Source organism: Juglans regia, chromosome 7, assembly GCF_001411555.2.
Source record: "Juglans regia cultivar Chandler chromosome 7, Walnut 2.0, whole genome shotgun sequence".
NCBI lineage: Eukaryota > Viridiplantae > Streptophyta > Magnoliopsida > Fagales > Juglandaceae > Juglans > Juglans regia.
The window spans coordinates 38,972,758-39,044,846 of record NC_049907.1 but is presented as its reverse complement, the minus strand read 5'-3'; the positions used below and the strand labels follow the sequence as shown (position 1 = coordinate 39,044,846).

General features: G+C 33.5%; 2 protein-coding genes across 4 annotated transcripts; one reads left to right on the top strand and one right to left on the bottom strand.

The window, feature by feature from the left end:
• Positions 1-22,772: 22,772 nt before the first annotated feature.
• LOC108991188 (KIN14B-interacting protein At4g14310-like) lies at positions 22,773-26,473 on the top strand. The gene is made up of 3 exons (XM_018965352.2): positions 22,773-24,471; positions 24,858-25,468; positions 25,830-26,473. Exons 1-3 carry the CDS (start codon positions 22,825-22,827, stop codon positions 26,365-26,367), a joined length of 2,796 nt encoding a protein of 931 aa, XP_018820897.2. The 5' UTR covers positions 22,773-22,824; the 3' UTR covers positions 26,368-26,473.
• A 2,611-nt stretch (positions 26,474-29,084) lies between these two features.
• Positions 29,085-40,634, bottom strand: LOC108991186 (phosphate transporter PHO1). 3 transcript variants are annotated; one of them, XM_035691961.1, is made up of 16 exons: positions 40,344-40,390; positions 39,471-39,499; positions 39,278-39,376; positions 38,875-39,118; positions 37,904-38,273; positions 36,552-36,600; positions 34,510-34,581; positions 33,119-33,248; positions 32,630-32,750; positions 31,783-32,032; positions 30,927-31,031; positions 30,796-30,840; positions 30,506-30,658; positions 30,048-30,335; positions 29,794-29,930; positions 29,085-29,417 (listed from the first exon to the last, which is right to left on the bottom strand). In XM_035691961.1, exons 3-16 carry the CDS (start codon positions 39,356-39,358, stop codon positions 29,327-29,329), a joined length of 2,136 nt encoding a protein of 711 aa, XP_035547854.1. In that variant the 5' UTR covers positions 39,359-39,376; positions 39,471-39,499; positions 40,344-40,390; the 3' UTR covers positions 29,085-29,326. The 3 variants fall into 3 exon arrangements, with proteins under 3 accessions (XP_035547854.1, XP_035547852.1, XP_035547853.1); XM_035691959.1 differs by lacking the exon at positions 39,471-39,499 and having other exon boundaries at positions 40,344-40,634; XM_035691960.1 differs by lacking the exon at positions 39,471-39,499 and having other exon boundaries at positions 39,290-39,376; positions 40,344-40,634.
• Between the last annotated feature and the right edge of the window lie 31,455 nt (positions 40,635-72,089).

The following is a 72,089-nucleotide window of genomic DNA, read 5'->3' as shown; positions in this document are numbered from 1 at the left end:
CCCACAAAGAAAGGAACCAAAAAAAAAAAAAAACATAAAAACGTTCTTGGATCTCAAACGTCTTTCTTGATTCTCATGCCTTGACGATCGAATGTCTATGCTTTTCTTGGATCTCCTCCCGTGGAGACTCATGACCTTTGGGTCTCCATCATGGAAACCTAGGTCTTGAGTCCATGTTTAGGCCATTTTTGTTCTCCAAATGCCTGGTTTTTTTTTTCTTGATCACAAAAAGTTGATCTGTTCGTTATTGAAGGACTTGACGATGAGGAGAAGCGATGGTGGAGTTGAAGACATACAATGCTTGCTTTCTCACCAAATTGCAAGATGTTGAATCTTTTGCAGTCTCCCTCTCTCAAAGTAACACTTCTTTCTTAGCTGTATCTTTGAGTTTATTTGGTTATTTTGATGCATGTTTTATTTGAATTCGGGGAGCTTTTTACGTCTTGGTATTTCGATCTTGATTTTCAAGGTGTTGATATGCAAGTATTTAGAAGTAAGTTATATTCAGGTTTGTCTTTTTTAATAGATGTAGATGCATTTGTGTTTTCTTTTCTATACGTTTAGTATTCTCTTAAATACACATACCTAATATTTGCCTTTTTGGTGCTTACGCTTCTATACAGGAGTTGGTGGCCGGCTGATCTTGAGCTTTTCTCATCCGATCATCTCAATTCTATAAACTCAAAAGCAAAAACTCAAAAGCCAATAATGGGTTATGACGATTTCACTCAGAAGCGAGTCCGATGATGGAGAAGGTCAGTATCTATTAATTTTAGTTTTTTTTTTTCTACAATGTAAAAGTGGATTTTGTGTATGGAAAAGAGTTTCAATTTAAACTTTTGCAATCATATAGGAGAGCGTATGTATTGTATGCACTTCTCTACTCTTTTTACTTTGTTAAAGTATTGTTCCATTGGCTGATACTGATATTGGTTGTGTTCTGATGCATTCGAATAAAAAAAAGCCCAGATGACTAATACAAGAGGGTGGTGAATTGGGTTGTATTTAAAAATTAATAATTAAAAAATAAATACACAATATAAAATATGAACAAAATATAAAGCAGCAGGAGATATAAAGAGTAAGGGTAAAAGAGAAGTAAACCTAGTATTTTAAGGAGGTTTAGTCTCATTGCCGACGTCCTCGCCTCAAGTTGCCCCTTGAGGATTCTCAAATTCATTATTCAACCTCTTTCTGGTGGAGATAGAAACCTATTACTTATTTGAGCAGTACTGTTACAAAGAATCCGTATAGAACACCCTTTACACTTGCAATAACCTCACACTTGGTGATTCAACTATTCCATGTGTAGAACACTTTCTATACGCACAAGGATTATGCACACCATTTTACTGATACAAGAGCTGATAGTGGGTAGGTTATCAAAAAATACTCATCAATGAGTGAAATAAGAACAATATAGCGCAAACTATATCTCTTTCAAAATGAACAAGGGTTAAGGCTCAATGTTTAGATAAAAGAGATTGAAAATTTTGAATGAATTTTGTAAAACTTGCGAATTAATGTTTGTATGCTATTCTTGTTGTAAATTTGAAGATCTCAATTAAGCTATTTATAGGCATATAAGATTTTTTTTTCAAATTTAAAAAGATTAACATGTCAAAAGGAGCACCACTTCAATTTTCAAAATTTTCAAATAAAAGTTTCTCATTTTTGCAATTTTTAAAGACAACATCATTCACTTTTCAAAATTTTCAAATCAAATCTTCTACTTTTCACATATGACAAAGAGAGCATTATTTACTTTTCAAAATTTTCAAACAAAATCATCTTCCTTTTGTATATGTCAAAAAGTGCATCAATCACTTTTCAAAATTTTCAAACAAAACAGACACATGTGAAAGATGACAATCAATCATCTTTCAAATTTTCAAAATTCAAATTTTTAATCATGTCATGCACATGTGAAAGATGAAAATTAATCATCTTTCAAAATTCAAATTTCAAACTTTTAATTTTCAAATATGTCATGCACATGCGGAAAATGAAATTTGATACTTTATGAGAAAAGATTAATTTTGATTCTTAATCCAGTTTCAAATTTTATCAAGAGATTTATAAAATTATTCTAAGAGTTTTATTTGCAAGCTTGTTTCTTTTCTTACTAATGCTTGATTCGTTGATGTGTTTGGCTCTATTGTGTAGACAACTTGAGCTTGAAACTCATTTATGCTTCAATTCATTTGTTATCATCAAAATTCATATGTAGATACATAATTATATGAAGCTTGAAACATTGGATTCAACAATCTCTCCATTTTTTATGATGACAAATACTTAGTAGAACTCTGAGGCCTGTAGTTATACTTAAAACTCTTCCTGAAAATGTCCATTAGTGTTTCAAGTAATAGATAAACATAATTCCAAGTATATATAACATGCTTAATAATTCAAGGGATGTTAATTTAAAATAAAGCATTGACAAGAACATGTTAATGTTCTTATTCTAAAACTTCTCCCCCTTTTGGCATCATTAAAAAAGGAACAGTAGTAACCAATTGACTGATAAAGATTGTGCGTTAGTAGAGACTATGGAGAGCTGAATAATTGGAGCTGCTCGAGTCCCAACAAGTACTGCAAAGTCTTGAGACCTAGCTCTATCAATTTAGTGTGGAAGGAGATTTAAATCCGCTTGATGTTGTTGACAAACAGGATTTTGCAAAGATTTGAAAGTTCTGGGTTTCTTTTTAAAAGAACCATTTTCACCCATCGGATAGTTGAAAAAAATTCTCACATTGCTCTTTGACCTACTTTCTGTTTATCTAGAACGATAGTATGGTCGAGAAACTTTCTTCCATTAATGTTCCAGATTTGAATCATGAACCCATTACGCCTCAGTCACCATTTTTTAATTACCCAATGTGATTGCACCATTTTCGGGACCTCTAATGTTGGAAAGGACTATATGTATAGCATCACCTTCAGGTATTGAAAGGTCGCTCTTGATGCAAGATTCCTCCGCCGATCGAGAAGTCAACAATACTCTCTTTGATCCCCCCCCCCCTTCTGAGAAAGGTTAATCAACTCGATCAAGTACAGCGGACGATCTGCTCGGTGCAACTACTTTATGATGAATAAGTTCACCACATCCTCAAACGTTCGAATTGCATGAATAGGGAGAGACAAGAACCATCGTGTAGCACCTCCTTCCAAGGACTTCTGAAAAAGGTAGATCAACATCCCCTCCTTATTTTCGTGCCCTCGACAATCGTTCCAGAAAGTGGCTAGGTGATGCATGGGATCACCAAGTCTATTATACATTCAAAAGGTGAAGAAAATTTCATTAGGGGCCTTTAGTCGTTGTTGAGTTGCTACTGCTAATGTTATTAGTCTTCGGTTAAAGTAGTAGGCATGAGCTTTCAAATTCCTGGGTTTCATTCCAAGTTTCCTCAATCAATTGTATACATTCTACATTCAGAAAGAAGCCATTGTTGATCTATCCTCAAAGGTATAGGGCTTATCCTTAGTCGTCATTAATATAGGTCTATGATCAGCCCTTCCAAGTAGTGGGAGGAATGGATTCAAGTAAGGTAGATTCGTTCTCCATGAATCCTTCTTGGTCCTTTCCAGATTATACTCCCTATTGTTGATTAGACCAAGTAAAAGCTAAATTTTGTAATTCCAGTTAGATTATACTGAACAGTTCTATGAATGTAGAAATAAGACAATCAATAGATCTTCGACTATCCTTTTAGCCCTATCTAGTTAAGGGTGAGTCTGATCTGGTTATAATCGCCCATGTATAAATATTCCATATCCAAAAACATTTCAAGTTTTTGCCTTTTCTATATGGAATAATGTTAGTCAATATAGATTGGAGATATCAATCAATGAGCTAGTGTTTATTGGTATGCCCAATTTTATCCAGTAAGGAGTCATTAGTCTCGTTGTTAGAAAGTGTTGCTCTCATTCTCTTCTTACGAATCAAGCCGATTTTTAGTTTATACTAAAGGTGTTAGAATGTGGATAAACACTACGAAAAGTGACTCTAGTAGGTATCCTTGGCTTAGTTGGCTAGGCTGCCCAATCGAATTTCCTACAATAATAGTCAATTTGATGTTGTTCTACTATCCTTCCCATTTTCTTCAGTTCCTTACACCTCTAATGTTCCAGTATTCATAAGATAACCAGTTCATCTTGGCCCCGGTGTTTTTTTTCTCATAGGTACTTTTCAAATAGGGGAGGCAATTTTGATATATTAGTCACAATCACTAGCCACTTCAATCAATCCTCTTCCTCCACATTTCTGGTTGGGAATGAGTTTTCATTGATTCACTTTCTGATTGCGAGTTTCTTAGTTCTGAGTCGATTCGGTTTCCTTTGCTAATCATTTTTTCTTCCTTATTGTATAACCTGTTGAAGTGGCAGATCTTCTTGTAACATTTCACTTTGGTCATTCTGAATTGTATCATTGATAGAGTTGGCTCCAACCTCCCGTATCGTATGTTGCTGGTTTGTTTTAGTCTCTCTCTTGAGGCCGTCAACATCATGATAGGAGTAGAGATGTGTTATTCTGGTAGGATTAATTTTGAGATTGTTGCAGAATCAAGAATGCTCAGTACTCAATATGCTACCTCTTTTACGACCATGTTTCAAATGCTAGTGGTGAGGGTAAGTGAGGTTGATCAGGTTAACAATCAAATCTCTAAATTGTGTCAAAAACTTACTAATAAAGATTGAAAAAAATAAAAGGTTAAAACAATAAAACAAGGAGTTGAAGAAATTTGCAGACTGGTATGCTCATGACCTGCTACCACAAATAGAGGAGTTAGAATGAGAAAGAGTTCAAATACAAAATCAACATCGACAGATAACAGCAGAGGTTTAGCGTTTACGAGAAAAATAGGGACAATCTATAGTTAATCTTGTTGGTTTAGCTAAATAACTTTTAACAATATGCATCCAGCATATCTTGTAATCTTGACTAAGTAAGATTTTAAGAGATAATAGTTTGTCTTGTTCTTATTTCTATCTCTATAAAAACAGTCTTCAACTTCATCTAATTCACATCAGGTCTTCACATCTCTATAATTCATCTGCAGTCTTATTCTATAAATTTTCAATGGCCCATCAATCTTCTTTCAGTAATTTTCGTGATCAAAATATATGAGGTATTCTTCACCTCAGTCACAAGTTATTTCTGCATCTGCCATAGGTGCCAATGCCATGATGCAACATGAGAGTGATTTAACTAATAAGTCAGATGATGACATCATTTATGAACTTGTGAGTCTCAGTACTCGATACTCATCGTCTGTTGTCGCATTTTCCTGGCGGTTGCAGTCCAGAACCCTTGAGGTTGAAAAGCTTAACGAGAAGATTTATATACTTCAACGACTTGTTTACGACTCTAATAAAAAAATAGGAGACTTAAAGCAGGAGAATAAGAATTTTAAATCCTTGATTGCCTCTTCATTTCGACTGCCTAATCCTTTAGATAAGGATAACATATTGATATATGAAGAGCAAGAGCACTTGAAAAATTAGGCTAAAAGTCTCAAGTTTTTGTAAGTCATTTGAGATAATAAGATAAAAATATTTAACAGATAGTGTGTGAAAATGTATGCCAACTGATAGTGTGTGCTTGTGAACTCTAGTACAATATTGCCCTTTTGCACATGATCTAGAAGAAAATGATATATAATCTCAATATGCTTAGTTCTAGAATATTGTATTGGGTTCTTTGAAAGATTTATAGCACTTATATTATAGCATTTTATTGGAATGTGATTGTACATGAGCTTAAAATCCTTAATTTGTTACTTCATGTAAAGAACTTGAGCACAACAATTACCCGCAACAACATATTCTGTCTTAGCAGTAGATAATGCAACCAAATTTTGTTTTTGACTAAACCATGAAATAAGTGCATGACCTAAGAAATGACATGTGCCACTAGTGCTTTTTCGATCAACTTTGCAACAAGCATAATCTGCATCTGAGTAGCTGATTAGATCGAAAGAAGTATGGTTAGGATGCCATAAATCTAAGTCAATTGTACCAACAAGATATCTAAGAGTGCGTTTAACTGCAGTCAAATGAGATTCTTTTGGAGATGATTGAAAACGTGCACATACGCATACACTGAACATAATATTTGGTCTACTGGCTGTCAAATATAATAGACTACCAATCATACATCGATATACTTTTGAGTCAACTGGCTTACTGCTTTCGTCTTTATCAAGTTTGGTGGATGGGCTCATTAGTGTTTAAATTTCCTTCGCACCTTCTATCTCAAATTTTTTGAGTAATTCTTTGATATATTTTGATTGATTGATGAATATTCCACTTTTTGCTTGCTTGATTTGCAATCCAAGAAAGAAGTTAAGTTCTCACATCATGCTCATTTCAAATTCTTTCTGCATACACTTAGCAAAATCTTGAGACATATTTTTATTAGTAGTGCCAAATATTATATCATTCACATAAATATGAATTAGAAGAATATTATCATTTTCATGTTTGATGAAAAGAGTTGTATCGATTTTTCCTCATGAAAAACCTTTTTCAATTAAGAAACCACTAAGTCTCATATGGGCTTGTTTAAGTCTATATAGTGCTTTTGTTAGCTTGAAAACATGATTTGGAGAAATATGATTTTCAAAACCTAGAGGTTGCTCAACATATACCTCTTCATTTATAAAACCATTTAAAAAAGCACTTTTAACATCCATTTGAATAAGTTTGAAATTTTTATAACAAGCATAAGAAACTAGCATTCAAATAGCTTCTAATCTTGCGACCGGTGCATATGTCTCATCAAAATCGATTCATTCTCCTTGATTGAAACCTTGGGTTACAAGTCGAGCCTTGTTTCTATTGATGACTTCGGACTCTTTTTTCTTGTTTCTAAAAACCCATTTTGTTCCAATAATAATATGGTTTTTGGGTCTAGCACTAAGTGTCCAAACATCATTTCTTTCAAATTGATTTAGCTCTTATTGCATAGCTAGAATCTAAGATTCATCAATATTTTTGGGTTCAATCTGAGATAGAAAATCAGTATGATTGCAAATATTTCTAAGAGATGATCGAGTACTACACCTCGTGAAGATTCTCCTAGAATTTGTTTCGATGTCTTTCTCAAGTTTTCACTGTTTGATTGTATCTTGCATTAGTTTTGATGATCTTTCTTGATGTCTCAATGTTGGACTTCCTCTATTGTGTTTTTCTGTTGAGATTGAGACCCTCTGGTTTATTTATACCTTCTGTTTCTTTATCAAAAGATTTCTTGGAGAGTAGAGAATTAAATTCATCAAATACTACATGCATAGATTCTTGTACAGTCAAAGCCTTTTTATTGAATACTTTATAAGTTTTACTATTAATAGAATACACGAAAAAGATATTTTCATCAGATTTTGCATCAAATTTGTGAGATCTCTAAATTTTTGCATGTGTTTTTAACTCCTTAATATTTTATTTAATTATGTTATTTGTTATTATGATATTTTATTTTATTTGGTGTATTTTTTCTGTGTGGGCTTGTAAATTTTAGTGTTTTTATTTTTTAATTGGGCTATGTGTGTGTGTCTGTTGTGTGTTTTAAATTGGACCCAACCTGTACGTATGACCCAACCCGTGTGCGCCTTTGAAGCCCAGCCCGTGCGGGTTAATTGAACCCAGCCCCTCAGCTTGTCAAACGGCGCCATTTTGGAGGATGACCTCTAGGGCTCCATCTATTTTCCTTCTTGGGCTGCGCAACTCTTTCTCCTTCCTTCTTCTTTTCTTCTTCTTTCTTCTACCATTTTTTTTTCCAGCTCCTAATTGTTCTACCAGTTGCCCCTGTCATCACCTCCTCTCCTCCACCTCATGACAGCTCCATGTCTTTCAATAGTGACTTCGAAGGCTTGCTGGCAAGCCGTCGCTCCACGCGGCCACCACTTTCCACCTCGAGCTTCCTTGCTTGCCTCCGTGTCCTTCAGCTACGCCATACCTCATCTGCTGTCAAGCCACCACTTCACCTCGCGACCTCACTGCCATGCATCTCCTCCACGGCTTGTATTGCAGTTTTTCCTTCTCTCCACCCATGCAACACGCAGTCTCACTAACCGCCATGCATGGCCTATTTATAGGCCACGGCTTGCACAATTAAAATCCTCAGAGAACCTCATCTTCCCTCTCTCGCTTAAGCTTTTCGCATTCTTGGTGTTTGAGATTTGTTCTGTGTTTTTGTTTGTGAACCCGTGAGCTTGTGTTGTTCTGCCGAACTCTGTTTGTTTCTAAAATCGTGACTTCCACTCTGGTTCTTGGTAAAATTGTTGGTTTGCAGTTAGTTGAGTTTCCATCCGCTTGTATATTGACATAACTTGTGAGTTGATAACCATTTTTGGCACTGCTCTGCCGTGAGCTCCACCATGTGCCGCCACTTTTGGCAACACCTCCATTCGCCCGATCTTCCATAATTTTTCCTGTTTTTGTGTGTATGTAATTTCTTAGGTTTAAAATAATATTGTTGTAATTGTCTTTTGTAAACTGTTGATTCTGTTGATCTGTTGGTTTGATTGGAAATTAGGCCTTGGGCCGAAATGGAGGACTGGATTATGCGTGTAGTTGCTTGTAAACTATATTTTGTAATTATTGTGAATTTGTACATGAGATATTTAAATGTGTATTCCAATAAATTGTTGAAATTTATTTATCATTTTTTTAATAAATTGTGCGGTGATGTCACGTTATCTGTTTGGAATTGTAATTGAATATGTGGGTGCGTTTGTATCATGACCCCAAGCTGAGATGTGGTATTATCTTGGTGGAGCTCCTCTAATCACTCAGGAGCGTAACAGACTGACGTGACATCCCTGAGTTATTGCAGGGTGACGACGGGAATGGATGAAACGGTAACACTCTCGTACTGATTCCGTAACCTTTTGGCTGGCGAGGTTAGAGGATGTTTGACCATGTTCGCACTAGGCGCGGAACTGGGCTTCGTTCGTTATGAAGTCTCATGCATGGACGTTACCCGTGGTGTGACGATGAGAGCCAGGGCGTGCGGACGATCCATAGGGGAGACCGTGATGCATGTATTTTAATAATGGTTATGATTGGGTCAAAATGAGATTTTTGGAGTGAGTAGTTAAAAAATGTATTTTTGAGAAAAAGAGAATGTGGTGTTGTTTTATGCAATATATGTTCGTATGGGGACGCGTGATTATTTATGTATCTCTTGGATGTTATTTTGGTTAATTACTTGCTGATATGTCATAATCTCATTGTGGTGTTTTTCCCTACAGTTCCGTTTTATGGTGCCGTAAAATCTGACGCAGAGCCCGAGTATGAACTTGAGGGATCAGCTCCGCCGGAGGTTTGAGTTGCTGAGATACTATTCAGTGTTATAGGATTTGTTTCCCTTATGTTATTTCCTGTCTTTAATTTATCTGTCGGATGACTGTTTAATCCTTGTAAAATTACTTTGCTATTTTTGAACAATTCTGGTACTTAATAAAGAAATACCTTATTATTTCTCCGCTACGAATATTATTTTGTACACTTATTGCATGTTGTACACACTCTGAGCACTGGTAGATGGGGTGCGTGATTCGTGTGATCATCATCCCGGTGTCATGAACTCCACAAAAAAATAACACGTGGGGGTCGAGGGCGCCACAAAATTTGCCAAAATTATCTCTGTCATTCAAAATGAAACATTTGCATCCAAATACATGAAAGCAATCAATGTTGGGTTTTTTCTCATTCCAAAGCTCATAGTGGAGTTTTATCTAACTTAGACCTTAACATAACTCTATTTATAACATAACAAGCAGTACTTACCGCTTCAACCCAAAAATAACTAGGCAAGTTGTTCTCATTGAGCATTGTTCTTGCCATCTCTTGAATAGATTTGTTCTTCCTCTCTACTATCCCATTTTGTTGATGAGTTCAAGGAGTGTATAAATTATGCATAAAATCATTTTCATCACAAAAAGTTTTAATATCTTTATTAACAAACTCTTTCCCCCTATCACTTCAGATACTTGAAATAGTATAGCCATTTTCATTTTGAATTCTCTTACATAACTTGGTAAAAGCATTATGTACCTCATCTTTATGAGCAAGAAAGATGACTCAAGTATGTTTAGAAAAATCATCAACAATAACAAATACATAATATTTTCCTCCTATACTTGCAACTCTATTTTGTATAAAAAGATCCATGTGTATCAGTTGCAATGGTCTAGTTGTGGAGATATGTTTCTTGGTTTTTAAAGAAGTTTTTGTTTGTTTACCAAACTGGCATGCATCATAGATTTTGTCTTTAAGAAAATTTGCCTTTGATAAACCTCTCACAATATCATTTTTTGAAAGTTTTAAAATAAGTTCCGTGTTTGCATGACCTAGTCTTCTATGCCATAGCCAACTAATTTCATTTTGAGCTGAAAAACAAATAGCATCTTGTGAGGCAATTTCTTCAAATTGAATAGTATAAATATTGTTGCTTCTAAAAGTAATAAAACAACAATTGCAACCATGATCATTCAAAATAATGCATTTATCCATTTTGAAAGTAACTATAAATCCTTTATCATATAGTTGACTTATGTTCAAAAAATTATGCTTTAGACCTTCAACAAGTAGAACATCTTCAATTATGAGATAATACTCGTTACCAATTTTACATATTCCCATGATCTTTCATTTTGAGTTGTTTCCAAATGTCACGTGTCCTTCTTTAGATGTAAGATCAATGAACTTAGTCTTATCTCCTGCCCTGTGTCTTGAACATCCACTATCTAAAAACTATTTGCTTTTACTTATGGAGGATTTCATGCATACCTAGAAAAATAATTAGTTGTAAGATCAATGAACTTAGTCTTATCTCCTGCCATGTGTCTTAAACATTCATTATCTAAATACCATTTGCTTTTACTTATGGAGGACTTCATGCATACCTAGAAAAACAATTAAAATGATTTTTCTTGATACCCAAGTTCTTTGGATCTTTCATTAATTAGTATTAGAATAAACAAGATTTTTAGATACACATATGAGTCTATGACCCTAATAGTCATTGTATGTTTTATTCTAATAGGACAAGCATGATAGTTGTGATCATTTCTATTACAAAAATTGCAAATAGCATGTGACATATAAGAAGAACTTGAGTGATTGTAATAGTATCTTTATTTAAAAACTTATTTTCATGAAAATAATTTTGAATACTGGACCTTGATTTAGAAGTATTATCAAAGAAGTTTTTATAAGGTTTGTATTTTTATTTTAGCATATCCCAAGTCTGTCTTGTCAAAAACATATATTTGATTACCAAGAAGTTTTTCAAAATTTATTTTTCCGTTTGTAACGTTTTTAACAATCTTTTCTAAATCAGTCACTTTCTTCTTCAACTCATGATTTTCATCTTTCGAAATGATATTTTCTTTTCTTAAAACATCAATTTCATTTGTTAAAGAAGAAATTTTCTTTTTCAAAATAGTACTATATTTGATACCCAATTTCTCAAGTTCCCTATATACCTCTTCCAAGACATTTTGCAATTCCTCATATGAAAGATTTTTAACATTATCAAGATTTGTTACCTCTAAGTCATCTTTAGTCATAAGACAAATATTTGCAGATTCTCCATTGCTTGCTTCACTGTCTACACTGCTTGAATTATCATCCCATGTACCTTTCATTGCTTTCTTGTCCTTGTTTTGATCTGTTTTTAGCAGAGGAAAATCCACCTTGATATGTACAGGCTTATTGCATTTGTGACAAGTTAATTAGTCATTTTTACCTGTATATTTTTTGGAAAACTTTTTGAAGAATTTCCTTGAATGAGCTTTATTTCTCTTTAAGAATCTTTTAATTCTCCTTGTTATCATCGCAACTTCTTCATCTGTGTCATCATTTTCTCATCTTCATCACTTTTGCTTTCACGAGGAATAGCTTTAAGTACCAAGCTCTTTTTTGGCTTTCCTTCTTCTTCTCCTCTTTTTAATATGTACTCATGGGTCATAAGTGACTCGATGAATTCATTTACTTCGAGTTTCTTGAGGTCTCTAACTTTAAGAATTGCCGTCACTTTTGATTCCCAGCGTTTTGGCAGAGAGTTGAGAATTTTTCTTACTATCTCCACGTTGGAATAGATTTTGTCGAGAGCTGTCAAGCTATTTATGATGTTAGTAAAACGAGTATACATACTAGAAATAGATTCATCATTCATTTTAAACATTTTATATTCATGACTAAGAATATAAATTTTTGATTCCTTGACTTACTAAGTTCCTTCATAAGTAACTTCCAAATTATCCCAAATTTCATTTGCTGTCTTGCAAGTAATTATTCTATTGAACTCATTCTCGTTGAAAGCATTTATATAGGAGATTTATAATTGTTGAATTCAACGTTAGAATTCTCTCATATTCACGATCCAACTCTTCTTCTTTTTTTACATTTATTCCATTAACAACTTTTGTTAGCTTTTGTTGGGATATAAGGTCCGTTTACAATGCATTTCCAAATTTCTCAACCTTGAGTCTGAAGGAAAATTCTTATTCTAGCTTTCTAGAATGTGTAATTATCTTCGCAAAATACTAAAGGCAGACTGCTAGATTGGTCTTCACCAAATGTAGCTATAATGTTAGCCATAAGATTTGAACTCAAAAGATAGTTTATCTTATAAAAGAGCTCTTGCTCTAATACCAATTGTTGCCTAAATGACTAACACAAGAGGGAGTGAATTGGATTGTATTTAAAAACTAACAATTATAAACCAAATACACAATATAAAATATTAACAAAATACGAAGCAGTAGTAAATATAAAGAGTAAGGGTAAAAGAGAAGCAAACTCAGTATTTTAACAAGATTTAGCCCCGCTGCTTACGTCCTCGCCTCAAGCTATTCCTAGAGGATTCCCAAATTTATTATTCAACCTTCTTCAGGTGAAGATAGAAACCTATTACACATTTGAGCAGTATCGCTACAAAGAATCCATGTAGAACACCCTCTACACTTGCAATTACCTTGTACGTGGTGATTCAACTATTCTCTGTATAGAACACTTTCTACACACATAAAGGTTATACACACCATTTTACTGATACAAGAACTGATAGTGAGTAAGTTATCAGAAAACACTTCTCAATGAGTAAAATAAGAACAATACATCGTAAACTATATATCTCTAAGGGTTAAGCCTCAATGCTTAGAGAACAGAGATTGAAAATTTTGAATGAATGTTGTAAAACTTGCAAATTAATGTATGTATGCTCTTGTTGTTGTAATTTGAAAATCTCAATTAAGCTATTTATAGGCATATAAGACGTCATTTTCAAATTTAAAAAGATTAACATGTAAAAAAGGAGCACCACTTCACTTTTCAAAATTTACAAATAAAAGTTTCTCATTTTTGCAATTGTCAAAGACAATATCATTCACTTTTCAAATTTTTAAATCAAATCTTCTATTTTTCGCATATGACAAAGAAAGCATTATTTACTTTTCAAAAATTTCAAATAAAATCATCTTCCTTTTGCATATGTCAAAAAGAGTATCAATCACTTTTCAAATTTTCAAACAAAGCATGCACATATGAAAGATGATTGATGACAAATTTTTAAAATTTAAACTTTTAATCATGTCGTGCACATGTGAATGATGACAATTAATCATCTTTCAAATATTCAAATTTCAAACTTTTAATTTTCAAATATGTCATGCTAGAAAATGAAATTTGATACTTTATGAGAAAATATTTATTTTGAGTCTTACTCCAATTTTGAATTTTATCAAAAGATTTACAAAATTATTCTAAGAGTTTTATTTGTAAGATTGTTCATTTTCTTGCTCATACTTGATTCGTTGATGTGCTTGGCTCCATTATATAGACAATTTGAGCTTGAGACTCCTTTATGCTTGAATTTATTTGTTATTATCAAAATCCATATGTAAATATATAATTATATGAAACTTGAAACATTGCGTTCAACAAAACTGTTTTTTTTTTTTTTTTTTTGAGCAAGCAAAACTCATTTATAAAAATCAGATTGTATGCAATTTGAATCTATACATTTGAAAAGTGGATAGAATTATTGAAATATGGGCAAAGTAGGGATTATTTGTCTTACAGTGTTTGAATTTTGAAACATATATATTCTGTTATAATTTGTAGGGTTTGATTAAACCTTAAATCTTTTGTAAAATGGACTAAGTCGCCTTTTGTTTTGTTCAAGTGATAGGCTTGTCTCGCCCTTATTCCTATTATATTTATTTGTCTCTACCTTTGTCTAAATTATTTCGTTGTAAAAAAAAATTATTTTAATAAAGTATTTTATACTTACTGTGGTTGAGAGGACTTTTAGTTTCGCACTGTAGGATAAACTTTATGTTTGAGACAATGAAGGTTTTTTTCTTCCTTCTGTTTTTTTGTGTATAAAGATTTCTAATTTACCTAGAAGAAACTAGGTGGAGTAAGCTTGTATTGAAATGCAAGTAGATAGGCATGCTCCGTAACTGCCGCTTGTTGAATGGCCACAAAGATTGAATTGGATCCACTACAAGAAAAATAGATTTTTTTTTTTTTTTTAGAGAAGAAGTTGCAAGAAAAAAAAATCCTAAAACTGAAGTAGAAACACATTTCTGATGATCAAAGAGTCGACAACAAGTAGCAACATTTCTCTTGTCGTAAAAAGCATGTGCATTTTTTGAAGTAGAGGCAAATTATACCTTTTTCGACGATTATTTTTGCCGCAAAAGCCTCAAATTTCATTGCAAAAACTCTATCCACATAGGTAAACAATCACCCCAAAAATTAGGAGTTTTTTGCTGCTATTATTTATTACTAGAAAAAATCAATTGCGGCAAAAACTAGTCGTCAGAAAATTGATGGAAATGATGTACGGATAGACTATTTTAGATCACCCTTTTTATCGCCGCACCTTCACCATTGTTATGGCGATGCCCTTTTTATGCAATTTGATGTGTTTGGGCTGATTAGTACTAGTATGCCTTCATCAATCACGATTGTATTTTTATGGAGCATTGATTTTGGACTAAGGATGCAGGAGACAACTTAGGAAATTTGTGTGAGAGTTCATGGTTTTGGGAGATCGATCTATTTTCCTATCAAAGTGTGGTAAGAGTTTTCCCATCCTAGTAGGTGTTGAGCTACATTTGACTCGATGGTGATACATTTCAGAGATCTCAACTTTAGGCTGGTTGTGGAAGCTATACAAGTGCATAGCAAAAGCGTGATACTTAGTGATATGATGGTTGGGAGTAAAAAATTTCGTGATCATTATGAGAAATTAGTTGTGACTTGAGATCACATAGAAATTTAAAATTTGAGACTATGATGTTCATTGTGGGTTGATTGTGTTGCAGTGCAAAATTTATGGTCATTAATGATTAACTTAAGAGGAGATTGATAGGTCACCAAAGTGTAGAATATAATGAAGATTGGAATTTGAATCTTATGTGTAAATAGTGGATAGAGTGGTCTATTGTATAAAGGAGACAATCATTAGAATTCAAGGATGTTGTCGGAGATGCCTTTGTGGAAGTGGAGATTTTGGACTACATGGCCTACCTCGAGACTTCAAACATTATGTATTTTGAAGAACTAGTTATGGTTATAATAGACGAGCAACAAGAGCCCATGGGACTTGAGATAAGGATTATTGACTCCATAAAGTCCTTGGAGGTTAGTTGTAGCCACCCCTAGTAGATTTTGAAGATGAATTTTTTTTAAAAGAGCCCTTCTACTCATTATCCCTACACTACAGTTAATTTTTTATTTTTTTTCTTTTATTCTTACTAAATGAAAGGAATTTTTCTACTCATCATCCATATACCACACATATAGACTCGAGGGACACCTTATACCACTTTGCTAAATTTAATTGAACTCCTCCCCCACATTGCATAAGAGAAACTTCATTGTAACTTATTGATCTTTACCAACAAGAAGTGAGAACAGGGGTAGAAAAGTAGGCGGTTTCAACATAATGCTCTTAAATCAAGATAGTCCTACTAGCCCGTGACAAATGCAATCATTTCTACTTGTCCAAACGAAGTTTCATTTTCTCTATGATGTCATTCCAAATTAAGTATGCCTTAAAAATTGCTATCAGAAAGAGACCTAAGTGGGTAATTGTCAATGAAGTCACCATGCATGCAAAAATGGTCTTCAAAGTGTCAATGTTCTCCGTTTGACCTGCATAAGGTAGATATTCCAGATCTTAGGTATGGTTAGGGCTGCCTAGTAGAAAATAAGTGTCATATGCTAACAACAATTGAGAGATCAAAATCTCCATTTGTATTTCTTGAGCCCACATACAAGGAGAAGGGATCACCATCACTAAAATCCAAGAGTTGTTAAAAATCTGTTTAGAAATCTCATTCCCAAGATAGAAAAATCATTGTGGATATTTAATGGACTATTTGATTACACTGATTCTCCCTAAAATCACATTGCTTCAACCTATACAGCAAAAAATGCTATTTCACATTATCACATGTGTTTTTGATATCCAACTTACAAAACACTGTGGTTTCTCTTGACCGAATTGAGTAGCGATGTGACCAAATCAGATATTTGTCTTCTCCCAATAAAAACATTTTGAGACTTCGATGTGATGTCTACATCTCAAAATGCCTTCATTGGAGTTTGATGTGTCTTTGACTATGTATTGGTTGCTAAAGAATGTCCCAATAGTAGACAAAGACTAGTAGAACCAAAGATTGAACCAGATTTAAAGCAGGCATATTATGATCAAGCTAGTTGGGTTGTTTTGCTATTTGCTGGAGAGATGCAAATTTGGAGCAAAATGTGGAATTGGATAGCACCATTGTATTTCAGCAGTTATTGTGGCTTGAGATGAAGGGATTCATTACCTCATTTGCTCACTGACACTGTTATATTCATGGGTTAATGGAATAAGGAAGTGGTTTTCTCTCACATTTTGCTTATAGGTGATACATTGATTTTCTAAGAGAAAAATCTTGACCAATTCCTTCCCTTATGGTGTCTATTCTTATGCTTTGAAGTAGTGCTAGGTCTGAAAGTGAATTTGACTAAATAAAAAATGATCTCAGCTGGGGTTGTTGGTAATATTGACTAAATAGGGTTGTCTTTGTTGTCCAAATTGCTTGCTCTTTTATTAGGCTCTTTTCAAGGCTGATGCTTATTTTTAATTGCATTTAGAAAGCATGGAGCATTGGTATGCTATTAGAAGCTGATGTAGTTGTCCGATGAGTGTTGGATTCATGTTGATTAGGAATGCATTACCCAATTTATGGACTTATTTTATGTTTGTTTCTTCACTTCCTGTAGGCGTTGCTGATGGTATAGATAATCTATGAATAGATTTCCTGTGGGGTGGTGCAAGGGAGGAACTTTAGTCTCTCTTGGTGCATTGGCCAAAGGTTTGTTCGATGTCTGTAGGTGGTTTGGGGGTCCTAAAGCTACTGTTGTCTAACCGAGCCTTGTTGAAAAAATTGTTATGGCGTTATGCAAGTGAACCTATGTGTTTAGGAAGGGTGGTTGTGGATACTAAATATGTTCATTGGATGGACAAAATTCTAATTAGGTGACTGGTTTGAGTTGATCTTTTGAAGAGTATTTGGACATTACAGATGGAATTTTGCAACTCATTTTCTTTTAAAAGGAGAAGCATTCTATATTTATTTTTGGCAATATGTGCAGTGTGGAGACATTTTCTTAACCTTTCAATAGTCTTTTAAAGGTTAATTTTAAAGGTTTGTTTATACACTGATTTGTAGAATTCACATAAATCAATTAAACTTCTTCGAAGAATCTTTTACCTTTGTAGTATTACTTTTGAATATTTGTAAACATTCATAAACATATAGTGTAAATCCTCCTAGGTCATCTAGATGCCTTTCAACATGATATTGAAACTCATCCATCAAAAATGGAGATCATACTTGCTAGGACAACCCTTTGTGGTGAAAACCGACCACCAACGTTTTAAGTATTTGCTAAAACAAAAAGTATGGACTCGTATGCAGTAGAAATGAGTGTCTAAACCACTGGGTTGCGATTTGTTGGAATATATGAGGGGGCAGGACAACACAATGGTTGATGCACTATCTAGAAAATTTGAAGGTTAGCCTCTTAAAGAGGTTATCACTCTTGTTGCAATCTCTCTGCTGACTCTAGATTGATTAGAGGAGGTCAAGCAGAGGTACAATGAGAATCCAAAGATGCATGAATTGTTGCTGAAATTTCAGAAATGGGATTTACTTACAACTTACACAGTCAAGAATGGGTTGATGTTTTACAAGCAAAGGCTAATGGTTGCTAATGATCAGACCTTTAAGCAAAAAATTATACACTTGTTGTACACAAGTCCCATCGGGGGTCACTAAGGTTATGACAAAACTATACATTGGGTTGGGAGAGATTTTTACAAGAAGGATTGAAGACAGATATTAAGCACTTTATCAGACATTGTGACATTTGTTAAAATGTTAAGGCCGACCAATCTAGGCCTAGTGGCTTGCTACAACCACTACCAACTCCCTCCTAACAATGGTCCCAAATCACCATGGATTTCATTGAGAGTTTGCCTTATCACATGAGTTTAAAGGGAGGTTTGGGGGGTGAGATGAGAATTTTGTGTTTTGTTTTGAAGTTTAAAATATTATTTTTTAATATCATTATTATTTTGGAATTTGAAAAAGGTGCATTGAGATTTGAAAAAGTTGAATTGTTTATTATATTTTATATGAAAATTTGAAAAATGTGTAATGATAAGATGAGTTGAGATGAGAATTTTGTGTTTTTTCTTGTGTCCCAAACCTGCCCTAATTGTGTGTGGATTGTGGTGGACAGACTCACAAAGTATGCACACTTCACTCCCTTAACCCACCCTTCACGACAAGGATAGTAGCTCAACTATTCACTAAGCACATTTTGGAGTTGCATGGAATGCCAGCCTCAATTGTTCCAGATAGGAATAGTACATTTACTAACAATTTTTTGTCAGAATTGTTCAAGATTCAGGGAGTCCAGTTAGCCTTTAGCACTGCCTATCATCTTTAGTTGGATGGGTAATCAGAGATTATTTATAAGACATTGGAAAATTACTTAAAGTGTTTTGCTGGGGACCGACCGAAAGATTGGGCCCATTTGGTCCTTTTGGCCAAGTGGTGGTACAATATAGGCCAACACTTTTCAACCCGTATGACTCCCTTTTAGCCCTATACGGCTATCGCCCATCCCGATTGCTAACTTACACCTCTGGACATTCTAAAGTTGAAGTTGTTGAGGAAAACCTAAGGGCTAGAGATCAAATATTGCAACTTTTGAAGCACAATCAATAGAGATCACAAGGCCGTATGAAAAATATGCAGATTTGAAGCATAAAGAACAAAACTTTCAAATGGGGGAATGGGTTTACCTATGTCTCCAACCGTACTGATAGTCAACAATGGCTTATTGCCGTAGTCTCAAACTGGCGCTACGATTCTACGGGCCCTTCCAAGTAACCACATGGTAGGGGAGGTGGCCTACCAACTTTAGCTACCACCCATCGCCCTCACGATCCACCCCATTTTTCATATCTCCGAGCTGAAGAGGAAGCTCAGAAGGAAGATCTCGGCCATCCCCACTCTCCCTCCAGCAGATCTAGGTGGGATCTTCCAACCCGAGCTTGAAAATGTGTTGGCCAAATGAATTCACAAGGTTTGAAACCTACCACAAGCCAAGCTTTTGTCTGAGGACCTTAATATCTTTTTGTGTTGTTACATCCAACGAGCATGTGAGTCTATTTACAATTTTGTATCTTTCAATCAAAGCATTAGCATTGGCTTTCATCTTCAAAATTCATCTAAAAATACATGTTTTCCATAAATTCAATGTTCGTGACATAACTTCATATTGAATTAGTCAAAATAATAATATAATATTATTTTTTTAATAATAATTTATTTATTTTTTAATATTTTGTAACTACACAACCATATGCTAATTAATAATTTAATTTTTATTTAAATTATTGTTTTTCAACTATTATTTTTCCTCAACCTATTTCTCAACTATTAGTTGGGTCTGATTTTTAGAATAAAATATTAAGGTAGTTGGGTTTTATTTTTTGGAATAAAATATTAATTTTGAAGATGAATAGTACATCTTTAAATATGAAGAAATACTCCCAAATATTGTAACTCATATTTTAAGTCCCTATTGTTTTACTACTCCATTGCAGATCATTCAAGTCATATTTCTTCAAATTTTGAAGATGCACTAGCATTTGGCTAAGCCAATGCATTTTAGTGCATAGTGACCATGAGGTTGCTTTTGAATTTGCCTTAGTCAACACCTATTTCATTGTAGAATTGGGTGTGGATTGTTATGTATGATTTTATGCAATTTAGAATTGAGAAAATCTTATAACCAGTCAGTCCATTATATCCCAAATAATTGCCCCCAATATATGAGTGACACATAAACATTCCAGATTAATCCTCATGTAGCCTCACATCAGATTTGAAATTCTCAAATCCCCTCTCACATGGAAAGAAAATCTCCTCCGGAGCATCCTCTTCTCCAGACCAACGCACAACCTTCTCCACCGCAAGCCTCCTCTCTAGAGCATCATCTTTCTCCAGTGAGCTTGCCCCCCAAATCGCCTTCTCCTATATGTATGTTTCTGACTTATTCTTCTATGCGCAAGACCGACATCCTTCTCTGCTTGTGTTTTATCGCAAGTGTATTTTATGCCCAAAATTGCAATAAGTGTATGTTATGCCCAGGATCGTCTACTGCTTGTTTGAGTGCAAGTCTATATATTATACAAATTTCATCTTGCAAGTTTCTATATATCATATTTTGAATTATACAAAATTTTTTAATACCAGCGAATTGTAAATGTAATATGTACATGAAAGCTTAGAGATAACTATTTGAAGCAAATTGTATGTGTATTTTAATTTCTCTTTCCCTTCTCTGGTGGTTTGATGCTCTTTTAGATGACTATTTGAAGATGGAGGGTTACTACATGGAATGTGCTTGAGTCTTTGACCAACTCAATTTTTGGTGGTTTAATGCTCTTTGAATAGCTTCCTTTCTCCTGCTGTTGAGAGAAAGAACAATCCCGAGACGACGTGCGATGGAACTAGTGACGAAAAATTGATGATGGTATCGTGCGGCAGTAGACACGGGAAATACGGTGTGCGAAAGTTTTCTAAATGGGGCTCAAATCGATTTCTAAATGAGCGAGGAGAAGATGTGTTTTATCGTTTAGTGTAATGAGTCTATTGTAATTTTTGTAAAATTTCTAATGTGACAGTGTTATTGGATGGCTGCTAATGCCTCAATGTCGGATGGAGCACTGTAAAGCATCTTTGTTTAGAATTTTCACCCACTCTCGAAGAGAGCCATAGCATCTATTTCTCTGTGTTTTCCCGTAGAATTCCTTTATTTACAGGTTCAGTGTGTTACATCTGCTATCCTACGACCAAGTTCCTAAGAGAATCTCTTACCTTGTAGAATTACTTTTGTTGAAATTAATATCCTCCATTGACTGTTAGTCTGTTAGTGCAAATTTTAAATATTTACTTTCCTTTTTTTCAATTTTTTATACCTGGAAATGCTGTTTGTTATTTCTATTTTTTTCATTTAACTTTTCTTTTAAATCTAACATTTAGTTTTATTTTTTAATTTTATCTTCTACGTTCTTAATAGTAATGTGTGTCTTAAATGTGATTTACAAAAGAGCTATGCTACACAACTTTTCAATCTTCACTAGGGGTGAAAACCGACTGTATCGGCGCGGTTTTGGGGTAAAACCGACGCCGACCGATAGTTTAATTTTGGGGGAGGAAACCGGCCGAAACCGATCGATGGGGAGAAAAACACCGGCCGTCTCGACACCGGCAATTCTCTGGCGGTTCACGGTCGGTTCATCGGCGAGTTTCGTCTGAGAGAGTAGAGAGAGAGAGAGAGTGTCGCAGAGGAGAGAGAGTGGGGATGAAAACGGCGATGCGTCACTGGGAAGAAGACACCCGAGGAAGAAGACGACCTAATTTCAAAACGACGCCGTTTGGTCTAAACCAAACGGCGTCGTTCTACTTAATTTTTTTTTAATACCTTAAGAATAAAACGACGCCGTTTAGTTTAATACCAAACGGCGTCGTTTCAGTTATGTTAAAACACAACTGCAGACTTAAAACGACGCCGTTCCACTTAAACTTAAGTGGAACGGCGTTGTTTTGAATACAGAATATATAAAAAAAAAATAAAATTTCTTTAATCGGCCGGTTCAGCGGTTAGAACCAGGTTCGAACCGACGCCGAACCGGCCGATATCGGTTTATACTATTTTCTGCCGCACGCCGACCGGTTCTTCACCGGTTTCGGCCGGTTCCGAACTCCGGCGGCCGGTCTGAGTCGGTCTAGGTCGGTTTATCGGTTTTTTGTACAGCCCTAATCTTCACACACTATATTTTTTAAATTTTTTAATATTTTTTTTAAAATTTTTTTGAGTTTATTTTTTTTTAAATAATTTAATTTTTTTATTTATTATTCATATATTAAATATTTAATAAAAAAATAATAAAAATTAAAAAATATGTTGTAAGCAGAAGTTAGGAAGGTTGGATAGAATTTTTCTTTACAAAATAGCTGATGCGACCCTACGAAAATGAATTCAAAACTCGAAACTGAGTTTTATTTCCCGCCGAAAGCTACCCGATCTTTCGACACGTATCAGTAGAACAGTACCTCGAACGGCTTCATTTTAAATTTTTAATCGTATCCTCTCTCTCTCTCTCTCTCGGAAAACCCATAAAACTTTCATCGGATTATCTTTGTCCATTTATTTTATAATCATACAATGTCTGCCTCATCGACTCGCCGCCTCAAGCCGTCCAAACCCCTGACCCCAGTCTCCATCTCCAGCAAAAACGCCACCCGTGCCGTACACAATTCTTCGTCCATCGGCAAAGAAAACCCCGGGCCCGCTTCCCGGCCCCGGTCCGCTGCTCAGAAGCCCGCTATCCGGTCCATGCCACGCGTGGACAAGGCCGCCGCCTCGTTGACGGGTCCTGGGAAAGACGGAAACACACGTCTCCGGTGGTCCACGTCGTCGGCCCCTAGAGGCAGGAGCCCCAGTCCTTCCGAGTTCATTCGGGTTTTCTCGGATCGGAGGGTTTCGGTGGGTGTGAGTGGTGGTAAGGGCTTGGAGAGTGGGAAGCAGAAGGACTTTAGGTATGCGAGTGTGAAAGGGTGTGAAGGGAATTCTAGTGCGATTAGGGTTTTCAGGGATCGTAAAGAAAAAATTGGGGTCAATTTGGAGAAAAAGAGTGGGGTTTGTGAGGAATCGGAAGTGGAAGTGGGAAAAAGGGGTATGAGTTTGAATAAAGTTGGTGTTTTGGAGAATTGTAATGGTGAAGTTAATCTAAGCCTGAAGTTAATAAAATCGAGTGAGACGGGTTTAAGTTTCGATGATAAATTTCAAGATGGTATGCGGGTTGATGAGGTTTTGAAGTCGAATGAGGAAGTTTTCAAGGTTGGAAATGGTGTAGATCTGTATGCGGAAGAGAGTGGTGGGAAGTCGTTGGATAAGGGGACGGTCTCAGAGAGTCTAAAACAGAAGAAGTTAAGAAAAGGTGTAGGTGGACGCTCTGATATAGAGTATCCCAGCAAGCTTCATGAGAAGCTTGCTCTTTTGGAAGGGAAGGTGAAGAGGATTGCGTCGGATATTAAGAGGACAAAGGAGATGTTGGATAGGAATAATCCAGATGCATCGAAGCTCATACTTTCGGATATTCAGGACCAGATTTCGGGAGTTCAGAAGGTGATGGGTAATGTCGGAGGTGAATCGGATTGTAAAATGGCATTACCGAAAAAAAATGATGGGGAGAGTGGGATAGTTGAGAAAGGAAAGAGCAAGATAGCGGATAATGCTAACAATTTCGTCGTAGGATTAAATAGCGAGGAACTGGAACCTAGATTACTTCCTCATCATAAGTTGCTAAAAAATGGGACGTATCTGAAAGCAACATCAGAAACCTCTCAAGGTCATGAACCCCATGTAGCAGTACCAAATCATGAGTCAAAAGAGGATGGGAAGTCGTTTAGCCCTATTGACGAGAACCATTTATCCTTCGAGTTGTTAGCTTCTCTGATTAAGGGGCAAAATAAAGTCGCTGGAAGGGATGGGCAGGCTGATATGGAATGCTGTGAAGTTCAAGAAATGGATGGTGCGACGTCTGCAGGAGTAGAAGATTCTTTAAACACATTCAATGGAAAGTGCAATATAGAGTTAATTCTCACATCTGATGAGACGCTTGATGAGTTTGATGATCAGGAAAATGTGCAGGGTGTGAAACTTGGTGACAGGACAGACGATACTTGCATTTATGAGCTGAATGAAATTGGCCGTAAGACCTCAACTGGAGGATGGTTTGTCTCTGAGGGGGAGGCAGTCCTTGCCCACGATGATGGTTCTTGCTCATTTTATGATATTACTAATTCTGAGGTTGGCAACCTAGTTACCTAAATTAGAGTGCATTTCCTTGAAGTGTCTCTGTAATTATTTTATAGTGATATTTGATTTGCCAATTTTGTTTCCCTTAGAGATCATGTTATCCATTTCCCGAAAATAGGAATACAAGTAGTTCAGATCACTTCTAAATGCAGTACATCAGTAATGAGTTTTGGCTTGATTCTTTTGTTTCAAATTCTTCATGCGATGATTTATCTTCACTACAATTATGTCTCTTTCCTAATGTAGCAGTGGAGCATGTTTATGTGAACGGACCATGTTACATGTTTAAGTGGTGCGGAAAGATTAGTGCATGCATGGATATAAACAAAGAACTGGCACTTAAGATGGGTTTTGTCTCTGATGCGTCTTTGTTTCAGGAGAAGGCCGAGTACAGGCCTCCAACAGGACTCTCACCTGATATATGGAGGGATTGTTGGGTAATTCGCGCCCCTGGTGCAGATGGTTGCTCGGCAAGATATCTTGTGGCTGCATCCGCTGGGAATGCTATGGATTCAGGTTTTTGCTCTTGGGATTTCTACACCAAAGATGTGCGAGCTTTCCAAATTGAGGGTGGAGCAACCACTTCAAGAACAGTACTGGGTTCCTTACCCTACAATATCGTGCACAGAAGAACTGATATTTCTAATATTGTCCCAGAAAATCAACAATGGTGGTATAAACCCTGTGGACCCCTTATCATTTCGACTGCCACCAGCCAGAAAGGTGTGAGAATTTTTGATATCCGTGATGGAGAGCAAGTTATGAAATGGGAGGTGCAGAAGCCTGTCTCAACAATGGATTATTCAAGTCCAGTACAGTGGAGAAACAGAGGAAAAGTGGTTCTAACTGAAGCAGAAACAATTTCTGTGTGGGATGTGAACTCTCCGGGTCCTCAAGCACTATTATCTGTCTCTTCAGCTGGTCGAAAAGTTTCTGCTCTTCATGTCAACAATTCTGATGCTGAATTAGGTGGTGGGGTTCGTCAAAGGTAATTGCAAACCTTTTTTTTTTTTTTTTTTTGCTTTCTTCACTGTATGCACTTTCTTATAATTTCTCTTTCTAAATTTTCTAGTTGACATTTCTTGCTTGGCAGCGGCAGCTTGGCCGGTTTTTTCTCTTGAGATAGACTGTAGTTTTTTATTTTTTATTTTCTCCTATCAACTTCTAATGAAGATGTATTTCTCCAAGTCCAAATACGGTTCTAAATCTGAGAATTTTATGCTTCTGATTATAGCTGGGTTTCTATAGGCAAAATTATTAGCAGCACTTGAATACATGAATGCTATTTAAAGTCTCTCATTTTAGTAATTGTAAATTTGTATGACATAATTGATGCATGACAAATGCAGAGTAAGTTCATCGGAAGCAGAAGGAAATGATGGTGTTTTCTGTACCACTGATTCTGTTAATATTTTGGACTTCCGCCACCCATCTGGTGTAGGTCTTAAGATACCAAAACTTGGTGTGAGTGCGCAGTCAGTTTTCTCTCGAGGCGATTCCATCTTTCTAGGCTGCACTAATGTAAGGTCAGGTGGGAGAAAGCAACCTTCTTCACAGCTGCAACAGTACTCGCTGCGCCAACAAAGGCTATATGGCACTTACACCTTGCCAGAATCCGAAGCACACTTCCATTACACATCAATAACACAAGTATGGGGAAGTTCAAACCTTGTAATGGGTGTTTGCGGACTGGGGCTATTTGTATTTGATACCATGAGGGACGATTCATTGCAGTCTTTCACAATTGATTCTGGAAACACTCAAAAAGTTAGAGATATCATTGGTCCAGATGACATGTATTCCCCTTCCTTTGATTACTTATCATCTCGTGCCCTCCTTATATCAAGAGATCGCCCAGCAGTGTGGAGGCACTTATCAGAGGTATGAACTATGATGCATGCATGCTGAGACCTGCTAGAATGATTTATCAAGCAGAAAGAACCATCAGCAGAAGAATGTGCTGTTGTTTTTGCTCCGTTTTCTGTCATGCTATGTAAGATATATATATATATATATATATATATATATATATATATTTTATAGGTAAATTACTAAATGCTATGTAAGATATTTGAAATAGTATGTGTTATATTGATCCAAGTTGAAGTTATTATAGAAATCGGAAAAGGTGTCATCGTGAATTTCCTGCTTTATTAGGAGAGGTTCACCTTCGTTAATTCCGAGAGCCAAAATAAATTCTCATTCTATCTTTTTACTTTTATATAATTCAATACAAAACATTTTTCAAAATTCATTTTAAAAACCCTCATAAATTAGAAAAAAAGTAACATGTTCTAGACTCTGAAAGACCCTCGTCTCCCTCGAAATTCTGAATCCCTCTCATACGAGAGGCTTTGTACACTTTCTCTTAGTATGTATAACTTTAATGGAGCTTATTATTGACAAGATTAGTTTAAAACGGCCAAAAATTGTAAGGCCGTGTTTATTTTACAAACCATCAAAGAAATAGAAAATTTCATAAAATGCCGACTTTTTGTATTTGAGTTCCGTAACTCAAAAAACGTTATAATTTAGTTGGTGGGTTCATTAAAGGAGGGGTTGGAAACTACTTGGAATTTAAAAGAAAAAAAGGGGCCACAATTTTAACAAAGTCGAACCAAATAGAATAGCTGAAGCCATGAGGGCTTATAAGAAATGCGTTCTAAGTGGAATACAGAAGATGGCATTCCGTTCACCTGTTCTCTTTGTTACTAATGACCTCCCATTATTAGATAATTCTGCAGAGAGAGATCCATACTTTGTTCATGAGAAAAGAGCAATTTGACACAGAAACGGCAATGGGTTAACAGCGGCTAGGATGCAATTCACTGGCTAGCATTTGTGAGGCTATATTACTTCCCCTGCTATCGAGTTCTTTGGATGGAAAGGAAGAGACCAGCCTAGCTAGCATGGCTGTGCAGTGCTTCTGGGTCTCAAGCTCCATTCCCTGACCAGGTACACTCTCTATCTTACTGCGGCAACGGTTGATGCAACTAAACATCTTTGTATCATCATACGGGAAAAGTTCAGTACAATTTTCTGTACATGCTAGTGACGCTAGCGAATGGGGGGAAGTTGGGAAGCAGGAGGCATAATCGTTTGTGATGCCTAGTGTTCTGCCCAGTGCTGTTGGTGTCAATCCCTTTATCACAATCCAGTCAACTGCCTACTACTTCCAAATATAAAATCTGAGTCCTTTAGAATAGGTGCCGTTCTCAGCCTCATTTGTTTTCATAGATGAGATGAAATGAAATGAATTAAAATTAAAATTAAAAAATAAATAAAATATTGTTAGAATATATTTTTTTAATATTACTTTTATTTTGAGATTTGAAAAAAATAAATTGTTTATTTTATTTTGTGTGGAAATTTAGAAAAATTATAATAATTAGATAAGATAAGATGAGTTGAGAGGAGTTGTGAAAACAAACGAGGCTGAACAGTTGCACAGAGCACAAACGAGTTATTTCTATTTTTCTTCTTTTATCATGCACACATGCTTTTGAACACTTGCACAGAGCACAAACGAGTTATTTCTATTTTTCTTCTTTTATCATGCACACATGCTTTTGAACACTTGCACAGATCACATATATCCATATTGTATAGCTATTATTGGGATTGCATCCAGCTATCAAATAAGGATCTATTTTATATTTAGGTTCAAATTGCAAATATTTGATCCATAGATTGTGTGGTCTTCTCAAATTTGAGTTCTTTAGACTACAAGTTTCAGTTTCTCTTGGAGATTTCAGCATTTTGAAACCGAAACACTCCTCCCCCTACCCTAGCTACCCCTTGTGCCCTGTACTAGCAGTAAAAGTAAGTAGCACATAAGAATTTACAATTTAAATTTCTGATACATACTTGAAATGAGGATTTTCATCAGATGATCATCTGAGAACAAGACGAATCTCAATATACTTGCAACCGAAACTTACTGAACGAGCCACTCTGACGTATTATGAACGGACTTCACACCTTAAACTCGATTGATTACTTAGAAAACAATACCCTAACATATATGGTCGATCAATTGTACTTGGAGAAAGCAGGTGATCTGTGAGGGTGAAGGTTTTAATGGGAAGTGAAAATCACAGGTCTGCGTCTGCATGAAAGTTGGAGTTTATACTTTTGTCTGATTCATTTAATGGTCAAGGCTAAATGATCTGGCAAGTTTCACATTCTCACAAGTTGCTTTTATCTCTCAAACACAAGCACCACTGTATTAATGGAGTTATTGCCTTCTTTTCTCAAAATAATCATATTTCAAAACATTAACATCTTTGTTGGTTTTCGTATATATGTAAACATTATTGATGGCGAATAAAGATTCAATGAATTAAGGGGTAAAAGTGGGGGAGCCTTGTGAAAGGGACCATGCAGTGGGCTCTCAAGAAGAAGTGCTGCTTTAATTTTATCACCTTACTATATATATCCTATTATAACTGTTATTATCATTATTATTTTGAGGGCATATATTGATTCCTCTTGATTAATTAGTTGTGACTACTAAATCGTCAGACAAAATTTTCAAATAGCCAAATTATTGATTGATGAAGAAAAAGGAAGGAAGAGAGTTGCAGAAATGTAAGACGCACTACTTACTTATAACCTCATGTCCAGTCCAACTCGGAATGCCAAAATGTACCGGAAACATATTGTTAGTTTTACACGCGCCTTTTTTCATTACAAATGGCGCCTGAGGATTCACATTTTGAATTGGAAATGTAATGAATAAGGGAGATCAGATCTCACATTTTGTTATTTATAATGTGGAGGATCGGTTCTAGTACTATCAGCTTGGCATGGACATGATCTGTACATTAGTCTAAGAATAGCATATTCAGCCATCAGAATCCATCTCGTGGAATGGTAATGGAACTTCCTTCACTGCCCTGTAGTTTCCGACGTTGTTTAGATGCTCATTCTCCAACCTGTTTAGGGACAGTTTACCATTATGATCAGAAGATTTGTCCCCTTTTCCATTATATATAGGTCACAATGTACCCTTTTGACTGTTTTTCAAAGGTTCCCGTTAATACTGCCTTTTCTTTTATGCCCTTTGGATACTAGGTGAAAAATGAAGTTGATTGGAGTTGTCTCCAAGCTTTTAGAGGCAGGATCATAAACACAATATCTGCTAATGTAGTTGTTGCTTTTTGGACCCAAACTCTTGAAAAGTTGATCATATGGTTCAATATTTATCTAAGAAAAATGCTAAATGTACTTAAGAAAAATGCTAAAGTTGATCATATGGTTAATTCTCTTCCAAGACACGAAAATAACTTAATCATGTGAGATCGGAAGTACCTATAAAAGTTCCAATGCCCGCGACGAATTACTTCTAATGAAGCCAAGACAAAATCTAGCAGCCGTTGTTGAACATCATTAACGTTCAACTTCAACACAGATTCCACCCATGCGACTCTTAGAACAACATTCAAGGCCTGCAGTTCAGTTTCTCATCTCTTCAGATCTTTGAGATTGTTGTTTAAAAGAAGGCCCCCAAAATTCTATCAAAGATTCAAAAGGAGAAGAGAGTGATCAGAGAGATAAGTACTCACGATGGATACATAGTAGATGTTTTTGTTTTTCAGAATCAAATCATCTCTTAGCCATAAGTTTTTGGAGTTTTGTTTGAGAAGCCCCCAGTCCTTCACAAAATCCCAGTAACACTGATATACGGTGGCCACCACGGAAGTTACTATGACTACGGGAAACCATATGCTGTGGTGGTCGTGATTCTTGTGATCATATGTTAGCCTCGCGCCGGCTGCCACCATGGCCGAAACATACTTCCCCATGTTAGCCAAATGGTCCACGTCATTGCTATCAAACCATCGTCTTGCACACTTGTAATTACATTGAAAATTAAGCAAGGTGTTAGTTGGATCAGATACATATAAGATATAGGCTTTTACAAACAGTACTAACGATTTAAACAACCGATTAAACTACTATTTCAGAAGCATGCGCGCGCGCACACACACACACATTTATATAAGGAGTTCTGGAGTGCTACCTGCATTGCACGCCAATAGTATGGCATAAATGAAATGACATAAGATAGATCCTTGAATAGCCTTCCGTTTCTGCAGGTTTCATAGTGGTGTGTTCTAAAATTTCCCTCCAGAAAGTAGCAGGCTGCGGATTCCATCTGCCTCAACAACGGAATCTAAGAAAGGAATTACCAAAGAAATTAATTGGATATAAATGCAGCATGATCATCAGTGTGTTGCGAAAAGAGAGTGAATCTAAAACAAATTGAAATGGACGAAGTTCAGCGTGTAGGCTTTGAGATTGAGCGGTTACCTGGCTAGTAAGCTGGTCGGCCATGAAAAAGTCGACCAACACAACCTGCGTAGAATAGAACTCAAGTCATTATATTGCAGAGAATGAATGGCATTTTTTAACCAAAGGAGAAAAGAAATGCATAGATGTACCTTATAAAATGGAGAGAAGAATATGTTACGAATAACACGGATAAAGCAGTAGCGCGTCGTGCGATAGAAGATGTCCAATGGGCATATGAGCAGAGCGAGGGAAAACTGAAAAAGGGATTCACGATCAGAACAAAGTTGTGTTTGGAAACACAACTATTCTCAACTACTTTATTATTATTATTATTTACAAACAGTTTATTACTATTCACTACTATTCATAAATTATTTTACTACTATTCTCAACTATCTTACTACTATTCACTGCTAGCAATACTGTGTGTGTGTGTCCGAATGCAGGAAACAGAATATTGTTGGTTGCAAGGACACCAGGCTTTTCTTGGAGACAACCAGAGGATGTTGGGTTTGTGAAGAGGGCCTGGTTTGGATAGTGAGATAAGATGATATTAGTTGAGATGATTTGTAAATAGTAATGAGATTATTAGTTAAAATTAGATAAGATGAGATGAGATCCTAACCTCTGTATCCAAACGGGGCCTATCTAATCAGTTATGGCTTGTGTCACAATTCCCTGGTAAGTGGGAAGTCCATAAAGTTCTACACCCCTTAAAACTCTTGACTCTTTAACAAAGTTATTTTTTAGTTACAGTGTTCTAAAACACTCACGATCATGTTCTACGTGACGATGTAGGAAGTGTCTATGAAATTCTTTTCTTTACGACTACAATCGGTATTGGCAAGAAAATTAACAAATTTTCACTTAACATTATAATTAACATGCTACATTATGTAGGGGCGAGCAATAGCACATAACATCCTAAATTTCTTTAAAAAGGGAAGAATCTCCATGCTATATTGGTAATTTAAAGAATGGACAGAGAAAATTGCTGGCACCAACCAAAAGAAGAATGGCAGGAATGGCATCAACTTGGCCAGGTGAGACGCCACTGGCCCGCAAAAGAAGGTGGACGACCATCGCCCCGACCACAATGGTCATGAGGGTGGTGCAGATGAGGAAGGCATCTCTGTACTTGAGGGATGTATTGGGTGAGAATCCAAAGATGAAGTTGTAATTGATCCTCTTACTCTTCCACATGAACAAATTGCACCCATACATGAACAGGTGCAAGCTTAGTAACGCAAACACACTGCAAAATGTCATACCTTCACTGTTAGTTTGTCAATATCAGATGCATGCGTACGTTTTTCATCTTAAATTTTGCATAAACTGCATGATACAAAATTGATGATAACGTTAAAAGCGTACTGTGAACGGCACCCCAGTACTTTTAGAAGAGATGAACGGCTTCGAAGATAAATGGAGTAGAAAAATCAAGTAATTAATAGAAAACTGTACTCATTTGGGTTTGGTTCTTCACTTGCATTCTTACCAACTATCCCGGCCAATGATCAAAGTAGTACTGAGCTATTTCAATAGGCTTTTAAGTTATTTTTTACCATTAAATCCAGACAATTGAGTTCAGTTCAGTTCAGACGATTTTTTTTTTTTTTTTCCTTTTTTTACTTGTCAACTAATTACAGTGATCGGTACTGATGATTTCAATATCCTGAATTTATGATGATTTTTTTTTTTACTTAAAAATTATGCTTCTATATATTGAGTATGAAACTGAATTATATGCATGCCACTTTTATATGATTAGCAATATATGTATAGTTGGTCTATGAATGTGGGTAAAAAATGAAAATGATATAGGACAACGTGAGAATTTAAAGACCACCACCTGAAAACCGGATATACTCCATCCATATAAGCTATCTCTGTAGGAGGGGAGAACATACGCGACAAGTGTGCTAAGATTGCATATATAGTAAACAGTGATACAAAACAACCAGTAAACAATCCTGCAAAACAGACCAAAAAAAAAAAACAATAATAATTAGAAGAAAACAAGGCTTTATAAGGAACATTATTCATCAGGAAAAAAAAAAAAAAATTATTCATCAGAAGTGGCAAATTAATTCCTTTTGAAAAACCAGCCACGTACACCAGTATTGTTTTGGTGGGGATCGCGGGCTGGCCTACTGAAATTAATATTTAGGAATGATTAGTGACGAATAATCCCACTAGGCATATATGCAAGTATATATATATATATAGTGGCCAGCATGCATGCAGTAGTAGGCCGGGGTTCAACACGAGTTAATTATGGAGATCAATTAATAGTAATAGTATATATAATGTGGCTTAATTAGTGAAAGCTAATAATTACCAACAAAGAAGGTGATCATGTGAGAAGCTTTTTTCTGTTGTGGCCGCAGGAATTTCATTGCCTTTTTCCTGTCATTGCTGGCGAAGTGCTTTATGAATATGGATTCCACTTCGTCCATCAGTTTAACCACCTTTTCATCAGACAAAAAATAATTATAATATATATTAATGGCTATATATTAATATAAAATCATAACGCCTGTAATTCTCAATAAGAAAATGATATATATATATATACCATCATTTTCACAATTTTATAGATAATTAAATCACAAACATTTTTATAAAATAATAATATCATTTTATAAAAAATATTCTTAATTTAAAACATGGCGAATTATAAATCAATTTTTCGGATATATCATTAAAAACCATAAAGAAGGTTTCAATCCACAAATCAAATGATGATAACAAAAGTTGCTAATTTTCCGATGACGACGGGACTGACCACTCGGTTACGTACCCCTGGCCTGTCACATGATTTTGAAGTGTTTTAGAGCTTTGATCAACACCAAGTCGTTAATTATAATGATAAATAATAATAATACCAATATTATATAGTATAATAATCCTTTGAAGTTTGAGCAACTGATCATGATGATGAGGCCGTGGCAATTCATCATTTTATCAAAATAAGGACGCTGGATGCATGGATGCCTAAAAGATTAATTAATTAATTAGTAGTACTGTTCACGATTCAATCAAATGTCACATATCTAAAGAAACTATATATATAATGTGCGGTAATTGTGCATATATATATATATATATAATACAATTAATTATATAGTGGGAAGATCGTTTGAATTTTGGGAAGAGCTACGTATATATATATTATACGTACGTACAAGATCATGTGAGATCATAAATGTGACACACACACACACACACGTAAATATATATATATATATATATCTAATCGTCACACTTCTCTTAATTAATTCATTGGTCATGATTTCAGTACTGTCAGTATCATGACTTTTATTTTTTTTTTCATTCATGACTAGTCATAAATAGATCACTATTTGGATGTGAAATGCAAAAAGGTTTGAGCCTAAAATAATTCAAATTAGGGTGCGACATTAGGCTATATATATATATTATAATATTATATATGCATGGTGAGTGAATGAGTGAGAAAATCCAGAATAATTAAAGAAGCATCATTAATACTCATTAATTCTTGACCTAGCTAGCTGATCTACGTACGTGCAAGTCAAATGCAATTTAAACCACGTACGTCGTGCACTAGCTAATTAAAATATTTTTTATTTTTATCTTTTATTTTTGAATGAGCGAGCAGAGATCATCATCAGGGAATAATAAGGGAGAGATAGATATTTTAAACTAGTGCTAATCGATTCATTAAACAATATGTATGACTTTAATTACCTTATCGGAACTAATAAAAGGAGAGGCCTTCACTGCTTGTAGATAATTCGCAGAAGCATGCTGGTTGGATACCTGCATGCATATGCCGGCCACACGATATTGATCAAATACCTCTTTATATATAAATATAAATATATATATATATATATATATTAACAGAATAATACATAGCTCATGTGTGGACTTAAATTAATTGAGAGGGAAAATTGCACCACTTCTACTATACATAATTGTACTTGCAATGAAAAAATTCAGTGCATGCAGTTATTATATAATTAATGGAGGTAGTGTATTGCTGACCCAAAAAATGAAAACAGAAAACGATCAAGGATGGACCTGTCAAGATCAGTCTGGTTTTCGACATTAATTTCGGGTAAAAATTAATCAGAATTTGATTTTAGCAGGGGAAAAGATCAATTAAAAGAAGAAGGAATTAAAGGTACTACTGCTCCAAATATGACTCATATATAGATGGTTAGGAACGTCATTAAGTATGACTCATAGATAGCTGTTTGGAGGCTAAGGGCTCTCGTTTAGGGAATGAAATAAAATAAGATGAAATGAAAATTTTATGAATAGTAATGAGATAATTTGTGAATAATAATGAAATAGTTTGAGTTGAATATTTTTTAAATTACGAAAATAAAATTGAAAAATACAACGTCTGGGATTTAAAATTTGTTTAAAGATATTATGCAGATTTTACACATTTTAAAATTATATAAATAATTCTATTAAAATTTAGAGATACAATTATAAGACTGTAATATTTATCACTATAATAAATAATTTCTCTTGTTAAAATTTATATATAAATAATTTCTCTTATTAAAACACTGATTTAAACTAATTTAAAATTAAAATAATTAAAATATAAATAATATATCATACATAAACTATCAAATTTAATTTATAAAATACTAAATTAGACAAACGTGCATGGGGAAGGAGAGAGAGGGTGAAAGGAAAAGTGGGAGAAAATGTTAGTTTTTGGATTTTAAATCCCAACCATTCATCTTGAATATTCATATTTAATCTAAAGATAGAAGTTTAAATATTGATTTAAACTAACATAAAATAGATAATTAAAATATAAATATTATATCATACACTTAAAATTAATTTTAATTTAGAAAATACTAATTTTTCATCATTAAATAAAAGATAAACTTTTATAGAATTAGGCAAACGTCCCTTGGACGTCACTCTACTGCTAGTATATATATATATACACACATGCTACTCATCATTCTACACCACTCACGTACTTTATATATTTTAATATTATTTTTATTATTTTTTATTTTATTTTATTCTCCTTAAACTAATTAAGTTATTCTACTTATCATCATACATCACAATATATTTGTTATAGTAAAAATGAAAAAAAATTAAAATAAATAGTGTATGGTGTGTGAAGATGATAAATAAAATTATTATATATATATAGGCAAGTACTGTTTAATTCATTAATATTGAATGATTGTATTCTTTTAGTTTTATTGGAAAATGATCGTATTCAATGTCATTTAATAATGTGAAACTGAAAGCTAGCTGTAAGTGCGCAACCAAATTAAAGCACAACCAGCTTAATTTAGTAGTACTAGCTAGTACTTATATATGCATGATGACATTTGTCCAGAATAACATGACTAAAATGTCTGTCTAATTCGTTTTGTCTGTATGTTCTCCTTGATCTATAAATAAATATATATATATATATATATATATATATTATATACATATAATTATATGTGTGTGTATGTGCTGTGTAGAGTTCATTGGTTGTTGGTTTATTTCATTGGTATTCTTTGTTAATTTTTCCATGGAAAGTTTTGTAACCACGTACGGTGTTCCTTCATCATATATGAGGATTTATATATCAGTAAAGCCTAGAGGTCCTGTCCTAGCTCCTCCTACCAAACAAAAAGAAAAAATGTGTGCGTGTGTTGTGTCAAGTATGTATGGTCTATGCAATATTGATCATCATCAGATATTTCTCATTTGGTAAATTGATGTTCCAATAAACCACAGTACCGTACCTTGTCAAACTTCTTGAGTATCTTTGTAAACGCCATCATGTTCATCGAGCTGCCAAATTAAATAGTTTCTTCGATTAGAACAAGTAAAATTCAGATAATTAAATCTCTACATGATGTATAACTCGAGGGGAAAAAAAAATTGATCACGCCCATGCATGCTGCGTGCAGCTACCACATTCATGAGTATAATGTATTGCGCCGTTGAAGTCACTAATTAAATATATACTTGATGCTAGCATTCGCGATTCTTATGCCGGCCGGCTAGCTCGCTCTTAATTCTCTAAACTTTATAATTCGTAATGAAGAATCGATTAGTAACCACACCCTGATCATCAGCATGCAGTGCTGAATGAACTGCATGCATGCAATGCTTTAAGGATATATATATATATATATATATATATATATATATATATATATAAACATACATCAGCTATTGCAAATTCCAATAATTTCCAGGTCGGATCCATTTAATTTGAGGTAAAAACCAAAACAGTGTTTTTTCCAAAGGAGACTTCTTCTGTTTTTACTTAAGAATGATTTCTACTGCTTGTGACATCATGTAATCTCGTAATATATATATATATACATATATATATATATATGTATATATATATATATATGTATGTATGTATATATGTATGATATATATGTATGTATATATATATATATGTAATTTTGTCTGTTGGAGCTTCCAACCTAAAGCTGGAAATTAACCAGCCAGTATCTTATGAAATTGGTTGCAGGTTTGGTTATATAAAATCAAATTATCTCATTTCTTTTCATATAATTATTACAACTTCTTTAAACTCTCACACAAAATATAATAAACAATTCATTTTTCTTTCAAATCTTAAAACACAAATAATATTAAAAAGTTAAATTATAATAATATTTTATTTAACTTTCAACAAAATATATAATTTTATCTGAACTGCATAACTAAACGAGACATTTATTTATTTATCTATTCAACAAACTAAAGAGGTTATACCGTAAGTTAATGACATTAATCCTTCTTTTCTATAGGAAAACACTACTTTGCCGGCCTTCCGATTTGTACCGCTCTATTTGACCGCTTGGCAAATTTATTTTATTTTATTTTTACTTAGTAATTAAAGAAGTGATTTTAAATATATTAGAATTTTTTTATTTTTTTAAAGTATTTAAATATATTTAAAAAATTGTGAAAAAAAAAAGAAAAAAAAAATCCAAAACTCAAAAGTGGTAAACATGTAGCCCGACTCCTGATCTATATTTAAAACTGTTATTAGTTTTTCACGTCGATCACCAATTAATTAAGTAAAAGAATTAATAAATAGAAAAAGATCATAAAAGTAATTACGTATAACCTGTAAGCTTTGAGCAGACCAAGGACTCTATAGAGCTCCACATAGGCCCCCCGAATCATCTTCTCTGCAGACTGAACCTTCTTTCGATTAATCAATTGATCTCCAGTACGGCAGTACTCTTTTTTGGGACTGATCTTCACCAAATCTTCCCACAGCGATGATGTCAAGGCCGCGATCGCGCGTGTTGGTGTTTCAGCAGGAATGTCAATCTTCACGCCCATCTTAGGCTTCCCTTGCTTTGTTAGTTTTGTCTTCGTCCCGCTATAATTCCTAGTACTACTGTTTCTTTGATCTAATGCTGCTATTACTTCCTCAGTCTCCGAATACATCTGATCATGACTAAGGTTTTCAGCTAATTCAATAGAGCTTTCTGCATATTATAAATTTCATCACAAATATTAATTAGACATGACATTAATGTGTCAGCATGACATTGTTCCATATCTAAAGTACTTGGGCTTTACGGGGAATTAATTCTATAGCCTACATGCAGCATGCAACGGAGAAATGGAATTTCCGTGCACACGCACGTATAGAATTAGGCTGATTTGGTTATATAAAATAAAATTATCTCCTCTTATTTTATATAAATAATTATTATAAAATTTTTAAATTTTACTTAAAATATGATAAATAATTTAATATTTTTAAATTTAAAAATAAAAAATCATATTTTGTTTAATTTTTATCAAAACATATCATATCTGAAGATTCTGAACTGCACAATGACTAGGTGCTTATTTATGGTCAGACCAATCGAATCGCTCCATATTGCTGAGTCATCATTTTAGGCAAAAGTCAACAAATATGGAATTACCATTTTACCCGCGTACCGATGAACAACACCAACAACTCCGAGGAATGACCTAACATGATCAGTATTCAGTGGCCCCATTTTTGGCTGCGCACTCAACTTTGTGGCACGGAAAAACTGAGAAATTATAAAAGTTACCAAAGGAAAGGAAGCACACCGGAATAATTAGAAGACCGGGGAGGAGATACAGATGACCAAGAAGGAGGGGAACTTCCGAAGTTTGGACTGGACGGGGAGTTTTTCTGGAGACGGAGGTGGCTGAGAACTTGCTTATAGTCCACCAAAATCTGCAGCTGTTTGTTTAAAATCTCTGCTTTCTCAACAACCTCACTCTCTCTCTCCTTATAAAATTGGTTGATCTTATTATGTTCTTCGTCCAATTTCTCGAAGAATATCCTGACCTATACAATCAGAAAATACCCATATATATAAAATCAGAAAATAGACAAATAAAATAAAAGATGATCAATATGATGGATCGAGTACAATATTCAAAGAATTTGCTTTAAAAATAAAAAGTACCAAAATGAATTAAACAGTAAATTGTCATGACAATGTACATGTAGTTTAACCTCATCTTCTTGGGAAAACAGTTGAGAGAGATCAGTTTCGTACACCTCCTGATCTTCACCGTCCTCCATGCTTTTACTCCTCCCGATCTGCAACAGAAAATGGATATATCAGGGAGAAGCTTCTTGCTTTCTGTAGTGTCTTTTTCTTTGGAGCTTTATGACTTTATTTTCTATGACTCACGATTGTTTCGTGAGATGATGAGTGTGTGCCTGCAACCGTTTCGTTTGCTTTCGTGAGAGAATGAGAAAAGAAAGGAAAGCATGCAGAAGAAACCAAAAAAGGTTCTATTAATATGGGTTTTGTATTTTCTATTTACATTTATTTTCTTCTTCTGGTAGTTGACAAACTTGTGCATCACTCGAGCTTTATTTTTCAACAGCCACAAACGTCAAAACGGCGAAGGGAGAGTTCTAACTTCTGAGAAACGTAACATGCAGCTAGCGGGGGTTTTAGCTTTGTACGAAGCACTAATATTATGCATGGGACCTGACTACAAGTGATTTAGAAATTCGTCATTTCTCGTATAGGATCCTGCAGCTTGCTATTAATATTGTAAGGTAGATTATCGAAATGGAAAATAATTCCTGAACAGGTTGAGCGAGAGAAATTAGACAGAGGATCCTATCTAGTACGTAGGCCACGAGGACATGGAGCGAAATTCCAGAAACACAAAGTCCGACGGTGGAAAATCAGTCTAGCTAGCTAGCTATCAGTGCATCGGAAACCCGCTGTGGTTTCTGCTGCCTGAAAATGACGTCACTTCACTTTCTGGAAATAGTTCCCAACACGCATATATACAATTACACAACAAGACAAAAATCCGAACAGCGCGCACTAACTTTTTGGGTGCAAAAAATAACTACGACCAAAAAGCTTTCTTAAATGTCGGACTCTTTTTAGCTAGCCATCGTAGATCACCGGGAACTCATGGCTCTGGAAGCATCGAATAAACCAACAGCCGGCTTACAAACTTTTTTTTTTTTTTTTTCTACAAAACAAAGTTCGGTCATACAGTACGCGTTCATATTACATGTGTGTGTATGTGTTATGTACCTGAATCACATCAGTTTTGCTATCGGAATTGCGGAACTTGTCACAGATTTTCCAAGCGACGAAGCGTACGGGGTCGAAAATGGACAGACCATAGTCGCCGTTCATGTCTTGGCGGGGATGTTTGGGTAATCTAGATAGCTTGATCTTCTTTATATGCCTCTTCAATTCCCTATAGCTCAGGTAAGCATCCCTCCATTCAGGGATTAGCTGACCTTCGAGCTCCTTTGAGAACTTCACCATGTTTTGTTATTGAAGTATTATGGAGGGGGAAGAGTGAGGAGCTTAAGAGGCCGTAAGAATGTGATCAGAGAGGTTTACATATATAGATAAAGAGAGAGCCGTGGAGACAAAATCAAAGACAGATTTTGCCACTCAGATGTGGATACTTTTAATGTCTTTACGGATTCTTTTTTCTTTAACTAAAGGGTACCGTGATGGTGGTAAAATGGCTGTGATCATTTTTTATTTTTAAAAATAAATAATAATTATAAATAATGTGAATGCTATTACTACTGATCATTTTGTGGATGGAGCCTTCTCAGGTGGTGATTAATTTTGGATAGCCATGGGACTGGGACGACATATTGAAGAGACCTTATCATTGAACTGCATGGCTATGCGCGCCAGATATGCAGGTTTATGTGCCGACTTTGCGGCGGCTAAACTACTACTCGTGGGTGCGGCAGCTTGATAAATAATGCAAGTTCTGATCTTAATTGCATGATATTAAAACAGATTTCCTATTTCAGAAAGTATTGCAAATTATATATATATATATATATATATATATATAATTAATTGAATCACAAAGTGCAAATTAATTAGTAATACTAGTAGATCAGCTAGCTTTGAAGAAAAAGCTATTTTCTTCACCTTTTTTTTCTTTTTGGGGGATCGAGTATATATAACAAGTTTCATCGATCTCTTAATTAATTAATATAAGGCACCTTTAATTGCCTGTTTGCTTTTGTTTGATCTTAATTTGTAAATGGTACTTATGTACGTAATTGCTTGGTCTATACACAATTAATGACAGTTATATACATATGTATGTGATCATGTGAATGAATTAGTGCTCGAGTACTAATCGAATCTCGAACATAACAAGTTAAAAGAAGATAGAAATAATGGGAAGTTCTTAGAAATCGAGGCGTCCAAAACTTCAGAGTATGTGGCCAATGCTCATAGAGATTCGAACGTTGATCAGACTGTCTTCCGTTGAGACTTTTTTCCTTTTGAAAAGAGTTTTGTTATTCATAAGCCCCACATGCACACCACACACTACAATTTCTTTTATTATTTTTTTTTATTTTTTTTATTTTGGTTTTATTCTTCCTAAAACAATTGAATTCTTCTATTCATCATCCATATACCACACATTTGGTAAAAGAAAAAAATTAAAAAAATAACAAAAAGGTTGTTGTGTGCTGTGTGAGGCTTATGAGTTTTCTTAACAACTTATCCTAGGAGAATTATAATATCATTATGAGATATCACATATCTAGATCGATCTAACACGACTTGTTTGGAAAAATATTTTATCCCAAAATTATCATCTCATCTCCTTCCCAAACATCACTCAAATACAAATATTTTCAAACTAATCATTACAATTTTTCTAAACTTTCAAACGAAGAATAAAAAATAATTCAATTTTTTCAAATCCCTAAACAAAAATAATATTAAAAAACTATATTCTAACAATATTTTAATTTTATAATATTTTTTATTCAACATTTTCTCTCTCATTTTCCAAAACTACATAAATGTAGGTTTGTTTGGAGTCTCAAATGAGACACAAAATTCTCATATGATCTCATTTCATCTCATGATCTCATTTTATTTCCAATCATAATTTAAATATAAAATTTTCAAACTAATCATTACAACTTTTTCAAACTTTCAGATAAAAAATAAAAAAAAAATCAACTTTTTCAAATCCCCAAACAAAAATAATATTATAAAACTATATTCTTACAATATTTTAACTTTATAATATTTTTTATTCAACTTTTTTTCTCTTCTTTCCCAAAACTCAAAAAATACTCAACTCAAATTATTTCACTACTATTCACAAATTATCTTGCTGCTATTTACAAAATTCTCATCTCATATCACTCCTCATACCAGCCCTAACTTAAACTATCTTACTACTATTCACAAACTATCTTATTACTATTTACAAAATTCTCATCTCATCTCATTTTTCAAGCTTTTTTGTTACAACAGAAAGGATTCATCTTATATATTTTGATCATAAAATGAACCAACATTATATATATGATTTTACTGATTAAATTAATGAACCAAATATATTTTTACCATATCACATATAAACTAATTCGGATCATATCATCAATCAATTGAAACAAATTAAGGAAGTCTCTTTAATTATGGCCAAAATAATATTTCTTAGTTGAGTTGTTCATGAGTTGAATTAATGAAATTAGGTTTTCATAGATCAAACAATAAAAAATTAACAAACACGTACACATGTTTAAAAGTATGCATGCATATAAATCAAATGTCTTCTATAAATCTTTTTTTAGAAAGAAAAGTTTTACAAAAAGGTCAAGATATATACCTAATTAGTTAATTAACTTAATTTGTATCATTTGCAGTTATGGTACTATGATTATGTCAATTCTTGAAGAGAAGCTTATCAGACAGCTGGACAATTAGCAACCAATAAACAGTATATTATATATACATCATGTGTATGTTTGTAACATATACGATTAATTGAGAAAATATTAATAAGATAACATATATTATATATGTATATTATATATAAATTGAAACAATCTATTCATCATTATCATTTTTATTATCATATTCTCAACATTTCTTGTCATATGTACGTGAAATAATTTGATAGGATCACAACTAAGATATAATAATTAATAGTCTTCAATTATTTAATATCTATCATATCATAGAATGGTGAGAGAATAATCATAATAAAAGAGATGATGAATAACATTACTCGTATTATGAATTATATATAATATCCTCGATATGTGAGTTTCTCTATTTATATATATATAAGCTTGGCATATAATTTTTTCAAATAAACATGATTATGTGGACCTTGATCTAAATTAGTGGTCACTCATGTGGTCTCTAGTGATAGAAAATGATCCGTGGTTTTTGCACTCTCGCAGAATATATATATATCGTTGACAGCGGTCAAGGCGGAAATCTTTCAGCAAATTATGTGGAGCCAGGTCGACGCTAGCTGCTGAGTAGTGAAGTAGTAGTACTCACATTTCAGCTAGCTAGCTAGGCATGAATATGGATCATCAATATTTAATTAATTAACAATATAATACGTGAGTAATGCACCATTATGTTATTATTGTGTCACGATCTACTACTACTGATATTGGAAGTTTTTAATTTAATAGTGTTAGATCAATTTCTATTTTTTTAATAACAATTAATTGATCTAAGAAATTCACTTATATTAATTACATAAGATGATAATAAAACAGTACTAATTAATAATGTAATTTCTATTTTTCCATATAAAATCTTTACCCTGATCTCCTATTTAATTAATTATAAGTAATATCACGGCAACCGTAAGGAACAATATTAATGACTGATCACCACATGATGATGATCTTTAAGCGTGTGTGTGCATGTCTGTATATATATATATATATATATATATAGGGACCATATAATTTCCCTGAGCATGCATCGTCAGGATTGCACAAGAATTTAACATAATTACTGATCATGTATGCAAATTAAGTTCACTGCATGCATGGTGGATCTCACGTAACTAATATGATGATAATAAAACTTTATATATATGCAGGCATTCCGGTACTTGACCAACTAATTAATTGATCAGTACTCAGCTGAACGTATAATTAATGATCAGTACTAGAATTTCATGATCACAATATTGTTGTAAGATAAAAGTTTTAACGGCTTGTCAATCTAAAAAGAACAGCGAGCCCACAACCTGAAGATTACTGCACTGCCCTAGTATTTCTGAAGGGACAGGCCAGATCACAATTAATTCATCAAAGACCCCAAAGCCAAAGGCATGCAGCAGGGAAAGGAGGGAAATTATTATTTTAGATCAGTACTAAAGTTCTTAATTAAAAACGTCCACCTAAAAATTAAGTATCAATCTACAAATATATATATATATATATAGATATATTATTACCGTTTCACGGAAATAAAAATCAAAAGGAAGGAGGTGGATCGGAGCTGATCAGTAGTACTGATCATAATCATCTACTAAGCATTATATATGCAGGATTATATGGTTCAAGTAGCAATTAAACGATTAACACGACAATGATTAATAAATATGAATCATGTGTTAATTGTTATATATATACTCATCAAGGGGTGCAAATTAATAGACATTGCGATGATGCTTTATTAGAAATGATCATATATTATATATACATATATAATTTAGACGTTTCTATAATATATATATATATATATTTATATATGAAGGTCCAATTTATTTGATCAATTCCGACCTTAATTATTTTTCCATCTTTATTATATGTATATAATATATTAGATGATGCATGCAAGGTAACTTACCAGCAGCAAACTGATCCCTAAGCTTTTAGTTTGATCAGAACCCTAGCTAGCTCACCCAAAAATCATTTGTACGTTCTCTAGAGAAACTTAATCACCAATCCAGATTTCAAATCTGCACGGATCTCATGATCTTATAGGCAATACGGAGATACTTGATCAGGTATTATTTAGAAGAAAAAAGATAATTGGAATATAAAACGGATAATGCCTGTAAGATTGAGATAGATCTAGTTATTAGAATATGATTGATTCGGTAGAAATGGAACCACCACTAACGTCGTCTGTGAATCGACATATATGGTGGAAGCATTGTAGATTAAAGCAAATTATAATTTTCATCTTTCTAATTTACTTTAGTACTTTCCATACAATGTTGTTCCAAGTGGAGATGATCATCTGAGAGGGAGTATTAATTATTATTATATATTTGATCAGTACCCATGACGAATATTCCCAAATAAATTAAGAAAGGATATCAGGGAAAAGCATATGGGGTCTGGAAGCAAGGGCTAAAATCAGTTTAAATTAGAAGTACTTTCATGCATGAATCGCATGGAAGTTGCCCATCTTAATTAGTTGCTGCATGCATGCATGTGTGCTGCGCATTGCTATCTCATCATGTGTGTTTCTTTACTTTCACATGAGCGTACTTACGGCGAAAAGCATGCATTCTCCTGTTTATGTTTTCGTGTTCGCAGGGTCGTCGAACCGTCGAAGCATCGATCACGTGTTCTTGACGATCCACGCACGGCTTTTGCTCAGGTGAATGTGGCTTCAGACGCGTGGTAATTAAGTAAAACGTCGACTTGCAAATATTGTTGCATTCCTTCTTCGATCGATCGATCTTTTTTTTTCTACTGATCAAAATGGTGCATTAATATTGATTATTCATTCCTATATATCTCATCGAATTATAAGTGGACATTGTGTATTGTTTATGTTTCTTCTAATAATGCTTGTGAATAAAAAAGTACGACGTCGCCAACCATTCTGATCTATTTCTTTTACTTTTACAGCTCGGACGACTTAACTTTTCTCTCAGAAAGAAAAATTTCTCCTGATCACAGCTTCCGTCTTCAAAGCTCCCTATTTGATGGGAGAGAGGAGTAGTGCTAGCCCCTCCCACCCGGTACTGTACCTCTCTCTTCGATCTGTTCAGAAACAGAATCTCTATTTTCATTTTTCTTGTTTTATTTTTCAAGGAACAATGAAGGTCGATCCATCGATCGTACGTGTTTAATTAGGACATCTCTAGCCTACATGTGCAGCATCTGATCTGAAATTGCAAGCTGCTGATCTATAAGCTGACTGAACAAGTACAGGTGACTGAATTCAACAAGTGTGTATGTAAACCTCACGTTCCGCTCAGACTACGCATCAATATGAGTTTTACTTGGTATATATCATATCGTTGGGCCATTGACATGATTGATATATATATATATGCGTTGCTGTGTTGGCTAATTTCCAGCCTCAAATATTTCGAAAGTTCCACCCTTCTCTTGCCAATGCGTGAGCTATACATGATGCAGGTATTGTCGCTTATGCGTCCTGAACACCGAGAAAATGCTGGATTTGCCTGATTCTACCCAAATGCATGGTACCATTCTATTGTCTTATTCTAAATGATCTAGAGCCAACATGATACTCCACTATGTGTGACGGGGAATGCATATATATTTATCTAATAAAGCCTCCTGAACAACCTACAAAAGCTCACATATTTATCTAATAAAGCCTCCTGAACAACCTACAAAAGCTCACCGCTCCAAGCAAATCAAAGTGCTCCATAATCTTCTGGACCACTAATTTATTGGCGGCTCTTTTCTTGATACTTGAGCGGCCAAGGAAACTTGGGATCATTGGATCAGTAGTATTAATCATTTAGCTCTACTTCCTTTTTTTTTCTTTCTTTATTTGCATTTTTCTAGCAATTGTAATAATTATTAAAACTCTTGTTGGAGCACTCCATCCCCTATTTTGTTTTTTTTTTCATTATTAGAATATATGAATTTCTTAGGAGAAAAAGTCGGCAACCATACCAGCTAGCTACTAGTGTAGGAAGGCTAGACTAAAGGGTTGTTTGGGATTAATGGAGATGGTCTCATCTCATCTAAAAATTTTTTTATCTTATTTCCTTCTCAAATATCACTCTGCAAATACAAACACTAGTTTTCAATTTTAATTTTTTAATTTTTTTATCTAATCATTACCTGATAATTCAAAAAATAATTCTCAAACTTTCAAACAAAACAAAAAAAATAATTTAATTTTTTTTAAATCTTAAAACAAAAGTAATATTAAAAATTATATTCTAACAATATTTTAACTTTATAATATTTTTATTTAACTTTTTCTCTCTATTTTTAAAAATCCTATAAAACATTTATTTATAAATTATTTCGTTATTATTATTTACAGATACATCATCTCATCTCATTCTCTAAATATTTCCTAATTAGACAAACAATGTACATATGTGCTTCTATTCTCAAACGATTTCAAATACGATTTCAAATAGGTCCTAGTTTGATAATTCAGTATGTAAATGTACTTTTCATTTCAATCTCATCAAATTAATTAGTACGTACTATGGACACTGTGTATTGCCCTGATCATTAAGGCCTTGTTTGTTTTTCAAAAACATCTCATCTCATCTCACCTCATCATTACAACTTTCTTAAATCCCCACACAAAATAAAATAAACAATTCAACTTTTTCAAATTCCAAAACAACAATAATATTAAAAAATATATTTTAACAATATTTTATTCAATTTTTTAACTTTAATCTCAACTCATCTCATCTCATCTCTAAAAACAAACGGGCCTAAGTTCCTTCTACGTACTACCTTCTACGTTTGAACATTTGTGAATAAAAAAGGTCGCCAAGCCTACTAATGTAAGAATTATTAAATATTGGGCACACATGAAGTACTATGATCCCTAAGATCTTCCTTCTACCTTCTATTCATGCATGTACGTCTGCATCAGTACTACCACCCTAGCTAGCTAGCTACTATTGTAGCAAAGATTAATTCGACAAAAAAAATTTATTTGCTTTTTTAATATATTTTTTAAATTCCATATAGGAGTTCCTTAATTTTAATTAAAGTGTTATTATTCGTCCTAAAAGTTAATTTATAACGTCAGGCCTGCTTAATTGTATTTAATTATATTAATCCAGCTGCATGCATGTAATAAATGTATAATTAACGCTCCCCGGATTCTAATGATATCCGTCGATCGTTAGAAGAATCGATCGAATGAACACACTAGTTACCAATGATGGGAGGAGTTCTGGCAGGATTTTCCAACAAAGAAGGGATGTAGACTCATTAATTTTAGATCATGACGTGGCCCTGATTTGATTTGTTTACCTAAAGGAAAACTCTTCTTGTAAATAAGTTCGGGTACCAAATTGTATATTAATATTGACCTGTAAGATATCGATTTAATAAAATATAATAAATTAAAGATGAAAATAATTTTTATGAGATATAAGATTTTTTCTTCTTTTAAAACTTTTTTTATCTTTTTTTAATAAAAAGAATCATGTCAACGTTTCCTATAAGAGATTTAGTGCATCAAATTAACTGCTAGGTTTTAGCGTGCATTGACCATAATTATTAAAGGCTTTGCATAGACATATATATCGGCAGCCACGCGGTGTTAATCTAAGGTGTTGATGATATATATACATATATATAATATATATTAATTGTGGAGTGACGTGTAATGTACATTTTCCAAGTAATTAATATCTATAAAATATAAAAATAATATATTTTTTTAAATAAAATTATTTAGTTAATAATTTAATGCACAGAAGCAGAAAAATAAATTTTAACAAGCATCTTAATGATAACAAAATATTACAATAATATGAATAATATGAAAATTAAAAGATTTTAGATATTCTAGTAATAATTTTCTTAGCAAAATATATGAATTGTAGAATTCAACCATACTACTCAATGACCCAGGGAGTACTAAAAAACTACAGTCTTTTATTTTATATTATTCTCACATTTTTTCATCATTAAAGTAGGTCTCTTCTATTTTAGAAACTCCAAAAGTATTATAATGGTAGAAAATCATTTTACTTAAATGATTTTAGTTAATTAAGAATATTATGAGATTTAAATTATATTAAAAATTCTAATTATTTATATGACTTTACTCTTTTAAAAATATTTAACAAAACTCTATCATTTATTTAATGATGAAATATTAGTATGTTATAAATTAAAATTCAATTTAAATTTTAATTATCTATTTTAAGTTAGTTTATTTTTAATGTTTTAATCTTCACTGTTGGATCAATTCTGGAGATTCAAGATGAATGGTTGAGATTAAAATATCAAACCCTAACTTTTTCTTTCATTTTTCCCTATTTCCTCTCTCTCCTCCCTCCCTCTAGCCACACGCCCCTCTCCCTCTTGATCTCTTCTCCCCGGCTCCGCGCAACGCAATCGACCGCCGCTACCACGACACCACCAAGCCCAATCACCGGCGACCTTCCCCACGCCGATCTTATCTCCACAGACCTCTCTCTATCCTACTACAACAGGCTGAAGCCCGTAGCCCTCTCTCTTCCTCTACACGCACTGGTTTCTCCCCGTAGCAACACCGTTAGCCACCCCTATGGTATCGCACCACCACCATCAGCCTCCTCCTTCGCCGACGACCCCGCCACTTCCTCCTTTCCTCCAGTCGATGACCCTGATTTGCGAGGAAACCTATGTGTTGATTTGGTGATTTGTGTGGTGATTTTTTATTTTGTGGTATTTTTGTGGTGATTTTACCGTGGTTTTGCTGTGAGGATGTAGAGAGGGACGTGGATTGTGGTATTTTTGTGGTGATTTTGCTGTGATTTTATGGTGATTTTACCGTAGTTTTGCTGTGAGGATGTAGAGAGGGACGCGGATGCAAAGAAGGACGTAAGGTGGAAGAAAAAAAGCGTAAAACACGTATCACTATTCATTACTGTTCACATTTATAGCAGCTTTTAAGTATAAGGGGATATATAAATATATATATATATATATATATATATATAAACTCTTGGTATTTAAGTAGTATGAGGGTTTTCTTTTGCTACGAATTCCTAAAGTACTCTTAAAAGTCAGAATGCATGGCTGCTGCATGTAATGGTACCACTACAAGAGATTTGATTTTTATGGACGAAATTTGTTAAGGATGAATTAAATTTCATCCTTAAAAAAGTCATTTTTAGAGATTTTGTCTCCAAGAATATCCGAGCTACTAAATTCGTTTGAACAGATAAATATCCATTCGAACAAGTTATTTTGTAACGAACAAAATTGTCTCAAAATAATAAAACCGTTCGAACGAATTAAAATAGATTCAAACATAGAATTAATGTATGTTCGAACAGTATATAGTTTGTTCAAATAATAATATTGGCGGGAAATTAATTAATTTTTCTCGAGAAAAGTTAATAACCGTTCGAACTTAAATTTATACATTCGAACGGACATTTTTTCCATTAATTTGTTTATCATCATTAATTTGTACATATATTTTTTCTATTAAAGTAATAAATATTTTTTCCATTAGTTTGTTATCATTTTCAAAATAAAGAAATGTGTATATATTATATATTATGATTTGCAGTGAGTTAAAATATTTATAAATTCGTAAATTAATTTTATATAATTACTTTCAAAACTTTATAGTGATTTCTTTTATGTTAAATTTATATAAATATAACTTCAAAGATAGTATCATCATTTATATTATAATGAATGGCAAGTAAAATGAAAAAAATAAACAAGGTAGCAAACACGAAAAATAAAAGCTATTCATTAATTACATCACAAATATATAATGTTGAAGACAACATAAAAAAGTAAAATAATAACTAAAACGATCAATATTTACTAAGTAGATCAACATCATCTTGTAACATTTAATGTGTCTTTATAAATCCCTAAGCTTCTCCATGATTGACTCAACGAACTCCACAAACAGAGCTCGTACCTGATCCAAAGTAGCCCCATGAGGCTATCTCTCAATAGCGGCAATACTACTAAAAGTTGGATCTGTCGGCGTGGCACTAGGCTATTTTGGTGCAGTCTTCCGCAAGTGCCCTTTGCTCTTGCTGAATGTGATCTTGTTAAGGAGCCCCATATATGGCTACCTCCTCTCAGTCACAAACACTATAACCCCCGATCAGAATAGGATGTTAGATATCAGCAGTGCAAATGGTAGACTACTTTCACTGGAATAGCGTGACTCCAATCGAATGAGGAGAAAAAAATACAATGCCAGATCAATGGGGTCCCCTCATGCTATTCGCAGCAAAAATTTGGCTCGATCAATCCCGAAATCAGTCTTGTGTTTTTTCATATCGATGTTATAGCCAATAATCAAATTAAGCATTCTGAAAAATGTTATACAATCGGCCTGTTGGATTACCTTGCTCCCATCATATGGAGAAGCCGAAAGGTCTCGTAGTAGCTGACGTACCTAATCGTCTTTGAAACCATCATCAGGTAGATTCTCATCCTCACTACCATCTAAACTAACATCCGACTCTACATTCGGGGCTAGCGTAGAGGATGCGGAAGTTATGATAACTATACAAGTTAATATAATTAATATATATAGTACTTATTAGTTATATAGCTACTATAGTGTAAGTATTATATAGTTACTATATGGCTATAACTATTATAAGTTATGATAACTATACAAGTTAATATAATTAATATATATATATACTACTTATTAGTTATATAGCTACTATAGTGTAAGTATTATATAGTTACTATATAATTATAGCTATTATAAGTTATGATAATTATACTCCTTAAGTTATCTAATAATATAACATTAACTATAGTTACTAGTTACTATTAATATAAGTTATTTAGACCAAAAGTATATTATATATTATCAATTATAATATAAAATAGTTGATATAGTATATATATATATTATATACTATATAATATTAAAATATTTTATACAATAGATTATTAAAATTAGAGGAAATTACTTATAAGTATAATAATACTATTATTAGTTCGAACCCAATAACGTCCCGTTCGAACAGATTTATCTCATGAAATGTGTTTGGAGGGAAATTTCGCGCCAAATATTCTAAATGTTAATTTATTCAAACGTGAAAATTCCTCTTTCGAACGCACTAGTCAAATTGTGTTACAAAACTACCCATAGAGCTTCTCTACATTTGAAGAATATGCCAAGAAATATTATGATTTGTTAGTTTAAACGACAATATTTGTTCGAATGTAAACTAAATCACGACAGATTTGGCGCCTATTCGATATTTTCGTGTTCGAATGCGTAAATATCCAGTTTGAACGAGACTATAGATTTAAATACTTCAACTTCTAGTTCATTTTCACAATGAAGTTGGATTTATTTGGAGGCAGAGCATGGCAGACAATTTTGTGTGTGTGAGAGAGTGTTGTGGAGAGAGAGAGGAACAAACTTAGTGAGAAAGAAGGCATTCTTGAGAGAGTGGAGAGATTTATAAGAGATATTGCTTTTTTCTTTTCTTTTCTTTTCTTTTTTTTAGTATTTCGGGTTTCATTAATGTTAATTTATTGCACATGATTTAGGATTTTCTCATAATGTGTTTTATGTTTATGTAGGTATTGTGGATTCATATTTTGTTTGGATTGCTTAAATTTGAGGTAATATTTATAATTTTTAGATTTTTGATAATTTATAGTTTTTAATTAATTATGTTAAGATTTTTGGTATATTTGTGTTTGTACAATCCCATTTAAAATGGGTCGTCAATCAATATATATCTTATGAGATTGTGTTTGTGAAAATTGAATTTTTTTATGGACATCTGACAAGTAATAGAAATACAATAGATAAAAGTTAGATGTTATTGAGAGATAAACTTGGGCGACATTATAATGAGTATGCATAAGGAGTGAAGTTTTTAATAGAGTTTGCTCGCATGAGTATAGATAGTCGAGTATTTATAAGATGTCCATGCAAAAAGTACAAAAATCTTAGTTCTTATAATTTGGTAGTAGTGGATGATCATTTATTTGTAAATGGAATCGATCCTAAATATTCACCTTGAGTCTTACATGGCAAACCATTTCCCAAATGAGTTAGATTTAGCAGTCAGATCAATCGAATGAAGGAGGGTAATGACATCGACTTGGACGACATTAATGTGGATGATCATGATGACAATGATGATAATAGAGAGAATATGACTGAGATGTTAGGCGATCTGGGTGTCGGAATATTTGGGATGAGGAATGAAGAATGAACATCTGCACAATCATTTAAGGGAAATGGAAACTTTGCAAGACTGTAGGAGGATGCACAAAGAGAGTTGTACGAGGGGTGCACTCGTCATAGCAAATTATCTTTCACGGTGAGGTTAATCCATATTAAATCTATTTGTCGTATTTCCACCAAGGTCATCGACATGTTACTAGAATTATTTAAAGAGGCTCTTCCTCAGGGTAACGTAGTACTCCGTGGTATTATAGCGGTAAAGTACGTGTGAGGATATATGGTCTGGTTGTTTAAATATAATTGGTGTGATGTCTCAAATCTTAGGTTGGGAGTGCGTAACTATAATTGTTTTGTAAGTATCAATACATCTCGCACATGGTATGAAGACAATCCATTCGTTCTCGCTTGCCAAGTGAATCAAGTTTTTTATTTAAATGATCCAGAGTACGGGAACCCATGGCAGGTAGTAGAGAAGTTTGCACCAAGAAATGTATATGATTACATTCCAAAGATAGACGAACTACATGAAGAAGTTGATAGTTCAGCAAATATCAAGAAAACAAAGTAGGCATCAATTTATTTGTTGATCTAAACCAATATGATATGGTCTCATTGAGTAGAGAAGATGTTCAACCCGAAATAATTGTGGGTGAAATATTTGAAAAAGATGAATCAACTGAAGTGTCTAGTGAGGATGAGGGCGACTGGTCTAGCAAAACGGATAGTGAATTAATTTCAAACAAGAATTTTTGTAAGTATTATTCTTATAAATATCCATAAAATTTGTTTGAATAATAATTTGTTACAATTTCAAATAGATATGCCTCCCAAACGCAAAGCAACACGTGTGCCATCCTCATCCATCACTAACTCCCTGTGTGGTTCACCTGCCATGAATAGTGAGCCAACATCACCTGACCCAGAACAAGGTATTTTATCAAATTAAATATCACATTTTATGCTCAATTTTAGTAATATATCTATAAAATACAATAATTAATTAAAAAATTATGCTTTAATTATTGTATATATAGCTATTGTAAGCCAGTGCCGAGGTAGAGGCACTGCGAGGGGTGTCTGCATAGAGAAAGTAAGGAAAGTGGATAAAATCAAGGTGGATATTTCTAATGATCACACCAGTGGCTCTAAAGATTCGGCAGCTTGGCTTGCTTCTTATGTTGGTATACTTACTCACACGTATGCATTGATTGCTACATCCTCTTAGTCTAAAGTTTTCCAAGATGTGAAAGACCACATCAAAAATCGTTGCTCGGTAATAAACCACATCTCAAGCAACTAAGTATATAACATATTACTTTCAAGTTACTTTGTATTTATACTAATTGTTTATCATTTTTGAAATGATGAGTTTGAGCTTAATTTTGACCGACGAGATGACCGATTAACTATTGAGGAACTAATATCAAATGCATTTCAGAGGTACAAATGTCGATATCATGCACACTATAAGAAGTTCAGTACTATAATAAAGGCGCGTCAAAATCCATTCCAAGCAATGTCACCAAACAAAGGGGAGAAAGTTTGTGATATGTTTGAAGATCCTGCTTATCAAGTAATTTCTTGCTATCATTTTTTAATAATATATGAAAGATGTATTAAACATATAGACTAATATTTTTTTTAGCAACAGAGTACTGTGAATAAAGCAAATAGATCAAATTTAAAGATAAATAATCATGTGGTTTCTCGATCTTTTCATCGTTTGTCTAACAAAATGGTAATTATTTTAGTGCCCATTAAATATTAACATAAAATACATTTTTCTAGTTTAAATTCTAATATAGATTTTCCTTTTGCAGAAAGAATAAAGTCCTGCTGACTATGATCTAACCCAATTGTATGCTATAGAACATAAAAATCATGATGGTGTTTGGACCAGTCCCGAAGCAGACGCAAATTATGTAAGTTTAAGTTCCTTTAATTTCATTGTCACATAATATTTTTGTTACTTATACTAACTTTAATGTTTTTGTTTTTGTAGGACAAGATGATATCTCTTAAGAAAACTGTTGCAGATCTATCTGATCCATCATCTGTCAACGATGCTCAGATCCTTTCTCAAGTTCTTGGATCATGTTCTGGATATTTGAGGGGTTTAGAATGTTGCGTGAAGTCATCCTCAACATCATCATCATCTTCTCAAACCAGATTGAATGACGACAAAACTAAGAAATTGGAGGAAGCAACACTTGAAATAGAACGATTGAGGTCCATGGAAAAAGAGTTACTAACACGATTAGATCAAGCATCGGATATAGTTGAATAACAAAAAAATCTTTGAACAGTTCCAGTTAATGATGTCTCAAAACTCGATGCCACCATCATTGTCTTAAAATTTATTTTTTCTTTAATTGCCTTTATATTATGATGTTCCAAAACATTTGAACAATTGATGTTTGAATTACAATTTGTGTAATATTAGTATGGTATTTTTAATTAAATTCTAATATGTATGATTAATACCGTTCAAACGGTAAATTACCATTTATAATTCCATTCGAACAAAAACAAACTCATTCGAACAAAAAATAACTCATTCGAATGACAATCGAGAAATACGAACATTCGAACAATAAAATATTTGTTCGAACAACATTAATATGCAAAACCCCATTCGAACGAATATAATTTTTGAAAATAAAATTTATATTCGAACAAACATAATTTATGTTCGAACACAAGTTATTTGAAAATTTTATTAGTTCGAATGCATAAAATTTGTTCGAATACTCCGTTCATTCGAATAGGATTAAATATGGTTATTAGTTCGAATGAATATTTCATATTATTCGAATGGACGTGTCGATTCGAACAGAGAAATATTACATTCGAACAATGTATTGAGACGAAATTGGTTCATCTCAGAAAAAAAAAAGTTCTTTCGAACGGTTTCAATTGGTTCCGCCCAATTTCATCTCTAAAAATGATTTTTTGAGACAAAATTTAATTTTCGTTTTCAAAAATTTTTTGAGACAGTCTTTCTGAGACGAAATTTTTTCATCTCTAAATACAATTTGGGACGAAATTTGGTTTTTTGAGACAAAATGTTTTGTCTCAAAAAAACCCCTTGTAGTGTACTGATCATGGTAGCTCTTTATAAACTCGATGTGTGGAAGCGTGTAGAGATTCTTTGTCATGAATATGCTTGTGTGCACTCGATTCGGCTACAAGGAGCTGCTTAATTACTGGCTCTCTAGATGATCATGATCCGGGACTGTAGGCAGGTTGTGTTCTACAGAGCAAGGGACAGAGACACTGGTTTTAGTGCGATTTGCTGATCATAATACATGGATCAAGTGGAGGAGCAAGTTTATGATCCAACACTTTTTAGTTTGAGTGTGCATGACGTTGGAACAATATTGCCTCCCCTCCCTTTTCCTTTTTGTGCGTTTTCCCACTAAGAAAATTAACCCCCGCACAAATGAATTTTACTTAATGAGATTTGTAAGGGACACTTTTGGTGAGGGTGACAAAGGAAAAAGGTTAGGGATTTAAGCCAAAAGATTGATAGCTAGCTAGGACTCTAAGGACAGTACTATGGGATTTGAGGTTGTCCCAAAATTCGACCGGATGAAACATGAGGTCACTGTACTATGCAGTACTGATCAATGTTGAGGCCAGGAAACTTTTTAGCGTCTAAAGTGGAATGAAAATCTGATAGGATGGTGCTTGGTAATCTAGTCTGTATATCTTGGACCAGATCATGTTCTCAAAACCATTTAGGATTAATACGACTCATGTACTATATATAGTGTAACATTTTAATTAATGTGGAAAAATGATCTTATCGATCGATCCTTCTGATCATCACCGCCAAAAAAAAAAAAAAAATTAATGGAGGGTGATTTCAGATAAACACCAAATTAATTTGTGCAAGAATAATGTATTGAAGGCCTTAATTATATATTCTAGTAAATTTCCATGCATGTTCATGTAAAACGTGCATGTTCATGATCTCCCATCGAAACTTTCATGCATCCCCGTTTTTCTTCTTTTTTTTTTTTACTATACATTTATCCTATATGTATATATAATAATTAAGGATAGATCGAGCTGGTAAGGCAGTCATATTTTTTCTTCTTTGCGTTCCTGATCATGATTTCTAACTTTTGATGGTTTATTTTAATAGCTAGGTATGTAGTTGAGGAGTCATTTGGAAAAGATTAGTGTTAATCATGTTGTGTAACTCATTATCGTTATGGATACCGAATTCATGAATCTTTCCTTTTATCTGGCTGACAACGAAAACCCACAATTAAGCTAGCGCATTGCTGGATTCGTGCAATTGAACCTACCTAGCTATAAAGCTAGGCCTACCAAGTGCGGTATATATATAGCTAGATATATGGATATAATTTATAATTATTTTAATAATTAATTCTGAATCTCTTACATGTAACCGATCGACGATGCGGAATTTGATACGCATCGTCATGATCTTCACGAGATCATCGAGTCACCATTAAATTAATTAAATATTGCAACGACAATATTGCATATAATGATGCCAATTCCACTTCAATACTGCATGGGTACAAATTAATTATTCAAAGTGATCAGGGTTAATTAGACCAACCCCCCGGCCAGTTATTTAATTACCTAACTCGATCGTAATATTTAATATTGTAATTATATATATGTTTGTTTGAAAATGTTAAATATTATTGTAAACAGCCTATAACTAATTATATATTTGAGGCCGGTGGTATATATATATATATATGAGATCCCACACGACTTATATTTGGAAGGATTAGTTCTATTGTTAATTATAATAATTTCAAGGTAGTCCAACATTATTTATGATCATGACACTAAGTACGTACGAATTCCTAATAGAATATAAAACCACACGTGGATTGAGTTTTCGTCGTTCGATTATTAATTTTTTTAAATAAAATAATAAAAAATAATAATAATAATAAATGATAGAGGTGTGGCTGCTAGCTACTAGTGCTCATGAAATTGCTTTCCCCTTAACTAAGGCTGAAAACTTAAGCTGTTGGTGTGGTTTCGGTCCAAAACTAACGCCGTATTGATGGCTTTTTGAGAGGTTCATGATAACCGGCTGATTACGGGATAGAAAACCGGCAGCCTCCGTGTCGGCGTGAGTAGGTGCAGTTCATCGGTCTACTTTCGGCATTGCTGTGAAGGAGGAGGGGAGTGCCAGGTTGTGCCATTGATGGGAAGAAGCAAACCTACAAAGGGAATTAGAAGCATAGGGAAGAAGAAGACGGGAAGAAGAAGAGGGAGTTTAATTAATCTCAATTGAAACGGCGCTGTTTCGCCTAATTTTTTTTATAAGAGTTATTTTATATACGTATAATATAAAAAATATGTTTATATAATTGGCCGGTTGAACAGTTTGGGTTTGGTTTAGACCGAAACTAAACCCACAAGCAACGATTTCCTTAATTTTATACTACTGGCCAATCGGTTAATTTCTGCCAACTTTGGACTCCGACAACGGTTGGTGCATGCTATCGGTTTCTGTACAACCCCACCTTGAACAAGTCCATCTAGCTAGCTAGCTATAAAACGTCACTTGTATCAATAACCATCTAATTTATTATACAAATGTTTATCCAATTCAAGCTGTATTATGTGTATTTTCTTAAATTATCAACCAAAATGCAAAGTTAAAACCAATTAAATAATAATATTATTGGTCAGATGGACGATATTGCTTATAATTAGGTAACTTTCCATTGCACGCACCATCATGGCCTCATGCATGCTTTAATTTCTGTGATTAAAAAATTAGTTGATTAATTACTCCATTAATATCATGTACGTGTATTTTCATATATGTATATATATTTATACCAAATCCGCATGATCTAATTGGTCACGTGCACTTAAACTGCAACCAACCAAGCTAATTTATAGTGATCGGGTGCACTACGCGTACATACACAAAAATTCAGTCACCAAAAAATTATACTACTTTATAATATTAATGATCCGATCTGGCCGACTGCTCAAATTATCGCCTTTTTTTTGTAACATATATATATACATATATGCATTCTCTGAATGCTAATTCCTTAATTCCATGCTTTTGGGAAAAAAAATATATATGTTGCACTTCTTTGTAGATCTTTTGAATGGGGATCATAAATTGCATGTGGAAAATTAAGAGCTGAGATCGAAGCATGCATGTTATAGGCATGCTGCGCTAGAAATTAGGATTTTAGAGATTCCTTTACTTTTTGAAAAAAAAAATGAAATTGGTGCTTAATTAATTCCTATTATATATAATATACGCTTTCTTAATTTATTTTTATGAGGATATTAATTATATATCTATATGATCTACATCCGAAATTGAAATTTCCAAAGGTTGGAACTAATATTAATTTCTCTTTGTCATCACATGATCAGTCGCTATATATATATATATATATATATATATATATATATATAATTATTTACGCACAATTGGCATGCAATTTGGCTTGGCATTATTATATATAAGTGAATATTATCATTCATTCGTTAATTAAGCACTCCAATCGATTAGCATGCAGTTTGTCCGTATATATATAATTAATTAGATTGGGTGGATTAATGGGGCGAAGAAGCTATAGGCATTAATAATATTATATTATTTAAAAGTATTAAATGAAAACAATAATTCATTTCTCTCTCCATTTGTGTGTGTGTATATATATATATGATTCTTTATCTGAAGGGTCGATGGCCCAATGCATTGGGCAAGGGACGCTGCCGGTACTTTTAAGGTATATATATATAGTTTGATTACAACTGTTGACATTGATATTAAAGAAGAACCAGAAGTATGGCATATTTAAAAGCTGTACTATTGATATGAGTAGCTAGTGGCCATGCCATATCTTTCTTTTTAAATTGATTAAGACCTCTGATATTCCACCACCATATATATATTCACCTTTGGCATCTTATAAAGAATATTAAGATTGCACGGCAATACTACTTGAGGGCTGGCCTCCTTTCAATATTCTTCGGTACTACTCAACTTGCATGTCCAAGCATCACGGAGACATGTAAAATCAAACAAAAACCCATGTAGTAGTCAAGCAACTATACATGATGACATGCAGAAGATGGAGTGCATTAATCGTGAATTATAAGGATATGTTTCTCAATATCTTGGGTGGCAACATTAACCCTCTTGAGATCAACTAACTAGCATCCATGTACGTTTATAAGTGTCTGTTATATAATTACTGGAGATTTAGCTTTGAGTGGGTAAGAACATTAGTAGTGGACTCAACAAAATCTGGCTAAAATTTAACTAGAGAATTCACTTTTATAAATTTAGCTAGCCACTTTTTAACAATATCAAATAATAAACTCAACAAATGATCTATCACTATTCTATTAATATATTAATTTTGACATTTTCATTCATTTTTACCCAAGGTACTTCAGGAAGACTTTGATGTGGATCTTATTCCAGGTTTCGCCTTTCATGCGGTATACTTTTTTTTTCCTTCGTGCTTCACGCAGAAGACTTTGTGATTTTTCCTACTTCATACTGGAAGGTATACTTTTTTATGATGAAGAGGATTTTTCCTTCGACGTCTCTTCTTACGCAGGAGTAAGAGGAATTTTCCTTCCTCTTTTCCTTCTTGAGAGGGAACAATAGAGGCAGCGGAAAGAGGAATATTTTATGACGAAAATAATATTTGGCCAGCCCAAGGAGCTAGCCAAATTTGGCTAGTGAACAAATGTTGGGTACATATAATTACTATAGATTTATTGAGTCCATTAATGTAGTAGATTTTTGTGCAACTTAGCTAAACTTTGGCCAAAATTTAGCTAAGTTGTGTCCACTACTAGTGCTCTAAGGGTTGAGGTGGGGTTATATATGCATAGCATGTCTAAATATTGGGTCCCAATGTTACAATAATTCTCATTAATGCAAAAGCTTTGTATAATATTGTGGGAAACTGCAGCTTATCTGTTTTGAGAAGGCGGGGAAAAACCAATGGACAGGATGGTGTATAGGAAGGAATGGAGGACTATGTGTTGCTGCTAATTACTGATGCCATCATCCACATTGAGAAGAACTTCGATCGATCGTGTGTTTACATGAATGTATGGAAACTAATAGAGGCCTCAACTTGAGTGGGAAACTTTGAAGTGCATTAATGTGCTATGATTAATAAGGGAAAAGAGCCAAGACCACTGAAGGTATAAATTTTTAGTGGAGGATACATAAAACATTGAAAAAGACATGACCACCACTAAAACAAGAAAGCAAATGAGAGCCAGGGAAAAAACAATGGGTATCATATACAGTACTTCTTTGGCCCATTCTTTTGGTGTGTAACCCCTCGACCTAACCCCAACTCCTATATACAAAGCAATCCATGTCCTGTTCAGGTTCATTAAAAAAACTGAATAAAAGAAACGCAAATTAACCTTTTATATCAGCCCATGATCTCGAAAGTTCAACCAATAATTTGGTGCAAAATGGGGCTGATGTCACCAGGAAATTATGCCCTTATAACCAATCGCTCTTCAGTAACAATATTATCATTGATGTGTGTAATACACTGAAAACCCATTACAGACTTATACAGTGTAAGCACCCAATAAATGAGAGCATATATATATATATGGCAAATGAGATCGTTAATATTTTAATCTCCAGCAAAAGGTGTACGTACTTATAATCTTCCATGTCAAAAGTTAACCGGGATCATATTATAAATATTTGGAGTGTAAGTACATGATATGAAATGCATAGTCTTGAAATAAGTACATGCATGATGCATCCTTTACATGACTTGGTATATATCAAACAACAGGCCGCCTGCCCTTTTGATCTTAAATCATGGATTTTATTCTTTCTTCTTTTATTTGGGGGATTAAAAATATATATATATATATATATATATATATATATATATATATATGCCTGGACAATGAGTTAGATGAGCAAGTGCCTTGCATTGTAACCTCGTGTTTGCTTATGATCAGACACAACAATCATAAATGTTGATGACAATGATTCAAACGTGATCATGACGTGATATTATTCATCAACATCGGCAGGCCGGCAGTACTTAATTTTCATAAACTATCATTTATAAGTTAATCTAATGGGTGATCTCTAAATTAAAGTAGTAGCTTTATTTTATTGGTATTCAAGTACTACTGCCATGATATCCTAGTAATTAGCTAGTGAGATTATGATAAACGCACAAGCACTATTAATAAATGCATCCGAAACCTGTATCATTAATTCCATGGAGGGATATATATATATATATATATATATATATGTTGCTAATTTCGTAAATAATGCAAGCATTATTTAGGCTGGCGGTCAGAGCCAGACAGATCAATATTGTATTCATCTAGCCGTACAAATAATTAACTTCATGACGTTACCATGTAACATACCAGCTTCTTAATTTCTTGTACTTTGCAGGCATGCATGGTAAAATATTGAGAATACAATTAATTATATAAGTTTATGATCACTAAATTATACATGCAGATTACTCGGCCAATAGCAGACAAATCATGATATAGATCGAGTATGTAAAGTACTGACCTACAGTATGATAATTTTATATATATATATATATATATAAACTGATCTACGGCCAGAGAATTTCAGATCAACACCTGGAAATTCAACTGCACATAAAAGAAGAGTAATTGGATACTGGATCATGTAACAGTGGATGGCTGCTAAGAATGTTCTAAAGTGGCATTTTCTATTATTAGTGATCAGTTTTGCTACGATATATATATGAATTAAGCGAGAGATTCGAGTAATTAGCTAGTGATCATGACTTCCACTTTATGAGGCATATATATATATATATATATATAGTATTAATATTCATTGGCCAACCGTACTCACTGTTTTAACGTTGGTGTTCCAACAAATGGCTGGATCGAGGATTGCAATTAATAGTAGTACTAGAGAGTCCATCCAATTATAAGGTTGTTAAACACCCATGCATGGGTCCAAAAACTAGAGCTAGCTAGTTTCAATCTGAACATCATGTAGTTAGTCCATCTAGTCAACGACAAAAAAGTTCATGTTGAATTAGGGATCAGATGTGATTCATCTTAATTAATTCATTAGTGCACGCAGGGCAGAGACAAAATGCATGCGACGGTGGTTTGTTCCACTTTAAACTTTAAAGGTTAATATTGTTCGTCTTCGGTCAATGGAAATAGATCATCATGATATTGAGAACAAATGATCATATCATGGGTACGAACAGGGGCGTAACTAGGATTTAGTATTTGGGGGGTCGATCGACAAAATGTGGAGTATGTGTCAGTATAAGTAATATGTACTTTTTGCATGTGATTATATAAAAAAAATTATTATACGTCATAAAATTATATATATACAACTTTTCTTGATTTACTCATATTTTTCTAAGCTTTAAGAAAAATTTATAGATTAAGAATAAACATGAAAAATATCTAACAATATAAAAGTCATTAGATTTTTTATTGTATAATTGTATTATTATTAATAAGTGAACAAAAAAAAAACATGTGAATAACTAATAAATTCTTCACAAAAGAAAATAAATTCTTCACATACTCTCTATCTCTCTAAAAATGTCTCATCAATCATCTAGCTAGATAAATTTTCTACCTCTCAAATGCAAGAATCTTTCAAATTTGTTTTAACTATTAGATAAATTCTCTTGAAACTTCTAGCTAGTTAACTAATTAATATGTGGTTAAAAACATATCGAAGGTTGTAAAGGAAAATTATGTATAAGTGATAGGCAAGAAATTTAATGAAGTCGAGAATGACCCAAATGAATAAAAAAAAATTAAAAAATCGTGTAACTATATATGCAAACTTAGGAAGATAAGAAAAACTTATATGATATCATTGATACGAAACTAAACAAACTACACAATGCACACCAAAGGTAAATAAAGAGAGATAGAGATGTCAAATCAAGACTATTATGTTAATGAACTTAAAGATATTTGAGTGATGTACTTTATGTTTGAGTATTGGGGGGGTAATCTTAAATATTTTAAGAATATATACACTTAAAATTAAAATTATGTAACATATAATACTAATTTTTAAAATTTTTGGGGGGGGCTACCCCACAACATAGTTCCGCCCCTGGGTACGACTATATTGTGGTCGAGAGGCTGATAATTGATCAGCACAACTAGATAATATTAACCAACAACTAGTCCAGGTTGTGGATGTAGCGAATTTACCTGGGCCAGTTAAGTGATTAATGCAAGCCCATCTGCGTCGATAAAGCTAGCTAGCTGCCAAGATGTTATCATCATTATTCACACACAAACACACAGATATATCATGTAACTCATATTAATAATCATAGATCGATGGATTAATATTGTTTGGCCCCTCACAGATTATGATTCCAAAAGAGTCGAAACGCATTTTATTGAATTCGTGTCTTAGAAATATATCCTATTAATTGTCTGCTCTGATAAGGTTAGAATAATGATTAATTACGTGATTAGTTTAAATATCAGCTTTTGGGACAATTAGTCATTTTTCAGGATATTTACAACATGCATGTCGTCCAGAATTTAAGTCGTATTGGCGCCTATATATGCTTAATTTAACAACATGATGAGCACATGCATTACATATCATGAATACCATTAATTAACCATCCCTTTATAATGAAGGTTAAAATTTCCATCAATTCACCAATTGACAAAAGGGCAAAAAATCTAACTCGGAATTGATCACGTGGCCGTTTAACCTCATGAAATTGTCTTTTTTATATGGCATCCCCTGGATCCCGCAAAGGATCAGGAAAATCTTCTTTTCACAATAGATGATAAGCATCTCTTGTTGAATAAGTACGCAAACGATGAAACATGCACGAAGAAGATTCCCCCTTTATAACCGGATGCTATTATATATATATATGTCCTACTTTTTGTGTCGTATAGGTCCATAGCCATCTTGTTTCAGTACTGTTTGATATGATATAAGATTTGGCTTACACTATTATAACTGCTCGAAATCATGAAGTCTCGAGCAATATCATATATGCAAAGCATGGAATGAGTACTACTTGAGAGCCAGCTGCAACATCCACTGATCCAGTCAATTTGTCCCAGTATTGCGGAGACACATTATTAATGAATCTCATCATGCATGCATATATATATATATATATTGTCCTATCAATTGTGACCCTCCAGAATTTGCATTTCTTTTAATATTGCTATTTTCTTACACAATATAATTGTCATTGCCTTCATGATGTATGGGGGGTTTTTACGTGTCAAACTTGGCAAGCTACCTAGGTAGAGTGTAGCTAGAGACCTCACGCTCACCCGTAGATCAAGTTTGTCGAAGTGAGGTGCGGGTCCTTTCAGTTTTGTCGATGGTAGGAAAGACTAAAGGTCACAATATCTTGTGATATCATCTGCAAATAATTAAGAAAGTCGTGATGTTTATAAGTTGGAGCGAATCAGGGTTTTTAGAGGCCAGAAATGGGAATATATGGAAATTAATGGACGTCTCAATATCGTTCGAGTGGGGGGAGCATTGAAACGCATATATGATGTGTTGGTTAGCAAGGAATAGCCAAGACCACCAACGTGTTTTTGTGGACGCAACTATGCAAAGATGTTGATAGGGACACCAGCACCAAACCAAGTAGTAATTAAGTGAAACAAGAAAGAAAACAAAAGATCATGCACTTCGAAAAAAAATATGAATTTGATCCTTTGAATCAAGCGACTTTTAGATCAATATATAAGAGCAAACTTGTAAAAGAAGAAATTAACAAAAATGACCCCCAATTATTACGACATTCCCGGCCTACAATTCTTTATATATATATGGTAGTGAATCATCATGTTCAGATGAAGAATGATTTCACAACTTGTGGCAATGCAATCCATGCTAGCTGCGTGTACTACTTTCAAAAAGAAAAGCCATTAAACATCCATAATTATACGGATCGGAGATATTGCCTCAATAATTTGATGGAAAATTGGGCCTGCTGATGTCACAATGAGAAACTTATGTTCAACAGATCATAAGTATATAGTAGTTGGTCTGTAATATAATGATTTTAAGTAATTGTATGGCACTAAATTAATGCCCAATATTGATGCATTCAGATACTTATCTCTTCCCCAAGAACTGGCATGGAGAGTGCAACTGCAACAGTACCTAATTTACAAAGTACAAGTCAATTAACGACACTAGGCTAGCTATATATCTTTAATGGAAAAGCTAATTGGCTTTTATTAAAGATGAACAAGCTGTGATCATGGCATTCTTGACTTTATAAATTCTCTTCCTTTTCTGGGTTTGAAAGTTGTGAGGCCGGTTTTAATGGTCGAAATTACCAGCAGTACTGGAGTGGAGGGAGATTAATGACCGGAATTGAGTTGAGTTGAGTTATTTATAAATAATAGGGAGTTGAGATGATAGAATAAATTTTATAGAATTCATTTAAGATGAGTTTAGATATATTTAGATATTAAGATGTGTTTAATATATTTATGAAAAGTTAAAAAAAGTTGTGTGTCTCACGTATAAAGAGGTCATATTAATTTCAAAAGGATTATGGATCCCACGTATAAAGAGGTTTTGAGTTGAGATAAATTTAGTGATTTGGATGTTAATTAAACTCATCTTAAAATTAGACTAAACATAACTCAATTCAGTCCAAGTTTTAATTAAACGGGGTCGAGTTACAGTTTAGATACTTAAAATTAGACTGAACTGAACTCAATTCAATCCAAGTTCCAATTAAACGGGGCCTAGTTGCAGTTTGGATATTAAGTTGAAATAAAAGTTGAAAGTTAAGACTACGTTTAGATGTTGAGTTGAGTTGAATTTTTATGAACAATAGTGAGTTGAGATGGTTGAATGAATTTTGTGAAGTCTACTTAAAATAGATTTAGATGTGTTTGGATGTTAATTAGATGAGTTTAGATATTATAAAATAAATGAGTTCTATCATTAAATTCAATTGTTCATATGACATATCAAAAATAAACTGTCGGCATCAAATCCTATAAGAGCATTCACATCCGATTCTCTAAATTTTTTTCTAAATTTTAGCTAAAAAGGACACTCCCTATAATTTTATCATAAATTTTACTCATTTTTAAAAAACATTCTACATCTCATTCCCTATCATTTCTCTATTCTATTAAAATAATATTCTTCTATTATTTCTTTATTACTTTTTTCTCTCACTTCCATTTACAAACTTAACTACTTAATATTTTCTCTTATGTCTTAACTACTTTTTTCTCTCACTTCCATTTACAAACTTAACTATTATTATAGTAAATATTTTAAACAAAAATTTAAATTATTTTTTTACGGGTTTAATAATATTTTTAAAATTATTATTTTTATATTTTAGTAATTATTTAAATTATTTTTAAAACTATTATTTAAAAGTATAATAAATATGAGTATAAGAGAAAATATAGTTGATTAAAAAAGATTTTTTTATTTATTTGAATAAAATATTAATAAAAAATAATTTAAGGGATGAATAGTAATTTCTTATATTTAGAGAATTACTAGTGTTCATCTCCTAAATCAAAATTTTAAAATAGGAAATGAAATGGGAGGGTATTTTTGAGTTTTTTTCTAAATTATTTATTATAATTTAAAGATAATAGTGATACGAGGAATAGGATGGGAATGTTCTAGAGGGCAAAAAAATTTCTCCAAGGCTCCAAGCTGCACCTGTAAGCCATCTACCTCAAATCAAGGGTAAAATGGACAAAACATGACTTTTTTTTCAACCTTCTGTTTGCAAGCATTATGATGATTAATGCCACTGCAGCATCTCTGCCGCAAGTCAGAACCGGTTACATTGATATAAAGTACATACCTACTGAACTTATCTACGATGTAGCTCAAGTTGTGTTTGAATGGTAGAATATGCTTAAAAATCAACAGCACTGAACTCATTGAGAAATGGATAATTAAAATATTATTTTTTAATATTATTATTATTTAAAAATTTAAAAATATTATAAAAATTTTATAAGATAAAATAAAATGAAATGAATTAAAAATTAATTACAGCCCTTAGGACATTGTTAGCGCCAGTAAACAATCATGCTGCTTCTAAAGTTTGACTATCAAGGCATAGGTTTTAACAATTTTGTCACTGTTTGTCTTAATTGCTGTTGGTATATGTTAACCTATATATAATTTTGTCAAAGCGATATACGAATTGTTAAGGCGACTGTCTGTGCACCAACGTACATAAATACGTACCTTTTAGTTTTCAGGTCAGGGACAAGAATAATTTGCTTAAGATTAAAAAAAATATATTTAAACCACAAGAGATCCATCAAAATAAATTTATAAATTAATATATAATTTGATGTGATATATATATTAAATTATAAAATTATTTTTATTGTAAAATAGACCTAACTTATATACGAAGTCATGCTAATTAATTTGGTGAATTTACTTTTGTGTGATGTTTTTATGGCTCATTTCTCTTAAAAAAAAACCTACCCCCTTACTTAATCCGACTTTGCTCTTAGAGACATCAAACATGCAATCAAGATCTCTTAAATCATGTTAATTGCTAGGTTACCTAAGTTAATTTGTCTTCATCAAGAATTTCTCCTTATTAAACCGTGTTGACAAGAAAAAACTGAAATGCATTAGGGAGCCTTTTGTTCGAGTTTGAAAATGTCAATGTTTGTCAGGGTTGAAAATATTGGGCCGTCAACAACATACGCCAAGCCTTATTGTTACCATAAAAACTAGCTAGCTACTGTCAAATGCTGTCAAATGATAACACTGAGGTCTAGGTTGGATGATAAAATATTTTCTACTCATTTCATTTCATTTTATATAAGAGTAAACCTAAGAACCAGACGGGTGAGAATGGTATATTTACACTATTCAATAAACACATGACACGTATGGTTTTGTAGTGAATGAAAAATAGATATAATCATATCCTGTAACTTTATTTGATTATAGATGATCAAATCCTGTAACTTTCATACCCTTCCCCTCTCCATTTTTGTTTCTCCACCTTAGTCGCCTTTCTCTCTTCCTCTCTTGAAGCTTGAACTCTCTTTCTCACCCCACAGGTGCACAGGTGCTCTCCCTCTCACCTCAATCGATCTCCCTTTTAATTTGGTTTTGAATTTTGATATTCAAATTTTGCTCAAATATCAGCTACTTCCCTAGTAAGTTTTGGACGAAAAGGAGGTCATGGGCTCAAGAAAAATTGTGCATGTTAAATTCAATAATAAAAAAGTGTTTAGGGATTTCATTGTTAATGAAATTACTTACTAGTTGTTGTTTATATATTTTCGATGAAATAGAAAAGGCTTTTAGGATTTTTATAAATTCTTTGTACATTAACTCTTCCTTTTGTTTCTTCCCAGTTCTGATACAGAAACACCCTCCATTATTATCGTGAGCAAGCAATGCATATACAAATTTTCTCTAAAAGAAAATAAATAATAATTTCCATTTTTGAACATTAAAAAGAGAGAATTAGAATGAACATTTTGAGCATTTCTGTATAGATAGTGCTATTGAACGAACATGTTTTTTGGATTGTATTTTCCTTTTTTTCTGGCCGATTGGAACTTCAGGGGAGCAGGGATGTTGGGCATTTGTCGACGTATTGCAGATGGGGGAGGGAGAGGGAGAAGAAATCAGTGTTGCAGGAGGAAGGGGGAGAGGAATCGTTGCTGATGAATGTGGAAAGATTTTCCTGCATGTAGGTGTAGAAAAGGAGTTTTTGCAACTCCTACATAGAAAATTGTCGTGTAAAAATATAAAATGCACCCGTCTGGCCTTGAAGCTTTCTCCTCATATATTCTCAGTATTCAAATACTATAAATACAAATATTTTTTAAATTTAAATTTTTAACTTTTTTATTTAATCATTACAATTTTATCAAACTTTTAAATAAAATTAAAACAAAATTTAACTTTTTCAAATCTCAAAATAAAAATAATATTAAATAATTATCACTACAAGAAAAATGGCATTTTCCAGCGCTCAAAATCGTCGCAAATACCCTTCAGAATCGCTACATTTGATCATTTGCGGCGATTTATAAATCGCTGCAGGTTCGCCACAATCCTGAAGCCATTTTTGATCAATTGTGGCGATTGGAAAAAATCGTCAGAAAATATAAATTTCCCGGCGATTTTAGTGTGTTGGAAATATTCAAAAAATCGACAGAAATGGACTTCCGATTTTCCTTTAAAATTGCAGCAAACAACTATTTCCGGCGATATTCATCGCCACAAAAACTTAATAAATCGCCGCAAATAACTTATTATTTTTCTCAACGATTTAAAATTATCGCCATCAGGAAGCATTTCCAGCGGGTCAGTTTCGCCGCAAAAAAGTTATTGTGGCGGTTTCATGTCGCCGTAAATAAATTTCTGCTATAAAAAATTATTTCCGGCGATCAAAACTCGCCGGAAAAGATGTTTCACAAAATAAAAAAAAAATGCACAAAACAGTATAGAGAAAATATGATACACATCCAAGTTTTGCAGGCTTCACAATTTTACTTTACACTATGGATTGCCCTAATATTCTTTTTATATACTCAAAAAAGAATCAAAGATCTATAGTAACTATATTAGGAACAAAGTACTTTAAAAAAACACATTTACAGGGAGCAGTATCATTGAAGAGTATCACAGGGAGGTTAGACTAGCCTATGACAGGGATTGCCACTAAGAGTAAACTCACATTACACATTCTGTACATTAAAAAGGGCTCACCAAGAAGTAGAATCTGCTGCAGTGGATGGAAATCCATACTCTTGACAGCTGATCCTTGATTTAGAGTCATAACAACAGTTTTGGGCAAGTCATCAGTAGTGTAGGAACTTTGACCATGGTTCTGTCCAGTGTATGAAATAGGCAGAATATTTGCTGGCAGGTTGTGGACCTGTTGATAAATCATAAACGCATCATCAATTACATGACTCTTTCACATTGATCTTTCAAGCAATGGCAAAATCTACATATCGAATAGATTTTCAATCAAAGACAAAAAGCAGAACTTTAGGTTTCAAGACAACAGACATGGATATATCAGGTTCACAAGTTATAAGATCAGTGTAATAAATTCATTAAACGGCAAACCAGAAAATTTACAAAAAAATCATAAAAAAATTAAAATCAAATCTACCATCCATGTCTTCTCCCTCCCCCCTCCCCTTCCTCTTGTGGTATCAAAAGTATTGAATGATGTGGTGCACAAAAAACAAAATAAAATAAAAGGCAGGCACAAACCAAAAGCTAAACAACCTAATCAAAATTTATCCAAAATTGATTTATATATATTGTCTAACATGAGCATCAAAACAGTCAAATGAGAGTTAACTTATAAAAAAGCCAAGGTACCAGCAGATATTGTGTTGACTCTGATTTTATGTTTTCTGCCCGCTTCAAAAGCAAGCACCTGAATTGAATCAACATATTAGATTACAAGCAAAAAACACATCACTTTAAGCTTAAAAATACAGCAAGTTATGAGCAGAATGCATATATAGAAAATGAATGCAAACTTACTTTTGTGTCACTTTCCAAAGCAGCTTTTGCAGAACTCATGCCTCCACCATATCTGTGTATCATATATCAGAAATCCATCACCCTATTAGAATTGACAACTCCGTAAACAAGATCATTGAAGCAATTAATGCATGACATACATACCCAGGTATAATCCTCTCAGAAGCAATATATGTAAGAGAAATTGAAGAACCACCTGCAACAGAAACCTTATGTCAATTCCATATATGTCTCCCAATGAGGTAAATGTTGTACAACTGAAAAAGAACACAACCAAGAACAAGAAGAAACGAAAACACTATTGGATGATTTGAGTATAGAAGTGTGCC

Excerpts from the sequence above, each read along its gene's own strand:
- LOC108991188 (XM_018965352.2), top strand. The coding sequence starts at position 22,825 with ATGTCTGCCTCATCGACTCGCCGCCTCAAGCCGTCCAAACCCCTGACC. Across the intron at positions 24,472-24,857 it reads ATGATATTACTAATTCTGAG|GAGAAGGCCGAGTACAGGCC; the intron begins GTTGGCAACCTA and ends TCTTTGTTTCAG. Across the intron at positions 25,469-25,829 it reads GGTGGTGGGGTTCGTCAAAG|AGTAAGTTCATCGGAAGCAG; the intron begins GTAATTGCAAAC and ends TGACAAATGCAG.
- LOC108991186 (XM_035691959.1), bottom strand. The coding sequence starts at position 40,583 with ATGGTGAAGTTCTCAAAGGAGCTCGAAGGTCAGCTAATCCCTGAATGG. Across the intron at positions 32,751-33,118 it reads CATGATCACCTTCTTTGTTG|GATTGTTTACTGGTTGTTTT; the intron begins GTAATTATTAGC and ends TCTGTTTTGCAG. Across the intron at positions 32,033-32,629 it reads GGAGTATATCCGGTTTTCAG|TGTGTTTGCGTTACTAAGCT; the intron begins GTGGTGGTCTTT and ends GACATTTTGCAG.